General features: G+C 44.8%; 1 protein-coding gene across 1 annotated transcript; it reads left to right on the top strand.

The window, feature by feature from the left end:
- The first annotated feature begins 1,115 nt into the window (after positions 1–1,115).
- Positions 1,116–42,884, top strand: PPP1R27 (protein phosphatase 1 regulatory subunit 27). Its single transcript, XM_073607936.1, has 3 exons — positions 1,116–1,919; positions 7,416–7,566; positions 41,493–42,884. The coding sequence occupies exons 1-3, from the start codon at positions 1,754–1,756 to the stop codon at positions 41,614–41,616; spliced, it is 441 nt and encodes a 146-aa protein (XP_073464037.1). The 5' UTR covers positions 1,116–1,753; the 3' UTR covers positions 41,617–42,884.
- Positions 42,885–57,003: the final 14,119 nt, after the last annotated feature.

A 57,003-nucleotide genomic window follows, 5' to 3' on the forward strand; every position in this document is an offset into this window, starting at 1 on the left:
GCCAATGAACATCTAAATGGTTTAGAGAAGGATTGGGAGAAAGTGTTGTGGTCAGATGAGACCAAAATTGAGCTCTTTGGCATTAACTCGACTCGCATTGTTTGGAGGTAGAAAAATGCTGACTATGACCCTAAGAACACCAACCCTACAGTCAAGCACAGAGGTGGAAACATGATGCTTTGGAGTTGTTCCTCTGCTAAAGGTACAGGGCAAATTTGCCATATTGTCAATAGACAGGGGCCATTAATTATAAAATCTTGGATGAGAACCTTCTTCCTCCAGCCAGAACACTGAAGATGGGTCGTGGATGGGTCTTCCAGCATGGCAATGACCCAAAACATACCAGCAAAGCAACAAAGGAGTGGCTAAAGAAGAAGCACATTAAGTTCATTGAGTGACCTAGCCAGTCTTCTATAGAAAATTTATGGAGGGAGCTGAAACTTTGAGTTGCCAAGCAACTGCCAAGAAACCTTAAAGATTTAGAGAAGATCTGTAGAGAAGAGTGGAGCGAAATCCCTCCTGAGATGTGTGCAAACCTGATCACCAACTACAAGAAACGCTCACCTCTGTGCTTGCCAACAAGGGTTTCTCCACCAAGGACTAAGTCATGTTTTGCTTGGGGATCAAATACTTATTTTACTCGCTGAACTGCAATTCAATTTTTAACATTTGTATCATGTGTTTTTTTTTTCTGGATTTTTGGCTGATATTCTGTCTCTATCACCTATGATAAAAATGATAGACCCTTCATTTCTTTGTAAGTGGGCAAACTTACAAAATCTGAAGGGGAACAAATAATTATTTTTACTGCTGTAAAAAAAATGTTACATGGGACACTCAGAAAGCCAGTAACAGCCGTGTTAATTCTAGAGACAGACTGTATCATATATGCTATTTTTTTATTTAACCCATGGTTCTCTAATAATATCCATATTTGTTTATGCAGTACTGCTGTAGGATAGCTTTAAACTGTTTACCACTTGTTTGGTAACACAGCCTTCTCCTTTCAAGCCATACGTGCTAAAGTCTTTTAATTCTTTTATTAATCTGTCTTGCAATTTAAACCATGTAGCTCTGAGAAAAGAGGAGGGGGAATCTATTTTCTTGGCATCAGGGTAGCCATTTTCTATAGCATTAAAGCCTTCCTTTTTTGCACTCGCCGATAATTTTTGGACCTGGCTAGACAGCCTGACCTAGCATGGCTGACCCCCATTTAGCGAGTCGTGTCCTAGCAGCCACCTCCTGTGTGTGGACAGATAGCTGTCTGATCACGTCGACAGGGCTTGTCAGGGATCGCCGTGCGAGCGCTCATTCCCCACCCCAAACTTGCAGCCAATTTTTGTTTCTTGCTTGTGACCCTGCAAAGCTCTGAGTAGCAGCTGCTCTCTCGATCAGTTGACCTGGTAAGATGAGCCTTTCCATGAACTGCAGTGGGCGTCTGCATCGGTCGTTTGCCTTACAGTGAGATGAGATGAGTGTCCCTTAAATAGATAGGAAGGCAGAGCTATAAAAAGGGGGGTTTTGTGTGCCGCTTCTGCTCGTGTGGAATTGGTCATCAGCCTTCGGATCTGCGTCTCAGGGCAAGGGACCTTAAAAAACAAAATTCAAAAAAAAAAAAAAGTGGGCGAAAGATTTGCCACGGTCGGTGGAGCAGTACCCAAAAAACCTGATTCTACCTTTTGTGGAGACAATCTATCAGACAGCGCTGGCGCTAAGTTCACCTTCCACCACCCCTGATCACGGCATTCTCAAGATGAAGTTGTACCCCACCCGGCGGTCGCGGAGCCTGAGGTCGACGCGGTCGGTGCATTTTCCCAACGAAGTCGTCTTCCTGGATCACATTCGGCAGGGTGACCTGGAGCAAGTTGGGAGGTTTATACGGGCTAGAAAAGTGACACTGGATAAAATCTACCTAACAGGTGAGGGCATCGATAGTCGATAGATATGGAGCTAACTGAATAAGGACATTTTTTTTTGGATTCGGTCAAACTGTTCCAGCAGGTAAAGGAAGCCTTGCTGACCATCTTTAAAAATAGCCACAAATGTTGTGCACCATGGCTCCCTGCCTCCAGGGGTTTGCCCACTCTTGGTCATAATTGTAAGCTCCAACAAGCTGGACCCTCTCCACCAATGACATGCGTTTGTAGGTGGTACTTGTTTGTTTGCTGCTCGGGAGTTGATAATGTTTACTTTTCAGAGGTACAAATACTAATGCAAAACATGTGTTTGATGCCAATTGTGATGAGGAACATCTGTAGATGTTGACCCAAAAAGGTTGGTGGTACACGGTGCCGAATAAAGTATTTCTGTAGACAGCTATTCAAAAATACTGGCAACAAATTTTTATTGGTTGACCACTAATGGGGGGGGGGGGGGGGGATTTTAATGTGTGAATATTCTATACCACCAAAAACTCTTTATATACTTAAGTGATGATAATTGGTCTGGGGACAACCTCAACCAATATGATGTGATAAAGGGATAAAGAAAAGTAGAGTCTTATTTTAATCCGCTTAAAGAAAAATATTTTCTACAAATTGACTAAAAATTTTAGAAAATTGTGTTCAATAATTCTAAAAACCTATAAGGTATAATAAAGCCAGACACATGTAGAAACGTCTGCATTGTCTATATGTCTATATATATATATATTGTCTATATGTTAAGACGTATTTCTATCTTTCTGTATAGGAAATGTATAGACGTGATAATATCTCATTATATTTCTTGACTTAAATTGAAAAAAATTGTCTTCAATAATTATAAAAGCCCAAGAAGGAGGGGTGTAATATAGCCAAAAGAATGTACAACTTAAGCACTGTCTATATATTGAGAGACTGAGACAATTCTATATATCTCTATAAGACCTATCTGGAGATATATATATATGATTATATCATTCATAATATTTATTGACTTAAAATTGGAGAAAATTGTGTTCAATAATTCTAAAAGCCCAAAAAGGGGTATAATATAGCCAGAAAAATGTACATCTTAGGCATTGTCTATATATTGAGAGGTTGAGGTATTTCTATGGGGTTAATTTCCTAAAACTGGAGTGCGCAAAATCTGGCGCAGCTGTGCATAGGAACCAATCAGCTTCCAGGTTTTATTGTCAAAGCTTAATTGAACAAGCTGAATTTAGAAGCTGATTGGCTACCATGTACAGCTGCACCAGATTGTGCACCCTGCAGTTTTAGTAAATCAACCCCTATACAGTATGTCTTGTATAAGACATATCTGGAGAGATATAGATAACCCATCATAATATTTATTGACCAAAAATTGTAGAAAATGTTATTCAATAACAGCCTAAAAGCCTATACGGGGCTTAATACAACTAGACTAATGTACAAACTTGCCCATTGCCTATATATATATATATATATATATATATATATATATATATATATTGTCTATATGTTGACAGATTGACATATTTGATATTTTTTCTATATGTCTGCATAACACATGTCTGGAGAGATATAGATATGATTATATCAGTCATTATATTTTTGGACTAAAAATTGGAGAAAATTGCATTTAATAATTCTGAAAGTCCAAATAAGGCATAATAAAACCAGAAGAATGTACAACTTTGCCATTGTCTAATGTCTATATATATTGTCTATATATTGAGAGATTGAGGTATTTCTATATGTCTTGTATAAGACATATCTGGAGAGATATAAACATGATAATCAGTCTTTATATTTATGGGCTAAAATTGGTAGAAAAAAATGTATTTAATAATTCTAAAAGCATATATGGGGCATAATACAACCAGACTAATATACAAACTTGGGCACTGTCTATATATATTGTTTATATGTTGAGAGATTGACGTATTTTATGTTTTTCTATATGCCTGTATAAGACAAATCTGGAGAGTTATAGATTTGATAATATCAGTCAATATATTCATTGACTAAAAATTGGAGAACATTGTATTCAATAATTCTATGAGCCCAAATAAAGTGTAAAATAACCAGAAGAATGTACGACTTGGGCATTGTCTTTATATTATTTCCTATATATTGAGATATTGCGGTATTTCTGTATGTCTGTATACAACATATCTGGAGAGATATAGACACAATAATATATGTTAGCATTATATTTATTGACTAAACATTGGAGATAATTGTATTCAATAATTCTATAAGCCCAAAATATGGTGCAATTTAACCAGAAGAATGTACAACTTGGGCATTGCCTATGTATTGTATATTGTCTATATATTGAGATATTGAGGTATTTCTATATGTCTGTATAAGACATATCTGGAAAGCTATAGACATGATAATATCGGTTTTACATATCTGAGATTATTCTTCACTTGATGAGTACAGTTTATATTCCAAGGATCAATATGCCCAATTGTGTCTATTAATCTGGTTTTGTTACACCCTATATAAGCTTTTATTCAGTAAAATTTTATACAATTCTTTAGTCAATTTGTGGAGTATATATTTTTTTGGTCTATGGGGACAAAATACGCCTGTACTTCTTTTTATTCCTTATTCATGTCTATTCAAAATAATTAAAGTAGACTTTGTTGACCACTAACTCTATGGAGAGGTGCTAAATCCATGGCCAACTGAGCAGTCAAAAACAGTGGCTTGGTTGTCTGAAGATAAAAATAGGCTCCCCTCTCTCAAGTCACCCTTTTGTCTCCACCTCCTACCCACCTCCAAGTCACCCCCTTGTCTCTGCCCCCTACCCACCTCCAAGCACTATGTTTCCACCCCCTACCCACCTGCAAGCACTGTCCCTTGTTTCCACCACCTACCCACTTCCAAGAACCGTCCCTTGTTTCCACCCCCTACCCACATCCAAGCACCGTCCCTTGTTTCCGTCCCTTATCCACCTCCAAGCACCGTCCCTTGTTTCCACCCCCTACCCACCTCCAAGCACCGTCCCTTGTTTCCACCCGCTACCCACCGCTAAGCCCTGTCCCTTGTTTCCACCCCCTACCCACCTCCAAGCACCATCCCTTGTTTCCACCCCCTACCCACCTCCAAGCACCGTCCCTTGTTTCCACCCCCTACCCATTTCCAAGCACCGTTCCTTGTTTCCACCCACTACCCACCTCTAAGCACGTCCCTTGTTTCCACCCCCTACCTACCTCCAAGCACCGTCCCTTGTTTCCACCCCCTACCCACCTCCAAGCACCATCCCTTGTTTCCACCCCCTACCCACCTCCAAGCACCGTCCCTTGTTTCCACCCCCTACCCATCTCCAAGCACTGTCCCTTGTTTCCACCCCCTACCCACCTCCAAGCACTGTCCCTTGTTTCCACCCCCTACCCACCGCCAAGCACTGTCCCTTGTTTCCACCCCCTACCCACCGCCAAGCACATCCCTTGTTTCTACCCCCTATCCACCTCCAAGCACCGTCCCTTGTTTCCACCCCCTACCCACCTCCAAGCACCGTCTCTTGTTTCCACCCCCTACCCGCCACCAAGCACGTCCCTTGTTTCCACCCCCTACCCATCTCTAAGCACCGTCCCTTGTTTCCACCCCCTACCCACCCCCAAGCACCATCCCTTGTTTCCACCCCCTACCCACCTCCAAGCACCATCCCTTGTTTCCACCCCCTACCCACCGCCAAGCACGTCCCTTGTTTCCACCCCCTACCCACTTCCAAGCACCGTCCCTTGTTTCCACCCCCTACCTACCTCCAAGCACTGTCCCTTGTTTCCACCCCCTACCCACCCCCAAGCACCATCCCTTGTTTCCACCCCCTACCCACCTCCAAGCACCATCCCTTGTTTCCACCCCCTATCCACCTCCAAGCACCATCCCTTGTTTCCACCCCCTATCCACCTGCAAGCACCGTCCCTTGTTTCCACCCCCTACCCATCTCTAAGCACCGTCCCTTGTTTCCACCCCCTAGTGCTGGAGGTGCCGAAACTGCATTCCCCCTGAAAGAAAAGCCCTGGACATGGTTTAGGAAAACCATATAATATGAGGCCACACCTAACACTTCCAATTTGTATGCAATCAGTCAGGCCCTTGCACTACATAGTTGAATGTAAATCTAGAGGAAATTGAAAATTGTATAATATATGGCCATCTTGAGATGTGGTGGCTGCATTAGATTTCTTTTTTAAAGCTTTTTCCGCCCTCTGTTTTCACCTGGTGATCTGGCCAGTAACAAACCTCCTACATTAAAGTGCCCCCACTCTGGATGAAGGAGCACAGGGGACACCTTTGGACAGCAGCATTGCCAGTCTGGGGAGAGGGGAGTGTTAGATGTACTAGCAGATTTAAATACACTTACTAACCAAAGCCAAACTGCAGCTCACACTTTTTAGTAGATATCCAAAAGTCTGTTTGGAGACTTGTGCTGAGAAAAGACAGGAGTTGCCTCTGCGGACCTACTTTTGGAAATACAGACTGCCCGGCTGTGTCTGGTTTGAACAAGCTTGCGACAGATGATCTGCATACCTGCTCAGGAGCACTGACTGAAAGTAATGAAGTCAGAGGATCAAGATGATTGGTATCGATCACTCACTGTGTTCATTCAGAAAAGGAAGGGGCCAGTAAATTACTTATTTACCGGCCCCTTTCCCCCGATCCCCCTGCTTAGCAGCTGGAGGGAAGAAGATGAGGAGATGCTGGCAGTGCCGCAGGGGGAGGAACAAGAGGATCGGTGTCTGCAATAAGGCAGCACAGGCCATCCCAGGTTGCCCGAACCCCCCTTTTAAACTGATAGGACCTGGGCCAGGTACAGGAGGGCCGGCTGTATTGCAATATCAGTGGCCCTGGTGGGCAGAGTTATTAGGGTGTGCCCAGGCACACTTGGCACAGCCCCTGCGCATGCCTATGAGTGACATCATCACTGTGCTGTACATAGCCTGTGCAGAGCTGTGGGCGGGGCCAAGCAGGCTCCACCCACTATAGGCTGTCTGCAGAAAGCTTCAGGAGGGGGCGAAAACCAGACCAGTCACTCTGCACAAGGAGAGAGAAAGCAGTGAGTGGTCTTTATTACAGGAAGCCAACATTTCATACTCAATTACTGCACAGATCTTGAAAAAATACACAAAGCACACCAAGATTCAAGAAGAATACTCATGCTAGAGGCCGGTATTACAAATCCTCATCCTTTACAGCCTACCTGACCTCTGACAATAGGGGGGTACAGCCAGTCCTCCGGTACTGAATCTGGGCATCATAAAGTGAGCAGAAGTGCCTGGTTCTGGTACAAGAGGACTGCTTATATCTGCACCTTGCCTCCTGTATTTAGACAATATTTGCTGATCACAGAGTCTTGTTCCAATAGGTCATATTGGCTATAAATTCTCCACAAGGAAAAAGCAGAAATAGGGAAATCCTGAAATATCCAGCAAGAAAGTAGAAACGGAGTAGGGAAAGAAGTATTAATTGCGATCCCTATATTGTGTCTCCCAGGCATGGGTGCTTTGCATGAAGCTGTCCTCTCTGGGAATCTGGAATGCGTCAAGTTGTTGGTGAAATACGGAGCGGACATCGAACAGAGAGATGAAAACGGCTGGACCCCTCTGCACATGGCGTGTAGTGATGCACATCCGCACATCGCCAGGTGAGCTCTGTGATGGGATGAAATCAAACTTCTTATGGCATGTATTGTAAAAAGGGGCACGGAGTGCAGAAAGATGAATCGATAAAGTGGCTAGATATAAATTATTATTTTTTAGGCAGTAACCAACATGTTATGGGAGTTTCCAAATCCTCCTTCTTTAGGGCTTCAGATATCATTCTACTTAGAGGCGAGAAACACGAAGGACTGGTGTTACATACCTTTCATGGTCAGGGGTCAGGCTCAGAGACCAGTAGCTATAGCAGTAGAAAGGCTCCCACCAACCAGCACAGAAGCAGGTCACCCTGGAAGATGACGCGGTCTCATCTGCGGTTGGGAGTCCAAGTACTAACTGGTATTCACCAGAGCTCCTGAGGGTGGAGATGGGTTTTGCTGTGTGTTAGTACCAGGTCATGGTCCTCAGGATTTCCCCACCAGGAAGTGAGCAAGCTGGGGTCCAGTAGCAGATATAGTAACAAGTGGTTGCAGGTTTGGATCAAGCAAAAACGTGGTCGAGGAACAAGCCAAAGGTCAATAACAAATATTTTCAGGTTGAGATCAAGCAGAAGTGTAGTTGAGGAACAACCCAAAGGTCAGTACCAAATGGTTTCAGATTGAGATCAAGCAGAAGCATAGTCGAGGAACAAGCTAAAGGTTAATAACCAATGGTTGTAGGTTGGGATCAAGAGGAAGCATAGTCAAGGAACAAGCCAAAGGTCAAAAACAAATGGTTGCAGGTTGGGATCAAGCAGAAGTGTAGTAGAGGAACAAGTCAAAGGTCAATAACAAATGGTTTCAGGTTGGGATCAAGCGGAAGCGTAGTCAAAGAACAAGCCAAAGGTAGATAAAAAATGGTTTCAGGTTGGGATCAAGCGGAAGCATGGTCGAGGAATAAGCCAAAGGTCGGTATTAAGTGGTAGTAAAGATAAGGACAGCTGCAGGTATACAAAGGAGCGATCTATCGGCTGGAGAGAGCACAATAATCTGACCAACAGGAAGTGCAGAGACATGGCTTAAATCAGGAAGCTAATGGGAGGAGCAAAGAGTTCAAGGTTCACTGGAAACAAGAGAAAAGGCAAAATTGTCCAATAGGTCAGACAGAGCGCTGTCTAGCATCTCAGGTGGCACAGCGAGAAGAACCTTAGTCAGGCACCGCAGATGGTTCAATTCTGGACCCTGACATTACCTGATGCAGAGCAGTTTCCACTCAAGCCTCCCTGGAAGCTGAGACAGGATCTGCAAGGGAGGTGGAAAGTCACAAGTGCCAGGGTGTTGACACTGTGGACTGGAACTTGTACTTGGTAGTACACTGAGGATGTGCTTAGTTCAGTTAAAGTCAGATCCCAAGCCTGGTCTGGTAACAGCCAAGTTGTAGGCAGGATCAGAGTCAGGGACAGTCAAAGGTTGGCAACAAACGGGCAGTGAGGTAGGAATTCACTAGACAGGACGAATCCAGGTAGAGTTCAGTAGCAGAGATAGACAGCGAACAAAGCTGACAAGGGTAATTCGAAAGTGAGGTCATGTGAAAGCTGGGTCAATTGCAGAATCGGAATGAGTATCAGTATCAAAACACTTGTCAGGAGTCAACAGCAGAGAAGATCAGATCTGTGTGGCCACGCTTAGAAACTGAGATTAGACTATATATAGTAAATGTATTATTAGTAAAACAAAATGCATCCACACACCAGCAAAAGGAAACAAGCAAATATGAAGATACAAGTGAACAACAACCATATAACCAAAACGCCTAAGTAACAACATAGGTGTTTGCAGCCTATTGCATTAGGGTGTGCACCCCAAAGCTCAAACACTGTGTGTGTGTCTGTATATATATATATATATATATATATATATATATATATGGCACACCGATCTCCCTAGTGGCATAGTAAAAGAGGAGTACTGCGCACTTAGGGTTGCCACCTGTCCAGGATTCACCTGGACAGTCCAGGTTTTTGAATCATGTGTCCGGGTTTCAGTCCACCTGAAACCCGGACACATTATTCAGACAGGAATGTGGCTTGGAACAGGGCTTGACAGGAGGGTGAGGGGGCACTATGTGCGTCACATTACTATTCTCTTTGGAGTGCCCAAAGGTGTCCCAGGTCTGTTACAATCCTATAGTGTATATTTAAAAAATATATATGTCTGTGCGCCACTAAAGTGTCCAGGTTGGGCTTGAAGAAAAAGTGGCAACCCAATGCGCACTAGGTTGCTAGGGTGTGCCCAGGCACATCTGGAACACCTTGTGCGCATGCCTATGAGTAACAGGAATGGGATGGGGAGACCTCTGATGTGATGGGGGGAACCGCTGATGTTATGGGGGGACCTCTGATGTGATTGGAAGACTACTGATGTGATGGAGGGAACCTCTGGTGTGACAGGAGGACCTCTGATGTGATGGGGGACCTCTGATGTGATGGGGAGACCACTGATGTGATGGGGGACCTCTGATGTGATGGGGAGACCACTGATGTGATGGGGAGACCACTGATGTGATGGGGGACCTCTGATGTGATGGGGAGACCACTGATGTGATGGGGGACCTCTGATGTGATGGGGAGACCACTGATGTGATGGGGGACCTCTGATGTGATGGGGAGACCACTGATGTGATGGGGAGACCACGGATGTGATGGGGGACCTCTGATGTGATGGGGAGACCACTGATGTGATGGGGAGACCACTGATGTGATGGGGGACCTCTGATGTGATGGGGAGACCACTGATGTGATGGGGGACCTCTGATGTGATGGGGAGACCACTGATGTGATGGGGAGACCACTGATGTGATGGGGGACCTCTGATGTGATGGGGAGACCACTGATGTGATGGGGAGACCACTGATGTGATGGGGGACCTCTGATGTGATGGGGAGACCACTGATGTGATGGGGGACCTCTGATGTGATGGGGAGACCACTGATGTTATATGGAAGTCCTTTCATGTGAAGGAGGGCTCTGATGTGATCACCCATTAGCCAATAACAGATAAGAAGGGCAGCAAAGTATCAAGTTTTTATCTGGTAAACGACATTCAGTCTTGATTAGCCCCCTGTTCACACCGCATGACAAGTCGCACCCTATTGTCGGCAATGGAACTGTTCAAAGCCGTGCGACTCCGACTTTGTGGTGCTGCGCCGAATTGAAAAAAAGATTCCGCCACTATTTTTGCGATTTCAGGCGCGACCTGCATATACATCTGTGCATGAAATCGCACAGATGTCGGTCAAGCTGCACCTGAAGTCGCACTGACCTGCAGTTTTGAAATTGTGCGACTTCAAGTTAAGTCGCACCATTTCAAAGTTGGATTTAGTGTGAATAGGGGCTTAGTGTATTTCTTAAACAAATGACATTTGTTTCATCAAAGAGTGTTTTGCGAGAGACCCTTTCAGGCCCCCGTTCACATCTGGCAATTTGGGATCGTGGGCAGAATCGCCGCGATTCTGCCCGCAATTCCAAATTACATTGCAATAGTGGCAAAACGCACCATGTGTGTTTGGGTGCCACTCATTGTTATTGTGGTTTTGGCGTGATAAATCGTACTGCAATCGCTGCAAACTGCATCGTGCGAAGCTTGCCGCTCAAAAGAAGCTCCTGCTCCTTTTTGGGGTGACATGCTTCATGCAATACGATTTATCGAGCGACAATCACGGCCAAACAGCACCGTGTTTAGATGCCGTTATAAAATTAATGGCACCCAAACACGCATGGTGTGTTTTGCCACTATTGCGGTGCAATTTGGAATTCTACCTGTGATCCCAAATCTCCAGATGTGAACGGGACCTGAAGACAATAGGTCAATTGCATAGTATTGGCTTTGTGTTTATGTACTATCAAAAAGAACACATATTGGCAATTGTTCCTATTATGATGAGACAACATTCGATCCAAACATTGCTAGAAGCCTGACCTTGCTTTCCAGACAAGAACAGGGACTGGCCAGATTTTGATTCATGTGTAGCAAGGTCCCAGGCCTCCTTTGATCTAATGAAAACCTCCAGGGATAGCTGACATCCTTCTGTATGTTGTGGGTTGTGAGGCATGGTGGGTGTATAGTTGTTAAAGATATTGGGCGACAGACAAGTCTTGGATGCACAAGAAAGTTTATTTCTCTTAACAAACCTTTTTTTTTTGGGGGGGGGGTGGGGTGGGGGGAGAGGGTTAGGGCCAGGACACCCTTGGGTAGTTGCAAGATTAATTGGCAGACTCCGAGACTTCAACAGGAGGACAGCCATGCAGGGAAAATCATCCAGCAAGATGCCACATCTGCATGTGTAGGATTGATGTCTCCTATGGCAACAGTCTTTAACAGCTCCTAACACAACTCCTTGTAGTTCTTCAGCCCACTGAGCTCCCGGTCTCTCTCACTAGACTAGATGATTCCCTGCCACCGAATCCCTTGAGCTCTTCCAATCTTCACGGTGGTATCTTCCTCAAGCGTCACCCCCGCTTCTCTGCTGGGTCCCTAGCTTGGCACACAAGATACTTCTCAAGCTTCACACCTGTTGGCCCGCTCGGTCACTAGCTTGACTCACAAGGCTGCTCTGCAAGCGTCTCCTCCGCTGGTTAAATCCCTGACTTGATACCCACTGAAGTTTCCCGATTCTTCAACGTCCCCAGTTGGTGAGAATACTCCTCCGGTACTTGCTTCAGTTACTCACTGTGGTCCCTGGTAATAAGGCGGATGGTCCCTTAGTGGTGACAGCTTTCCCTTCTACCTCCGACCACGACAGGTTCTCCGGCTGGCAGAACCGTCACTTCTGGTTGGACTGCAAGCCGCAATCCCAACCCTGCGCTGCCCTCAGACAGCCTAGCAGCCAGATGTGCCCGGGATAGGCCCAATCTCCAGCTAAGCAAGCCGGGCAATACAACACACGTCCATCCAGACAGCTGTCCTGGTGGCACAGAACCCCGATCACCTGACTCCAATATATAGGCTCTTCCAACAGGCCAAGGGATTCAAGAAAACCCCTGCACATTGGCTGAGATACCCCATATACCCATAACCTGACCTTGGGTTGCCCTTCTCATATCTAGTATAACCAAGTACCCGGCCACCTAGTGGTAGAAGAGAAAAGTGCAACAAGGCCAAACTTAGGGAGAAAACAATGGATCTCTAATCAACCCCTCTACCTCCGACCACGTCAGGTTCTCCGGCCGGCAGAACCATCACTTCTGGTTAGACTGCAAGATGCAATCCCAACTCTGTGCTGCTCTCTTACTTGGCTGTCTGGGTGGACGTGTGTTGTATTGCCCGGGTTGCTTAGCTGGAGTTTGGGCCTATCCCGGGCACATCTGGCTGCTAGGCTGTCTGAGGGCCCATCCAGAAGTAAGAGAGCAGCACAGGGTTGGGATTGCGTCTTGCAGTCTAACCAGAAGTGATGGTTCTGCCGGCCGGAGAACCTGACGTGGTCTGAGGTAGCGGGGTTGATTGTTAGAGATCCATTGATTTCTAATCAACAATCAACCAGGATAACTACTCCTAGCAAGTAAATTTGTGAGGAGCAACCCTGCCTAAACTCCAGGGGGCTACACATGTATGTTTTTTGGTTGTACACAAATCGATCTATTGATTGGAAAGCTCTAGCTGTGTTTATAGGTGAGCGCAGCCTATTGGAATAGGGTGTGCACCCTCAAAATTCAAACACACATACCTTCCTCTGCAGCCTCAGCTGCACTGGACGTTAAATGAATGGAAAGTGCTCTGTGCTGAGCGGCTTCCTGTTCATTCACAAACGGAAGTATAGTAAACACAGTTTACTATGCTTCAGTTATGAATAAACACAGTGAGTGAGTGTGTTCATTTTGAAAAGGAAGGGGCCAGCAAATGACATATTGGGATTGACTTACTAAAAGCAAATAGACGGTGCACTTTGCAAAGTGCAGTTGCACTCTGCAAGTGCAATTGCTCCAGAGCTTAGTAAATGAGGAAGAACTCTGCTGACATCCATCAACCAATCATGTGCAAGCAAAAATGCAGTTCTTTTTTAATTTTCCTTGCATGTGATTGGCTGTTCTTTGCAAAGTGAAGCTTTACCTCATTTACTAAAATCTGGAGCAATTGCATTTGCAGAGTGCCCAGTCTATTTGCCTTTAGTAAATCAACCCCATTGACTAGCTCTTTCCCCCGCTCTCCATCTTGAAACATCCCCCGTAGCAGCCGAGGGGAGAGGAGAGGAGGATAACCTGGAGAATTGCAAGGGGGCCACCATGGGGAAGCCTGGGCAGTAGGGGGAAACAGCACCACAAAGAGTGATTACCCAGGCACACCTGGCATACCCCCTGCACATGCGCGTTTCCTCTGTGATTACACACAGCGGAAGCCGATCTGCGGGTGCCGGGTACTCGACGTCCGCCGCCACTAGCCATTCGTAAGGCAGGGACACAGGACTGCGATCTGCCTATGTAAACAAGGCAGATCGCCGTTCTGACAGGGGGGGAAGGGATGGCGTTTGTGTCTCTGCAAAGCAGGGAATAAATTCCATATCTTCCCCTAGTAAAAGCACCTCCCACAGTTCACATAAACACTGGTTAGGCACCCAGTTAACCCTTTGATCGCCCCTGACGTTAACCCCTTCCCCTAGCCAGTGTCATTAGTACAGTGACAGTACATATTTTTAGCACTGATCACTATATTAGTGTCACTGGTCCCCAAAGAGTGTCAGTTAGTCTCTGACTGTCCACCTCAATATCGCAGTCCCGCTATAAGTCGCTGATCGCCACCATTACTAGTAAAAATATAAAATAAAAACATTCCATAGTTTGTAGATGCTGTAACTTTTGTGCAAACCAATCAATACATGCTCTTATGATTTTTTTCTCCAAAAAATATATAGCAGAATACATATCGGCCTAAATGGATGAAGAAATTCGTTTTTTTTTTTTCAATTTTTATATTGGATATGGTTTATAGCAGAAAGTAAAAAATATTGTTTTTTTTTTCAAAATTGTCGGGTTTTTTTTTGTTTATAGTGCAAAAAAAAAAAAAAAGAGGTGATCAAATACCAACAAAAGAAAGCTCTATTTGTTGGGCGCGGGGGGGGGGATATACATTTATTTATTTGAGTACAGTGTCGCATGACCGCGCAATTGTCAGTTAAAGTAATAAATGGTCTGGTCATGAAGGGGGGGGGGTAAATCTTACAGAGGGCAAGTGGTTAGGGGTCTCTGCCTCTGACAGCAGCCATGTGTTCTTCAATCCGTAACAACCCCTGAAGGAGACTGGCCTGTCACGTCTTGACATAAGATCACTGTCACATTTTTTTCCAAGTGATCACCCAAGAACAACACCAGGTCACCTTTTTTAGATGAGGCCAGAGGATTTCTTGTGAACCGCCAGATGACAGGTGTCTTCATGTGGGGCCAAATTAAAAAAAACAAAGAATAATTCCCAAGAAGACAGATAAAAAGTTTTTTTTTTTTTTTTGTAATATCTTGAAATCTTTAAAAGTCAAGTAGCACAAACCAACCAAAAGTTGAATTTAGGTTTCTGGCATAGTATAAGTGGCAGCTGATGAGTCAGAGATAGGGACTACTTACGGGGATTACAGGGGCTTAGGAGTTGCTACGGGGCGGAGCGACATAGTGATGTTGATCGCGGAGCTCGGTTACCGGAAGTGTGGGTTGCTTTCTCTACGCCGGCCAGCAAGACTGTTTTAGCGTTTGACAGTGCCTCCGGAAAGTATTCACAGCACTTCACTTTTTACACATTTTGTTATGTTACAGTCTTATGCCCTGTACACACGGTCTGCAATTGTTCGGAAATTCCGACAACAAAATCCATGGATTTTTTCTGACGGATGTTGGCTCAAACTTGTCTTGCATACACACGGTCACACAAAGTTGTTGGAAAATCCGATCATTCTGAACGCGGTGACGTAAAACACGTACGTCGGGACTATAAACGGGGCAGTAGCCAATAGCTTTCCTCTCTTAATTTATTCTGAGCATGCGTGGCACTTTGTGCGTCGGATTTGGGTACAGACGATCGGAATTTCCGACAACGGATTTTGTTGTCGGAAATTTTTATAGCAAGCTCTCAAAATTTGTGTGTCGGAAATTCCAATGGAAAATGTGTGATGGAGCCTACACACGGTCGGAATTTCTGACAACGAGGTCCTATCACACATTTTCCATCGGAAAATCCGACCGTGTGTAAGGGGCATAATTCCAAAATGGAATAATTTATTATTTTCCTCAAAATTCTACAAACGATACCCCATAATGAAAACATGAAAGACTGTTTGAAATCTTAACAAATTTATTAAAAATAAAAAAATGAAAAAAATCTCATATTTATTACATAGTAGGTGAGGTTGAAAAAAACCCAAAAGTCCATCAAGTTCAAACTATGGACACATAAGTATTACAGCCTTTGCTCAATACTTTGTTGAAGCAACTTTGGCACCAATTACAGCTTCAAATCTTTTGAGTATGATGTTACAAGCTTGGCACACCTATTTTTGGGCAGTTTCTCCCATTCTTCTTTGCAGGACCTCTCAAGCTCCATCAGGTTGGATGGGGAGCGTCGGTGCACAGCCATTTTCAGATCTCTCCAGAGATGTTCAATCGGGTTCAAGTCTGGGCTCTGGCTGGGTCAATCAAGGACATTCACAGAGTTGTTCTGTAGCCACTTCTTTGTTATCTTGGCTGTGTGCTTAGGGTCATTGTCCTGTTGAAGGATGAACGTTCGCCCTAGTCTGAGGTCCAGAGCGCTCCGGAGCAGGTTTTCATCAAGGATGTCTCTGTACATTGCTGCATTCATCTTTCCCTCGATCCTGACTAGTTTCCCAGTTCCTGCCACTGAAAAACATCTCTACAGCATGATGCTGCCACCACCATGCTTCACTGTAGGGATGGTATTGGCCAGGTGCCTGTTTTCCTCCAGACATGATGCTTGATATTAAGGCCAAAAATAATTCAATCTTTCTTTCATCAGACCAGAGAATTTTGTTTCTCATGGTCTGAGAGTCCTTCAGGTGCCTTTTGGCAAACACCATATGGGATGTGCCTTTTACTGAGGAGTGACTTTCGTCTGGCCACTCTACCATACAGTAATTAACAAAAAGGTAAAAGCTGTCACTAGAGCTACACCCAATTAAGGAGATAACTACGGAGGAAAACAGTGCAAGACAATTTCTCTACCTAGTTATGGGTACCATCACCCAATCCAAACAGACTAAAGGTTTGTTCCTCTGAATCAGGGCAGCATAAAGAAAAAGAGAGGACTGAGTCAAAAAAGAGGATTCTTCAAGGAGGAACAACTGGTATTATCAAAAATCCTTCTCTTTATTTTGAAAAATTCCAATCCACATACAACATAAAAATATCCTCCACCACATTGAAGAATTAAAAAATGACAAAGTTGTGAAGACACAGGTAGCTACCACAATCAACTCTCACACTATGGAACATATAATATATAATATAATGGTAGTAAACTGTCTGAAATGCTCATCTTGGTGGGAATTATATTCACATTACTGGATTGGCTGACCACCAACTGATCTCAGTATGGAGTATCCACCATACAGGCCTAATTGGTGGAGTGCTGCAGAGATGGTTGTTCTTCTGGAAGGTTGTCCTCTCTCCACAGAGAAATGCTAGAGCTCTGTCAGAGTGACCATCAGGTTCTTGGTCACCTCCCTGACTAAGGTCCTTCTCCCCTGATCGCTCAGTTTGACTTGGCGGCCCACTCTAGGAAGAGTCCTGGTGGTTCCAAACTTCTTCGATTAACAGATGATGGAGGCCACTGTGCTTATTGGGACCTTCAATGCTGCAGAAATGTTTCTGTATCCCTCCCCAGATCTGTCCCTCTATACAATCCTGTCTCGGAGGTCTACAGACAATTCCTTGGACTTCATGGCTTGGTTTGTGCTCTGACATACACTGTTAACTGTGGGACCTTATATAGACTGGTGTGTGCCTTTCCAAATCATGTCCAATCAACTGAATTTAACACAGGTGGACTCCAATCAAGTTGTAGAAACATCTCAAGGATGATCAGTGAAACAGGAGGCACCAGAGCTCAATTTTGAGTGTCATGACAAAGACTGCGAATACCAGGGGAGTTGCTAGGTGGCAAAAAGACCAGGATTCAGCCTGAAATCCAAGGCCGGCGCGGGGGGAGGGGGTGCGGCGTCGGTAGTGGCGCAGGGTTTTTTGGCTGGGCGGTGTGCTTGTGTGGTGGGGGGTAAGTTCTCTTGCTGGTTGCTGCCTGGCTTACCGGTGCCCATCAATGCTGACCACTAAACTTACCTGCCTGACACACTGACCTACCTGACATACATACACTGACCTACCTACCTGACACGCACTGACCTACCTGACATACATACCCTGACCTATCTACCTGACATGCACTGACCTACCTGACATGCACTGACCTTCCTGACACACATACACTGACCTACCTTCCTGACACGTACTGACCTACATGACATACACTGACCTACCTGACACGCACTGACCTACCTGACATACATACACTGACCTACCTGACACGCACTGACCTACCTGACATACATACACTGACCTACCTGACACGCACTGACCTACCTGACATACATACACTGACCTACCTGACACACATTGACCTACCTGACATACATACACTGACCTACCTGACACACACTGACCTACCTGCCTACCTCACATACATACACTGACCTACCTGACACGCACTGACCTACCTGACATACATACACTGACCTACCTGACACGCACTGACCTACCTGACATACATACACTGACCTACCTGACACACATGGACCTACATGAAATACACTGACCTACCTGACATACATACACTGACCTACCTGACATACATACACTGACCTACCTGACACACACTGACCTACCTGACATACATACACTGACCTACCTGACACACACTGACCTACATGACATACACTGACCTACCTGACATACATACACTGACCTACCTGACACGCACTGACCTACCTGACACACACTGATCTACCTGACACGCACTGACCTACCTGACCCACACTGACCTACCTGACATACATACACTGACCTACCTGACTCACACTGACCTACCTGATATACATACACTGACCTACCTGACATACATACACTGACCTACATACACTGACGGTAGTGACACATACACTGACCTACCTGACCAGGAGACTTCCTGTGTCCTGCAGCAGCAGCTCAGTCGTGGTGTGTGGTGCTTGCCCATCTTCACAACAGGCAGGGAGAGGAGAGTGGAGAGCCGAGCAGGGATCTCACAGGGGCACGGCGGCCGCATTGTAATTCCCACCTTCTGGAGCCTGCAGCGCCTATGATGGACGTCACACATCCTGCGGTCCCACCATTGGACCAGTGGGACGTCCATCATAGGCGCTCCAGGCTCCAGAAGGCGAGACCTGCTATGTGACTCGGCCGCGCTCGGCGCCGCTTGACATCAGATTGGTCCCCACTCGGTGGCGCTCGGGGCTTTTAATAGAACCTTGCCCACTCGAGACCCGGGCTTTTTTACTCTTGGAAATTGTTTAGGTTGCTTCGCCAGTGTCAGTGCAATGCTGGCATGGATGAATCAAAGATGTATGTACATTCCTCTGTATGCATTTCAGCTGTGTAGGCCCTTCTGTACTTGTGATCTAGGCCAGTGGTACTCAAGCTTATGAAGACTAAAGCCCAATAAATTCTTCCAAAATCTTCCATACCCCAATAGTTAACCACTTCAATAAAGGGCACTTTTATCCTCTTCCTGCCCAGGCCAATTTTCAGCGCTGTCACACTTGGAATGACAATTATGCAGCCATGCAACACTGTAACTATACGAAATTTAAAAAAAAGAATTCACACAAACAGAGCTTTCTTTTGGTGGTATTTAATCACCACTAGGTTTTTTTATTTGTTGCTAAACAAATGAAAAAAGACCAAAAAATGAAAAAAAAAATGCCATTTTCTTTGTTTGTTTTATAAAATGTTAATAAATATTCTTTCTTCATAAATTTAGGGCAAAATGTATTCTGCTACATTTTTTGGATGGAAATAACCCAAATCAGTGTATATTATTTAGACTATAGGAAAGTTATAGAGTCCATAAACTATGGTAAATATCTGAAAATCGGTCAATCCTGATGTGCTGACGGACTATCTCATTTCTTGAGGCCTGAAAACGCCAAGGCAGTACAAATATTCCCCAAATGATCCCTTTTTGGAAAGTAGGCAGTCCAAGGTTTTTGAAGTTGTAACTTTTTTGTCACAGTTTTTTGTGGAAAAAGGAAGAATAAAAAAATGGTCACCATTTGTTTGTTTTTTACATACTGTCACCAGTGCAGTAGAGCGTTCTCATATAACAGGTGTAGAGCGGTGATTAGGGACAATGACTGGTGACGGTATGTAAAAAAAAAAAAAAAATGTTTTGTTTTTTTTTGTTACATTTTTATTCCTTTATTTTATGGGTTTTTTTTTTAACACACTGTGACCAGAGCAATAAAGTGTTAACACTGTACTACACTGGGGAAGTGATCATAATTTTTTACACATTATGATTGCTTATACCACTGAATTTCACTGGCATAATCAACCATTTTTACTGAATGCAACTGATTCATTCAGTTTTGTTGTGATTGGCCACAGGTAATCACATGGTACAGATGGGCTGTGTTTGACCCTGTCTGTTCCATGTGATCACCATGACCAATCACAGCAAGCAACACAAGTGTACACAAAAGATGACATGAAAGAAAGCCATCTCTGTTTACAATTGTCATGTGATCTGCTGTGACTGGACACAGCGGTCACATGGTAACGGTAGCGGGCCTGCAGGGGGCCGGTACAGTGATCAGTCATCAGCTGTGTCCCAGGCATGATCCAGGAGGAAGTTATATGACGTCTACCCGGATCAACGAAAGTCCCGTCCAGCCGTCATTTTGCTATAGGCCGGGGGAAACTGGTTAAAAAAAAAAGTTTATACTCACACAATAAAAGTATGGGAATGAAAAATATGTATTCAAATAATGGAAGGCCCTGGTGGTAGGATGGGGGAATTCTGCTGAGTGAATGAGATTTCTGGTGGGCGCTGAGGGAAACTGTGGGCGATGGGGTCTATGGAGGAGGCTTGGGATCTCTGAAGGACCCTAGAGACTGCAGGGGCACTGTGGAATACTGGAGAGTGCTACAGGGGCTGGTGAGCACTGTGGGGGGTTAGAGGGGCAGTGTGGGACACTGTTGGAGATTGGGGGCACTATGGGGGGAAGGAGGCCATTCAGTAGGCTGGGTAGCACTGTGGGAGGTTGTATAACACTGTGGGAATTTGGGGGCACTGTGGGGGCTGAGGGGCACTGCGTCCCATTATGGAAAGAATAGTCAGGTCACTGACCTTAGTCCTCTCCACTGTAGTTATAGTATATTTTAAGGCAAATCTTTGTTTTATCGATGATTGTCTTTCAAGAAGTAGTGAAGGATTACAACCCTTGCACTCAACTTGGTGTTCTTCAGTTGATTGTGTCCAAGGTTTTATTGTCCTCTTGTGGAGATGCCTTGAAAAGATGTACCAGACCGTGGATCACATGCTGACTATTAGAATGAACTACTACACAATATTCAGACCTGCCATTTGCCCAGTGCCCAGTTTGGGTGTCTTATATTAAGACCATCTTCATGCAAATGAATGTAAGATATAGATTACTTAGCAGGCACCCTACACTCTTCTCTCACATTGTCTCAATCTGCTGTCAGGGCCCCTTATGTACAGTAAATGCCATTATTCTGTATTCTAAAAGTACTTTTTTTGTATACATCTTTGCACACACTCTTGCTTCCCATCCCCTTGGGCCAGGATAATGGCTTCCTAGAAAGGACCACTGTGCCAGTGGAGACATGGGGAAAAGTAGATTTCCACTCTTCTAGAAAGGCTGTCCACAAGATATTAGAGTATGTATGTAAGAATTTCCGCCTATTCAGCCAAAAAAACATTTGCAAGGACACTTACTGAAGTTGGATGAGAAAACCTTACAATCAGTGTTAAAATTCATCCCAAAGGTGTTCAGCGGAGTTGAGGTCAGGCCTCTGTGCAGGCCACTTGAGTTCCTCCACATGAAACGCATCAAACCATGTCTTTATGGAACTCACTTTGTGCACAGAATAGTCATGCTGGAAAAGAAAAGGGCCTTCCCCAAACTGGAGATGCACAATTGTTTAAAGTGTCTTTGTATGCTGTAACATTAACCGTACCCTTTTATGGAAATTTCTGAACACATGTCCATATTCAACCAATAGAAAAATATCCAAATTATTTAATTAAAACCCATAGTTGATCCACCGGAAGGTAAAAAACCCTTATAAAAAACTTAGTCCAAGAAAAAAAGGATTTCTTCCTGATCCCAAAAGTAATCAGATATTCCATGGATCAACAATCTCTGGTGGTATTACTCAAAATACTGTTGGACATACAGTAGGGGTGATTGTGAGGTGTGCACAAACATTTGATCATAAGGCGTACAGTGAATTTCTTACTGTCATTGGTTTTATCAGAGTATGGACAGCCCCCTGACCCTGAACCTTCAAAAGCAAGTCAGCATTCATGGCTACCATGTTTGCATCCTGATAGGTTCTCTTTAATAATCAATTAACCTTCTCATATAATTTGTATTCTCACTTTACAGTGGATTCTGGAGATTTTTAAAGATCCTCCTGGCTCTTGTTGTGTGTGGCAGAAGCTAAGCTGTTCCTGCCTTCTTAAAAAGACACAGCTATCTGCTCATTTAGAGTGAAAGTTCCTCCTAATAACGCCCCCAGCAAGGTATTCCCACTGATTTATGCTACCTCTTCGTCTTCCCCACTACAGGAGTCCACCTCAAGTAAGCATCGGTGTTTGATGGTGTCAGAGCTTATCCTGGTGGATGATGTCTCTGACCCCCTTCCCATGTGACAATGTTTGAGCTTAGTGATTAACTGCGCAGACCCAAGTACTATCACATATGGGAGGTCACATGATCCTCTATACCTGGAAACCTAGCTCTAATAAAGCAGTGGAAAGGGAGAGAGCAAGGACTAGTGTATAAATTGATGGGTGGCATCAGATGGCTTTATCACTTTGCCCCGAATTGGCAAAGCATCTCTTTATATTTGACTATACTTGACATTCAACACCACAATGTATCATTCCAGTAGACATGTGCATTCGTTTTCGTCCGAATGCATTTTCGTCCGAATTTCAGGTATTCTCGTTATCGTTTAAACAAACGATAACGAACGCGCAGAATCCGAAAACCAAAAGATCCGACATAAACAAATGCTTTATTTCCATTTTCGTTGCGGCAACAGTTTGATATAGATTCGTCACGACACTGACAATAGCGTTCTGTGTCCATCGAACCTGTGGTTGAATGTGCCTAACCTTAGCTCTATTAGTCCAAGATTATTCTACATAGAGAGAAAAGATTCTACATAGAGAGAAAAGATTTGACATAGAGAGAAAAGATTCGACATTATAGAGACAATAGCAAAAAAAGGTCGAATGTGCCTAACCTAACTCTATTAGTCCAAGGTTATTCGACATAGAGAGAAAAGATTCGACATGAAGATTCGACAAAGCAGTCGCCGCAAGTGGACATTTATGGTCAAATGCTCCAAAGTGTAGCGCTATAGTATTACATTAAATAGCCTCAAATGATGTCAACGTAAAACTGTGAAAATTATATATAACTAAATACAGTGAACATTTCATGTAGTAAAATGATAGTAAAGTGTCTAGTGATCTCAAAATTATATTCTCTTCCGTGTAGTGTTTATTCACAGTCCATATGCAAAATAGGCAGTCCTGTTCACCTCCTGATTAACCAATGGGATAGATGAAAGGTAATTTGTGATAGTAACACCACCCAAGTGAATTGCAGGCTTACCAGAGACTGTGGACCCAAAAGAACATACGTTCTATGAGTCAAATGTGCTTGTATTGCCCCCAGAAATGGAAGAAGAGCCTTGAGGGTCCACACCAATGGAAGTCTGGAGTCATCCAGGGTTTAATGGTAGAAGGTTTTCTCCATAAAGATGGTATGCATCCAGGAAAGTTAGCCCATATAAGATGAGAAAAGGGGCCAAAAAGCGCTTTGGATAAAATACTGGCGGCAGTGGAAAACTCCACTGCCGCCAGTATTTTATCCAAAGCGCTTTTTTTACTACTTAAATGTAAGTGTTTACTAATTTAATAAATCTTTTCCTGCTTACGGAATTACACTATGTGGCCCCTTTTCTCATCTTATATGGGCTAAGTTTCCTGGATGCATACCATCTTTATGGAGAAAACCTTCTACCATTAAACCCTGGATGACTCCAGACTTCCGTCGGTGTGGACCCTCAAGGCTCTTCTTCCATTGCCGGGGGCAATACAAGCACATTTGACTCATAGAACGTATGTTCTTTTGGGTCCACAGTCTCTGGTAAGCCTGCAATTCACTTGGGTGGTGGTACTATCACAAATTACCTTTCATCTATCCCATTGGTTATTCACGAGGTGAACAGGACTGCCTATTTTGAATATGAACTGTGAATAATCACTACACGGAAGAGAATATAATTTTGAGATCACTAGAGACTTTACTATTATTTTACTACATGAAATGTTCACTGTATTTAGTTATATATAATTTTCACAGTTTTACGTTGACATTATTTGAGGCTACTTAACATAATACTATAGCGCTACACTTTGATGCACATGTGATTTTGAACAAATTATCTATTTGCTGTGTCGGCTGCTAAATTTTGAGCAGGCGCAGGGTTTACGATTTTGGTTTATGGTCAAATGCTCCGCCCATAGGCTATAGAAGAATTCTAATGTTGGTTGACTAGTAATAATACTTAATAAATAGAATTAATACTAGTGTCATACAACATTAGAATTCTACTATAGCTTGTAGGCGGAACATTCGACCGGAAATGTAAGACTGCGGCGTCGTACAGTTTAGCTGCTCCGTCGAATCTTCTTAGAACATTCGACAGACACCATAAGCCTTCAATGACAGATTCGACCTTAATTATTTCGGATTTTCAGACAAATGCATTTTTTATAACGAAACAAAATAAATAAAAAACGAATTTCGGAAGTAACTAAATAAATTTATTTTTGGACGAAAACGAAATTCTGAAACGAAATATTTCAGTGTGCACATGTCTACATTCCAGTAGCCATCCCAGGTGCTGGTGCTCCACTTTGCTGAAAATCCATATGAGGTTTAGGGGGCACCGGGGCCGCCTTGGAAGCTCCTTGAAATTTGCTGTTAATGCAGTACCACCCAAGTAAGTGACATCGCCATTGATTGACCGTGTTGCTCTCTTGCTCCTCTTTTATTTGGCATAAACAGAAAGTTTCAGCTCTTAGGTATTCGGTTCTGCTATCAGCAGCTGCGAATTTCTGGTCTGTGTTATCTAGTAACCAAATTGAAACAGTAACACGGCCTCTACTACTGCCTCCCTCTGTAATGTGACTGGGGAGGAAGACACGGAAAACTGGACATAGTGTATCAGCTTCCACATTCCATCTGCTAGGCGGTTTATGGGCAAATTCAGGAGGATGGCAGTGTTTCCAGTTTCTGCTTGGTCATGTTTTCTTGTACAGGCGCCTACTATTAGTAGCAACTGAACATGCCCTCTGCCCCGGGAACACGCCTCTAATGCCCCGTACACACTATCAGAAATTCTGCCAGCAAAAGTCGGATGTGAGCTTTTGGTCAGAAATTCCGACTGTGTGTATGCTCCATCGGACTTTTGCTGGCAGAATTCCAGCCAGCAAAAGATTGAGAGCAGGTTCTCTATTTTTCGGTCGGAAAAAGTTCCTATCCGAAAATGCGTTCGTCTGTATGCAATTCGGACGCGCAAAAAAAAAAACCCACACATGCTCGGAAGCAATTCGACGCCTGCTCGGAAGCATTAAACTTCATTTTCTCAGCTCATGCTAGTGTTGTACGTCACCGCGTTCTTGACGGAGAACTTTTGTGTGACCGTGTGTATGCAAGGCAAGCTTGAGCGGAATTCCGTCGGAAAAACCATCCAAGTTTTTTCTGACGGAATTTCTGATCGTGTGTACGGGGCATTAGCCATTATAATTTGATTACCATGTCTTAGAATGGTTTACAAGAGTGCTTTGATTGGAAGCGAGGGAAATAAAAGTAAGAGACTCAAGAGAAGCTCCATAACAGCTTAACATGGGAAATATTTTGCATGGCTTCTTTATTATCAGTTTAACCTTTGCGCTTTATTTATTGTAAGCTTAGACCTGGATCAGTGTACATTTGTCTTGACACCCCAAGCCTGTCTGTTATCTCATATCCTGGATATGTGGTTAAGAGTGCCTATTAAAAAAATGGTAATCTCGCATGGAGGTTCATTTGAAATGTTTATGTGAGGAGAAATGTCAGCCCTAATTTAAGCTACAAATATCATTTCTTCCCCACACCTTTACACTTTATTGCTCAAGCCCTGAAGAAGAGGGGGGGGGGGGGGGTCCAGTTACCCTGAAACGCGTATCTGACATGTTCAAATTAAGTGAGCCTCCAAGCAAGATATCTGTTTTTTTTTTTCCTAACCACACATTTAGGAGAGGCAGCAGCCTAGGCCCCTAAGAAGGTCTACACACACTGAGGTTCCCATGAGTTTACCTCCTCCTAGCAGTACACCCCTTACCTTCCCCCATGTTGGAATTACACTAAAACCGAGTGTAGCGCTTACCCCAAAAGGAACCACTGATGTGTGGGTCCCCTGATACAGAAAGGGAATTACAATAAGCAATGGCAGATAAAGGTTTTTTTTACAACACCAACGAGCAGTGATGGGACCTCTTTAACCACTTGCCTACTGGGCACTTTTAACCCCTTCCTGCCCAGGCCAATTTTCAGCTTTCAGCGCTGTCACACTTTGAATAACAATTGCGCGGTCATGTAACACTGTACCCATATGACATTTTTATAATTTTTTTTTTCACACAAATAGAGCTTTCCTTTGGTGGTATTTAATCACCACTGGGTTTTTTTTTTATTTTTTTGCTAAATAAAGGAATAAATGCCAAAAATTTAGAAAAAAAACAAAAAACAGATGGCAAGCAAAAACTGACAGAGGTTATAAACTTTTCTCACGCTATCCAAAATGAAAAATAAGCCTTTGGTTCTACTTTAAGCTAAACTACTTTTCTTAACACTTAGCAGTCTATTCCTTAACACTTCATCCTGAACCACGAATGCCCCGTACAGACGATCAGACATTCCGACAACAAAATCCTGGATTTATTTCCGACGGATGTTGGCTCAAACTTGTCTTGCATACACACGGTCGCACAAATATTGTCGGAAATGCTGAACGTCAAGAACGCGGTGACGTACAACACGTACGACGAGCCGAGAAAGATGAAGTTCAATAGCCAGTGCGGCTCTTCTGCTTGATTCCGAGCATGCGTGGAACTTTGTGCGTCGGAATTGTGTACACACAATCGGAATTTTGTTGTCGGAAAATTTGAGAACTTTTTCAAATTTTGTTTGCCGGAAATTCTGACAAAAAATGTCCAGTGGAGCCTACACACGATCGGAATTTCCGACAACAAGCTCACATCAAACATTTGTTGTCGGAAATTCCGACTGTGTGTACGCGGCATAACAGTTAAACCTCATCCTAACACATCCTCAACCCTAAGGCTGACTTCACCTTTGCACCTTCATTTTCATGCATTTTTCAATGCACATTTTTCATGTGCATTTTTGTCAACTTACATACTCAGCACCTGTACTTTTTTCCATGACACGCTGCACTGTATAAATGTGGAGAGACCCATTAAAAATGATAGGATGCCAAGTAACGCGTTTTAATGCTGTGTTACAAGCCTTAGATTTGAACAGGGCCTACATCAATCCCTTAAAAGATTATGACATTTTGCCAGGAATAGGCAAATATACTCACTTTCATTGGGTTCCTGTGTAGATCACTTGGTTGCAAATACGCTCTGCTTATGGATATGAGAAGCATGTGATATGGTCTGAGCAACAAATTGCAGCCTTGAGCACTGGTACCTGAAGACAAGATGACATCATCAACCCTGTGTAATCTTTGACTCTATCCGCTTGCTAGGGTGCTGATACTTGTAGAGTTCTGTACCAAACATACCGGTGGTATGAACTATTGACTCAGCTCGGAGTAGTGCCATAGTGGAAGTCCCCTCTCCATCTCTCATGGTTGCACTTTATTCTATATAACAAATGTTGAGTTATTTCCATGACTCTGGGATACAGCTCAGCTTCCATGTGCTCAAGAAACTTGTGGTCCTTTACGTTTGATATACAGTGTATATATATATATATATATATATACACACACACAGTATCTCACAAAAGTGAGTACACCACTCACATTTTGTAAATAATATATTCTTTTCATGTGACATCACTGAAGAAATTACACTTTGCTACAATGTGTACAGCTTGTATAACAGTGTAAATTTGCTGTCCCCTCAAAACGACTCAACACACAGCCATTAATGTCTAAACCGCTGGCAACAAAAGTGTGTACACCCCTAAGTGAAAATGTCCAAATTGGGCCCAAAGTGTCAAGATTTTGTGTGGCCACCATTATTTTCCAGCACTGCCTTAACCCTTTGGGCATGGAGTTCACCAGAGCTTCACATTACCACTGGAGTCCTCTTCTACTCCTCCATGACAACATCACAGAGCTGGTGGATGTTAGAGAACTTGCGCTCCTCCACCTTCTGTTTGAGGATGCCCCACAGATGCTCAATAGGGTTTAGGTCTGGAGACATGCTTGGCCAGTCCATCGCCCTGCGGCCCAGTCTCAGAAGGGAGGGTATCACGCTCTGCTTTAGCTTTGGTCGACCATGGCGAGGCCTGTTCTAAGTGGAACCTGTCCTGTTAAACCGCTGTATGGTCTTGGCCACTGTGCTGCAGCTCAGTTTCAGGGTCTTGGCAATCTTCTTATAACCTAGGCCATCTTTATGTAGAGCAACAATTCTTTTTTTTTTCAGATCCTCAGAGAGTTCTTTGCCATGAGGAGCCATGTTGAACTTCCAGTGACCAGTATGAGAGAGTGAGAGCGATAACACCAAATTTAAACACACCTGCTCCCCGTTCACACCTGAGACCTTGTAACACTAATGCCGCGTACACACGACCGGACTTTCTGGGAAACTAGGTCCGACGTTCTTCCCGTCGGACTTCCGGCGGACTACCGCCGGACTTTCTGAATGGACGGACTTGCCTACACACGACCGGACTTTCCGGCAGACTAGGTCCACCGGTCTTCTCAACGGACTTTCACGGGAGTTACGGTGGACTTTCAGAATGAACGGACTTGCCCACACACGGACAAGTCCGTTCATTTTGAACGTGACTCGGGTACGACGGGACAAGAAAAGGAAGTCAATCTCGCCGCTTTTATCGGCGAGATTGACACCTTGCGAGCCCCGTCGTGGGGCATACCAGGTCCTTAGGTCTGGTATGGATTTTAAGGGGAACCCTCTACGCTGAAAAAAAGTCACCCGGTGACCACGTCCCCTTATGCCGTCACAGTCCCAGCATGCCCAGGGACAGTGACGGCATAAGGGGGCGGGGTCACCGCCTATATAAGTCACATCGGAGCGCTCAGAGAGCATTCCAGCTGGAAAGAGCGTCGTGTCAACATCGGATGAAGAGAGGAGGGAAGAAGACAAGAAGGAAGAAGGCAGAAGGCAGAAGTCCGGGCCACCGCTAGCAAAAGGGCGGCAAAAGAGCAGAAGATAGCGGAGGAGCCCAGCAGAAGACCCGGAGAGCGCGGAGAAGAGGTCGAACAACGGGAGAAGAGGCCAGAGGGAGCGGAGAAGAACCGGAGAGACCCCGAAGTCGGAAGAAGACCCCCAAAGCCGGAAGAAGACCCCCGGAGCTGTCTAATAAATTACTTTAAAAACCTGTGTAGTGTGTTTTTTTATTGACACTTTTTCCCTAGGTGAATGGGTAGGGGTACAATGTACCCCATACTCATTCACATAGGGTGGGGGGCCGGGATCTGGGGGCCCTCTTATTAAAGGGGGCTCCCGGATTCCAATAAGCCCCCCGCCTGCAGACCCCGACAACCAACGGCCAGGGTTGTCGGGAAGAGGCCCTTGTCCTCATCAACATGGGGACAAGGTGCTTTGGGCAGCTGATCACATGATGTAAACAAAAGCTCGGTGATCGGTTTCGTTTTCTCCTCACGCTGAGCGTGAGGAGGAAAAAAGAGCCTATCACCGGCTTATGTCAAAGGGACATCGGTTCCGAAGAGGAAGGAGGCACAGATGCCTCATCTGTGCCTCCAAGTGCCATCTGTCATTGCCACCTGCCAGTGCCCACAGTGCCCACAAGTGCCACCTATCAATGCCCACAAGTGCCACCTATCAATGCCCACCAGTGATGCCAATCAGTGCCACCTAGCAGTGCTGCCATCAATCAGTGCCCAATCAGTGCCCAACACTGCCACCCATCAGTGCCCATCACTGCCACCTATCGGTGCCCATCAGTGCCGCCTCTTTAGCGTACATCAACGAAGGAGAAAAATTACCTGTTTGCAAAATTTTATAACAAAATATTAAAAAAAAAATATATATATTTTTTTTTAATTCTGTCTTTTTCAATTTTTTTAACAAAAACTAAAAACCGCAGAGGTGATCAAATACCATCAAAAGAAAGCTCTATTTGTGGGAAAAAAAAATGATAAAAATTTCATTTGGGTACCGTGTTCTATGACCGCGCAATTGTCATTCAAAGTGCGACAGCGCTAAAAGCTGAAAATTGGTCTGGACAGGAGGGGGGTTTAAGTGCCCAGTAAGCAAGTGGTTAATGGCATCCCAGTCTTAGTCCGTAGGGTTCAACATTGAGTTGGCCCACCCTTTGCAACTATAGCAGCTTCAACTCTTTTGGTAAGGCTGTCCACAAGGTTTGGGAGTGTGTCTATGGGAATGTTTGACCGTTCTTCCAAAAGCGCATTAGTAAGTTAGGCACTGATGTGGACTAGAAGGCCTGGCTCGCAGTCTCCGCTCTAAACCATCTCAAAGGTGTTCTATCGGGTTGAGGTCACTAATCCCAGCCTTGTGCAGGTCTACAATCTTGTCCCTGATGTCCTTTGAAAGCTCTTTGGTCTTGCCTATGATGGTAAGGTTTGAATGTAATAAAGATTCTGACGACAGGTGTCTTTTTGTTTTTCAAATTCTTTATGCAGGCCAGTCAAGTACCTCCACCCCAAAGTCACTCATCCATGTCTTTATGGACCCAATACTTTTGGTAATATAATGTATGTTTGAATCCACTTACTGTTGACTGGTACTGTGTGGACATTCTGTTGCATCCAACTCTGTGCCACATCCCACCACAACCAAAATAAAGGCCTTTGTCTGAGAATATAGGGACACTGCCAGAGGGCGGAGCTAGAAAGTAGAAAGAAGAAGTGGTGTATGTATTAAAAGTTACAGAAAAGCTTGCTCAAGCTATCAGATTAAAGTTGTCTGAAGATGGAAATCCCCTTTAAAAATAGCGTGGGTTGAACAATGCGGGACATTGGAACGAGGTCACTGTGTAACCATAAAGCAATCCCTTAATCCATCTAAAACCCCACACAGGAACTGCCCAACTAGAGAAAGCAAGAAGCCAAAGAGGAAAGTTTATAACTGATCCAGACTGGTGGGATGCTTTGAAAAAACTGCAGCATGGGCTGTTACATTAATTACAGTCTGAGATGGACAAATTAAGGGGGCGTCCCAATTTTAAAAGAAATCCACCATTCATTTATTGGTACTCTACTGTTGCAGTACCTAAAAAATGATTATTATAATAATTGTTATTATTAATATTATAATTATACACGATTTATATAGCGCCAACAGTTTACACAGCGATTTACAATGTAATGTATAATGTATACAATGTATAATGATACTATATTATTAGTTCAGACCTGATCTTAATGCCTATAATACTAGTGAGCTTTGTTTAAAGCTCTTTCCCATGGGCGGCTGTCTGTACCGCCCTCTGAAAAGCAGTCTGCCGTGGATGTTTTTTTTCAGAGGGCAGCAGAACAGTGGCTGCCAGGCATTTAGAAGGTGATACTGCCAAGGGGGATTTTATATGGAAATACTGCCCCCCAACCGTGGCCAATCGGCTAGCTCACGGTTATGGCACAGTTCCATTGACCTAAATGGACAAGTTTGACAGGTGGTGCTGCCTGTCAAGCTCTGCAAGCAGCCATGAAGCAAAGTCACTGCAGCCACAGCATGTCTACTACACCATCCAGGTGATAAAGTTAGGATTTACAATATGTGGGTGGTTGGGGGGGATCAACTGCCTGTTTTTGCCTAATTTATCACCCATGTGAAATGGCCCTTAAGCCAGCCATAGACGGTTCGAATCTTGGCCAGTTCAGCAGGATCCGGCCAAGATTCGAACCATTAATGGGCAGGCTGTATGTCAACTTGGGTACAACCAGCCTGCCGGATTTGCTTGCTATTATCACAAGTTTAGAACCCCTGTAAACTCATTTTATTGCCATTATTTGGAGTAGATCTTCTGTTATGTCTGTGAGACAGGAAGTGAAGGGAAATCTCTCCAACAGGGCCACAGCAGGAAAACATTTTTTTAGTCTGACTCGTAGTAGTCACATTCAACTGGGCTTGTTCTGTAATGTTGAATGGAGAAGCTTCTCCAGGCTTTTTCTTCAGTTCTAATGAGTGGTAGGAATCTACCCCAGAATTGGTAGTACGGACACCTTGATTCAATCACAATGGAATGTTAATTGTCCAAGGACAGGGTGGGAGGTGTGAAAGTTGTGGAACCATTCTGTTCTAGTTACATAATCCCATGGTGTCGTAAAGTCTCTAAAAGTGTTAATCTTTCAATTCACAAGCATGGTACACACCATGAGATTATCGGACAAATGATCATCCATTTTTTTTTTTTTCATGCTAGTCTCCAAATCGAAAATTAAGAGGTTACTAAAGTTGTACGAAAATTCTTGTACAACAGAATAAAAATTTGGAAGGGATGTAATGTATTGTATTTATTGTCATGACCTTGCAGTAATACATTCATGACCTGTCTGTCTCTTACCTGGTCTGTGTATCAGCCTTGAGGCTTGTACTCTCACACCTGCATGCTTAAGTAATCTTCCCTCTGTGTGGCTCCACCCTAGCCTCAACAGGAACCACTATTTAACACCGTATTCTCCAAGCCTGCCTTGCCGTGCAATATTGTGTGTTTAGCTTCCTGTTTGCCGTGTGCTCTAAGTTTGTCTCTGTCTCTGTTACCGATCTTGGCGTGTTCCCGACTATTCCTGTCTGCTTGTGACCCTGACCTTTGGCGCGTTCTCGACTATCCCTGTTTGCCTGTGACCCTGACTTTTGGCGTGTTCTCTGTTATCCTTGTCTGCTAGTCGCCCCGACATTTGGCTACCTCCTTACTATTCCTTGCTGTCCTGGGCTGCTGTTTCCTCTCCATCCTCCTGTAGCCTACCGTGAGCGTGAGCTGGGAGACCCTGGGGGCCGCAACCTGGAGCCAGTTGCAGCCCAGTCCATCCTCACCACTAGAGGCTCTGGTGAACACCAACTGGCTCTTAGACTCCGCGCCCTGGGGAATCTATGCTCTAACTCACTGTGGGATCCCTGAGTTCCATCTGCAGCAGTCAGCCTTAGGGTCCACTATCATAGCGGTGCACTCCTGACCCCAACGGGGTGCATCTGTCACCTGGATACAGGTGACCTGACATTTATATTGTATTTTTGAACTAAAAACTGTACTGATTAAATAAAAATCATACGATTTAGTTCCAGTTTGACCTCTTTCATACCTCTTGTGAACCAGTTGTCCTCTCTGTCCAAAATGGGAACCTCACTGTCCTCAAATGAATGACCCTTTTCCTTAAACAAGGATTCCAGGCATGGATATTTTTACATTTAACGTAGTAACCTCTCACCAAATAAATGGTCCAACATAGGAGGACAAATTCTACATGTCAAGACTCAGCAGTCTTCTTACACCTTAAAGCTGAATTCCAGGTATGGATATTTTTACATAGTTCTATTGTCCAGGAGGACAAATTCTACATGTCAAGACTAAACAGTCTTCCTACCTTAAAGCTGAATTCCAGGTATGGATATTTTTACATAGTTCTATTATCCCTCTAGAACATGGGTCTTTAAACTATGGCCCTCCAGTTGTTCGGGAACTACAATTTCCATCATGCCCAGTCATGTCTGTGAATGTCAGAGTTTTACAATGCCTCATGGGATGTGTAGTTCTGCAACAGCTGGAGGGCCGTAGTTTGAAGATCCATGCTCTAGAAGCTGGAAATCACTGTAGTGGGCACCAATGGCAGCCCGCCCATAAGAGGTGCAGTCCCCCCAATCCATACAACCAGCCCCTAATCTACATGCAGGGTGTCGGACGCATGGATTCCAATGGGGTTTTTTATTTTATTTTTTTTGAAGCACGCGATTAGAGCCTGAGGCTCTAATTGTCTTCAGGAAAGGGTGGGCTTGGGGTGCAGAGCACTGCGCCCTGAGACCACCCAGTTGTGTGACAATAGCGATCTATTATTCGCTATTGTCTTCCTGATTCTTTTCCCAGCCAATCAGGAAGCTTGTCCTGAGACCAAATTGGCCGGGAGGAGAATGGCCAGGCTCTTCTTCCTTCCTTCCTATTATATATATATTTTTAGCAGAGACCCTAGAGAATAAAATGGCTATTGTTGCAATTTTTTTATGTTACACGGTATTTGCACAGGGTTTATTTTATTTTTTTTAAAATACACTTTGAATGAATTTTAATGAAAAAAACAAAACAATATATAACCCACATTTTTGGTAAAATATAAAAGATGATGTTACACCAAGTAAATAAAAAACTAACATGTCACACTTTAAAATTGCGCACGCTCGTGGAATGGCGACAAACGACTGTACCTAAAAATCTTCATAGGCGACGTTTTAAATCTTTTTACAGGTTAGAGTTACAGAGGAGGTCTAGAGCTAGAATTATCGCTCTTGCTCTTTTGCTCTTAGCTAGCGATACCTTACGTGTGGTGCGAACACCGTTTACATATGTATGTGCGACTTACATATGCATTCACATCTGCGCGCAAGCACTGAGGGATGGGGGGCGCTTTTAATTCTTTTTTTTTTTCAATTTATTTTATTTTTTTATGTTTTGTCTGTCCCTTTCATTTTTTTTTTTTTATTCACTTTTATTCCTATTACAAGGAATGTAAACACCCCTTGTAACAGAAATAAGTGATGACGGGTCCTCTTTATAGAGAGATATGTGGTCTATAAGACCCCAAATCTCTCCTTTACCTTTGAAAAGCAAAAGATCAAAAAAAAAAAAAAAAAAAGAAAAAAATCTTTTGGGTTAAAAAAAAAAAAATTGTCGCCCTAGACTGGAAGTGAGGTCACAACGTCGCTCCAATCCTGCTAGATCATAGAGGTGGGGAGAGACGATCTGGTCTCTGTTCACCTCTGTGACCAACCGCACGAACCGTCGGATCGTTTCCCGGGCGTGCCAGGAAGAACGGTAAGCCAGAGAAACACCGGCGAGGAGGGAGAACGACCCTTCAAGCCGCTTCTTAAAGCAATCCAGCCGCTTGGATCGCTTTTATGAGAAACAGAATTGCCAGCTGAAAATAAAATATTGGAGGTTATGGCTGATAGCTTTAATTGAAAGCTTGGAACGTATATACTGCAGTCGGCAAGTGGGTAAGCTGCAAATTATTACTTTTTAGGTTTAGATCATTTTTAATATTCATAAAATATATCTTTAGTATAGAAAATGTATACATTTATTATGTGATACCGTAGTGTGCTGATAATTGCTTTGCCCGTGTAGCCTTGGCAGTCTGTGTTTGTATTCCATGTGAAATGACAGACGTAGGATTGGGGTTGCAGCAAGGGCATGCCCTCATGTTGATATATTTGGACTTTGCACCCTTTCCCATGTTGGGTGGTACGCTATGGCCTGAAGCCCTCCTCCCCTTGTCCCTGGCTGTATGAGTGCTGTGAAAAGCATCGACTGGCATTTAGGACAATCCCTTTCAAGTTGATCTTGGGCAGTGCCTTGCCATTTAGTGCTGGGGGGGGGGGAGAGGGCAAGTCACATTCCCAAGACATGTGTTGGGACCAGTTTAGCTTTTTCTCCCCCAGCAGCTTACCACGGTCATCCCCCGAGACCAGCCAGCTTCACAGATGAGAAGTCTACATGTTACTACTTCCCTATGAATGTTCAAACCAGACTTAGGTCAAAACTTTTTTTATTTAGAGGGTTAGAACTCTAATGCCACATACACACGAGCGGATTTCTCGTCAGAAAAGGATATGACGGCTTTTCCGACGGGATTCCGCTCAAGTTTGCCTTGCATGCACACGGTCACGCAAAAGTTCGCTGAAATTATGACCGTCAAGAACGCAGGTACGTACAACACTACGACGAGTCGAGAAAATGAAGTTCAATGCTTCTGAGCATGCGTCAAATTGTTTCTGAGCATGCGTAGGAATTTTGCACGTCGGAATTGCCACAGACGATTGCATTTTCGGATTGGAACTTTTCCCGACCGAAAAATTGAGAGCATGCTCTCAATCTTTTGCTGGCTGGAATTCCGCCAGCAAAAGACCAATGCATACACACAGTCGCATTTTCCGACGAAAAACTCTCATCGGTCTTTTGCGGGCCGAAATTCCGAACGTGTGTACGCGGCATTAGGTTTAAGACCACTGTGGACCTTTTCTACTGATAATGAAAGTGGCCTGGCTGTTATGCTGATCTAATGGTTTTCATAGATTAGCAAGGTGCAAGCATGCAGGTCCTGATTTTGCTCTAAATTTAATTTATTGCACGTTTGGCCTGCATCTCAGTGTGAGCTCAGCATGATGGCCAGGCAGCTTGCATTTCCCTAAAGCAAATCTCCACCTTGATAATAAAAAAAAAATGTCTGCATTATCCAGCATTGTAAAGAATAATAAAAGCTGCAATGCTCACCTTTTGTCTGGGGCCGTCCCCTGCAGAGAGTTCTCCAATGATGCCCAACATCCTCCAACCCAGTTCCTGTCAGCCCAGACTGTCATGGACACACCCACTGGGGGCAATGTCAACATGTAACCTAGGCCAATACAACTGGACCCAAGCTGTTATGGACACACCCACTGGGGGGGGGGGTGTCAGCATGTAACCTAGGCTAATTCAACTGGGTCCAGGCTGTCATGGACACACCAATGGGGGGGGGGGGGTGTCAGCATGTAACCTAGGCTTATGGAACTGGGCCCAGGCTGTCATGAACGCACCCACTGGGGGCGGTGTCAGCAAAGAACAGAGAGAGGTGCTTCTAAGTGCAGTAAAATCAAGTCTATAATAGCCAAAAACACTTACAAGAGAGAATATGAAAACAGGCTCATCAAATGTATGGGGATTGTCTATTCAGCATGCCTCCTAGCTGGCCAGTGGTGTAGGGGTGCGTTTCAGACACCCTGGAAGTTCCGTTACGCTGCCAGAACCAGCGTGGAAAGCATTATCCGGGTGTAACGTTAGGAGGGGGTGATGATGCATTTCGGATCATGCACACTGGCTTCTTCTTCATGAGGGTCATGAACTTTTCTTATTTGGTCCCTTTTGGTCTCTTAAATATACTATTGAAATAGTTTTGTTATATCTTTATTATAAGTGCAAAAAATACCTGTTGATTCTGCCAGAAATCTAGTGAGATGAAAGCTTCTTGTGCTCTCTGCCTGTGATGCACTCTTTATCATTGTTTAGCTATCTCTGAGGACTACAGAACCCCTCCTCTCTATGTTATAGAGAAGAGAAATGGAAAGGGGGAGGTTATTGAAGGCACGTCCTTGGGTGACAATGCATAGTTGCCAACTTTGAAAAAAAAAATATGTGGGACACTTTTTTGGCTGTAGGCGGAGCCGTACAATAATTAGGGGGCGGACATTCGTTTGTAGGCGTGGCTTAGAAAACTCGATAAGTGCGGCGCGCAAAGCGCGCTGCTGCGAAAAATGGGCGTGGCTTACGTGAAAAGTGGGCATGGTTTATGTGAAAAGTGGGCGTGGCTTACGTGAAAGTGGACGTGGCTTAAATGGGCGTGGCTCAAGAGGGTGTGATTAGAGTCTGAGATGAATGAGGGATGGAGAGGGAAAGGGGGAGAAGGAAAGGGGGAGAGGGAAATGACAGGACAGCAGCCCCAGATCCTACACAATAGAAATATGTGTATTCTAGAAAGTTTAACAATCAGCAAAGATACTCCAAACGCCTGGTGTTAATGCTTCAATCATCCCGGCACCATGGTTGTTATGGTGTCAGGATGATTGAAGCGCATTATTTCTATTATTACATTGTAATATAAAAATTAAATCATTCAACTCACCATAATGCCGAATCAGTGGGATCCCTGAGCGTGTCACCTGCCACGTCGCCTGCCACCAGCAGAGTCTGTCCTTGCATCAGGTGCCCCCGGCAGAGTCTGTCCTTGCATCAGGTGCCCCCGGCAGAGTCTGTCCTTGCATCAGGTGCCCCCGCCAGAGTCTGTATAGACCCCCTCAGTGCAGACCCCCTCCATCAGTGCAGATCCCCTCCATCAGTGCAGACCCCCCCTCAGTGCAGCCCCCCCTCTATTATTGCAGCCCCCCCTCAGTGCAGCCCCCCCTCTATTAGTCCAGCCCCCCTCAGTGCAGCCCCCCTCTATTAGTGCAGCCCCCCTCAGTGCAGCCCCCCTCTATTAGTGCAGACCCCCTCTATTCGTGCAGACCCCCCCTCAGTGCAGCCCCCCCTCAGTTAGTGCAGCCCCCCCCTCAGTTAGTGCAGCCCCCCCTCAGTTAGTGCAGCCCCCCTCAATGCAGCCCGGCCCCCGCTCAGTGCAGGAGCGGCCGGTGTTCTGCCGAGAAAGTTCCACTCGGCAATGGAGGACCCCCTGTACTGCGCAGGCGCAGCGCTTGCGCAGTACGGGGCTGGGAGCTTTCAGCAAGACACGGCGACGACACCGTGTCTTCTGCTCGCTTCAGTGGAGAGGGGAGGGGCCATGCAGCTAAAGAAGGCGCTTCATTGGCTGCACGGATCGAGCCCCCTTCCCCTCTCCACTGAACACTAGAGGAAGAGAGAGCGGCGGCGCCTGCCGCCATTTTGCTGGAGCCCGCTGCTCAAAAAAAAAAAAAAACAACATTCCCGATTTTCCTTATGGAAAATCACGATTCGGGACACTCTCCAATCGGGACGAGGGTCCCAAAATCGGGATTGTCCCGGGAAAATCGGGACTGTTGGCAAACTATGACAATGCTGCTGCTGCTCCACAGTACAGTAAGTCAGCGTTGTCACCCTAGGACAGGCAGTGTGGTTTTGGCTGGATCACCAGGTGAAGATAAAGGGAAAAAAGCCTAAAAAAAAGAAAACTAAATGTAGCTGGCACATCTAGAGCTGCAGTTTTATGTTTTTGTTCTTGGATCTTTATCTCTGTGTGTATGCATGTGTGTGTGTATATATATATATTTATATATATAGATATCTATGTGTATTTTAGACAGAATATCAACCAAAAATCCATATAAAACACATAATACAAATATTGTAAATTGAGTAAAATAAGTATTTGATCCAGAAGCAAAACATGACTTAGTACTTGGTGGAGAAACCCTTGTTGGTGAGCACAGAGGTGAGATGTTTCTTGTAGTTGGTGACCAGGTTTGCACACATCTCAGGAGGGATTTTGGTCCACTCTTCTTTACAGATCTTCTCTGGTTTCTTGGCTGTCGCTTGGCAATTCAAAGTTTTAGCTCCCTCCACAAATTTTCTATAGGATTAAGGTCTGGAGACTGGCTAGGCCACTCCATGACCTTAATGTGCTTCTTCTTGAGCCACTCTTTGTTGCCTTGGTGGTATGTTTTGGGTCATTGTCATGCTGGAAGGCCCATCCATGACTCATCTTCAGTGTTCTGGCTGAGGGAAGAAGGTTCTCATCCAAGATTTTACAATACAGGGCCCTGTCCATTGGCTCCTCAATGCGGCAAAGTAGGCTTGTACCTTTAGCAGAGAAACAGCCCCAAAGCATAATGTTTCCACCTCCGTGCTTGACTGTAGGGATGATGTTCTTAGGGTCACAGTTAGCATTTTTCTTCCTCCAAACTCGGCGAGTGAGTTAATGCCAAAGAGCTCAATGTTGGTCTCCCAATCCTTCTCTGAATCATTTAGATGTTTATTGGCAAACTTTAGATAGGCCTGTACATGTGCCTTCTTGAGGAGGGGGACCTTGCAGGTGCTGCAGGATTTCAATCCATGGCGGCGTATTGGGTTACCAATGGTTTGTTTGGTGACCGTGGTCCAAACTGCATTGAGATCATATACAAGCTCCTCCCATGTAGTTCTGGGCTGATCCCTCACTTTTCTCATGATTATTCTTACCCCATGAGGTGAAATCTTACATGGAGCTCCAGACTGAGGGCGATTGATGTTTATTTTGTATTTCTTCCAGTTGCGAATAATTGCTCCAACATTTGTCTCCTTCTCACCAAGCTTCTTGCTGATGGTCTTGTAGCCCATTCCAGCCTTGTGCAGGTCTACAATCCTGTCCCTGACATCCTTTGACAGCTCTTTGGTCTTGCCCATGATGGTGAGGTTTGAGTGGAAAAAAAGAGATTCTGTGGACAGGTGTCTTTTATACACATAACGAGTTGTCGTTAGGAGAACCTTCTTAAATTGACAGGACTAATCTGTGTACCACATGAGCACCTACTGTAGCCAGTCTGTGGGAGGCAGAATTATTGTTGGTTGGTAGGAGATCAAATACTTTTACTCTCTGAACTGCAACTCCATTTATAACATTTGTGTTTTTTCTGGATTTTTGGTCGATATTCTGTCTCTATCATTTTAAATACACCTATGATAAAAATTATAGACCCTTCATTTTTTTTGTAAGTGGGCAGACTTACAAAATCTGCAGGGGATCAAATAATTATTTTCCACACTGTATATTGTACATTCACATCAGTCCCTGCCCTCAAGCAGGTTACAATCTAAGGCCCATAACTTACATTCATAGATAGACAGGAGCCAATTAACCTACCAGCATGTCTTTGGAGTGTGGGAGGAAACCCACATAGGCACAGGGAGAACATGCAAACTCCAGGCAGCTAGTGCTGTGGTTGAGATTCGAACCAATGCCCTTAGTGCTGCTAGGCAGAAGTGCTAACCACTAATGCCGCGTACACACGGTCGGACTTTCCGACGTAAAATGTGCGATCGGAGCTTGTTGTCGGAAATTCGGACCGTGTGTGGGCTCCATTGGACAGTTTACATCGGAATTTCCGTCGCACAAAATTTGAGGTCTGGTTCTCAAATTTTCCGACAACAAAATCTGTTGGCGGAAATTCCGATCGTGTGTACACAATTCCGACGCACAACGTGCCACGCATGTTCGGAATCAAGCAGAAGAAGAGCAGAACTGGCTATTGAACTTCATTTTTCTCGGCTCGTCGTACGTGTTGTACGCCACCTCGTTCTTGACGTTCGGAAATTCCGACCAACTTTGTGTGACCGTGTGTATGCAACACAAGTTTGAGCCAACATCCGTCGGAAAAAAATCCATGGATTTTGTTGTCGGAATGTCAGATCAATATCTGATCATGTGTACGGGGCATTAGTCTTTGTTTTATTTATTTAGCAATATTTTATTTTATTGTTTTTTTTTTTTGTTTTCCTTTTTTTAAAGATTATAGACTCCCCTTAGTTATCTAGAGGAGATATACAGTACTTCCAATCCCAACAGAACTTGGTCATAAATGTTAGCAACTAGATTACATTTTATAGGGCGAGGGCCACTGAAAATTGTGAAGGACCTGAACCACCTGGCTCCTAGGATTGATACATCCCTTGTATTATTCTACACAGAGCTAATGCAAATTTTTTTTTCTCCCTCTGAACCCAGGTATCTTCTAGCTCTTGGAGCGCAAAAGGATGTTGTGAACAGTGAAGGGGAGACGCCATCCGAGCTTATAGACTCTGACTGCGAGGAGTTAGTGCAGATCTTCTCGACGAAGAAGGGCGACTGATGAACCCTTACAAATTGACTACCAACCCCAGCAGGGGTGCATTTTTTGACACGTGCTGCCCCCTGGTGGGAGCTGGTTGAGCACACGGACTGCAGAGGTTTCTTCCAGAGCTCTTGCCCAACTTAACCCAACTCAAGCAGGCACATCGTGCCACCTAAGATGGGGGAAGGTGACCCAGCAGCAAGAGCGTGTGTATCAAAGGTCTTCAAAAGTCTTTAATTTAAAAAAAAAAAAAAGCATGCGTGGATTCATTATGGCAGCCACCAGTGAGTGACCCATTCACTGGTATAACTGGGTTGTGACTGTGCAGTCAAGAGGCCCTGTCTGAAAGAGGACAAAAAGTTACCAAGGAAGGGAAAAGTGTAACCCGATTTCCCGAACACGGGGCAATGTCGTTTTGTCTACTAAGGTTTTTTTTTGTTTTTCGGAATGTACATATCTTTATACAAAATTGTGGGTGTACTAAGCAGTGTATTATTTTATAACTCCACATTAACAGAACAGCTTTTGTTAGACAAAAAAAAAAAGCATAAAGGTAAAAAAATATATATTATAAAACAAAAAAAAATTAATATAATTGCTGACAAAAATGGTGCTTTATGTGCATATGGGACACTTATTTTATTTATTTTATTTTATCTATCTATTGGTGGCGACAATTTTCTGCAGTTACTACACACTAGACTGAGAAGTTTCGATGAGGTTCCTTGGTTTTAGGCTAGGTTCGCACCCAAGCTTATCCAGTGTGTTTTCAGATTTGCAGAAACGCACTGCAGTCCATTTAACATGATTTCCTATGGGTCACGTTCACATCTTTTTTTGAAAGGGTCAGGGACTTTTTTTTTTGCCTGCTGTAGGTTGCATTTTTGGTTCAATAGACTTTAAAGAGTAACTCCACTTTTGTTGCGAAAAAAAAAAAACATTCCCCTCTGGGTGATCTATGTACATTGCAAGGATTTTAACAGACTTTGCTTCAGATTCCGACCTTTTGTTATTCTGAAGAAATCCCTGTCTGTGTCCATGTGGTATGGTAATCTAATGGGAGTGGTTTCTAAATGATCAACTAGCTGCTTCACCTGCAGGGCACTAATGAGGAAAGTGGCAGGGTCTGCCGCCCTTCAGACTTGATTTTCTATTGAGAGTATCTCACCAAAAATGACATTTTTGTTGCAGGGGATGCCTGATATCTGACTTGTGTCTTAGTGCAGACTTCTGGGTAAAATCAGTGAGCCAATCACACAAGCAGGAAATGGTGTTTCTGGGGGGGGGGGGGGGGGGCGTTCTGTATACTATCTGTGTACAGAACACCTCCAGGTTGCCATATTGCATTTTACAGGAAATTATAGCACTGCAGATTGAAAAGGAAGGTAATTTTAATAACATTTAATTACAATACGACTTGAGGCGCAATTGTATGTGTTATATTATTATTTTTTTTATTTGTTATTTCTTTTCCCCAAGAAAGTACAGTTACCCTTTAATGGAAACGGAACAAAAATGCGTCAAAAACACGCATAAAAAAAAAACGCATCAACCGCAACCAGCATAAGTGTGAACCAAGCCTTAAAGAATAATTCCAGGCATTGGCATGTTATGCATAGTTACAGTGCCTTTAAAAAGTATTCATACCCCTTGAAATTTTCCACATTTTCTCATGTTACAACCAAAAATGTAAATGTATTTTATTGGGATTTTATGTGATAGACCAACACAAAGTGGCACATAATTGTGAAGTGGAAGGAAAATGATAAATGGTTTTCAACATTTTTTTACAAATAAATATATGAAAAGTGTGGCGTGCATTTGTATTCAGCCCTCTTTACTCTGATACACCTAACTAAAATCTAGTGGAACCAATTGCCTTCAGAAGTCACCTAATTAGTAAATAGAGTCCACCTGTGTGTAATTTAATCTCAGTATGAATACAGCTGTTCTGTGAAGCCCTCAGAGGTTTGTTAAAGAACCTTAGTGAACAAACAGCACCCTGAAGGCCAAGGGACACACCAGACAGGTCAGGGATAAAGTTGTGGAGAAGTTTAAAGCAGGGTTAGGTTATAAAAAAATATCCCAAGCTTTGAACATCTCACGGAGCTCTGTTCAATCCATCATCCGCAAATGGAAAGAGTATGGCACAACTGCAAACCTACCAAGACATGACCGTCCACCTAAACTGACTGGCCGGGCAAGGAGAGCATTAATCAGAGAAGAAGCCAAGATGGTAACTCTGGAGGAGCTCCGGAGATCCACAGCTTAGGTGGGAGAATCTGTCCACAGGACAACTATATATATTCATTCACTCCACAAATCTGGTCTTTATGGAAGAGTGGCAAGAAGAAAGTCATTGTTGAAAGAAAGCTATAAGAAGTCCCATTTGCAGTTTGCGAGAAGCCATGTGGGGGACACAGCAAACATGTACAAGGTGCTCTGGTCAGATGAGACCAAAGTTTAACCTTTTTGGCACACTAACATTGCACATCACCCTGAACACACCATCCCCACTGTGAAACATGGTGGTGGCAGCATCATGTTATGGGGGATGCTTTTCTTCAGCAGGGTCAGAGTTGGCAGGAAGATGGGTGGAGCCAAATACAGGGCAATCTTAGAAGAAAACCTGTTATGCCGCGTACACACGAGCAGACTTTACGGCAGACTTTGCCCGGCGGACGGGATTTCGTCGGACAATTCAATCGTGTGTGGGCTCCAGCAGACTTTGTTTTCTCAAAAGTTGGACGGACTTAGATTTGAAACATGTTTTAAATCTATCCGTCGAACTCGAGTCCGGTCGAAAAGTCAGCTCGTCTGTATGCTAGTTCAACGGACAAAAAGCCACGCTAGGGCAGCTATTGGCTACTGGCTATGAACTTCCTTGTTTTAGTCCGGTCGTACGTCATCACGTACAAATTCGACGGACTTTGGTGGATTGTGTGTAGGCAAGTCCGTTCATTCGGAAAGTCCGTCGAAAAGTCCGCCGAGCAAAGTCTGTCGTAAAGTCCGCTCGTGTGTACGCGGCATTAGAGTCTGCAAAAGACTTGAGACTGGGGCAGAGGTTCACCTTCGCACCACCTAAAGCATATTCATGTGTTAGAATGACCCATTCAAAGTCCAGACCTAAATCCAATTGAGAATCTGTGGCAAGACTTAAAAAATTGCTGTTCACAGACGCTCCCCATCCAATCTTGAGCTATTTTGCAAAGAAGAATGGGCAAAAATGTCCCTCTCTAGATGTACAAAGCTGGTAGAGACATCCCCAAAAAGACTTGCAGCTGTAATTGCAGTGAAAGGCGGTTCTACAAAGTATTGACTCCGGGGGGCGCCATACAAATGTACCCCCCTCATATATTTATTTGTAAAAAATTTTGAAAACCATTTATCATTTTCCTTCAACTTCCCAATTATGAGCCACTTTGTGTTGGTCTATCACATAAAATCCCAATAAAATACATCTACATTTTTGGTTGCAACATGATAATATATATATATATATATATATATATATATATATATATATATATATATATATATATATATATATCACATGGTGATACCTGGAATTATTCTTTACTATATTTTGTTTTCACAAATCATAGTAGTTGTTTCCTACCGCTTGTTCTCTTTTCTTTTCTTTTTTTTTTTTTTTTGCCGTGACAGTGTAAGAAAAAAGTTGTACAAATGTGAACTTGTGGCATCTCCAAAACTAATAAACTAACAGGATCCCCACAAACCAGGTAATAAAAGGTGCTTGCTAATACCTTTAAATGTGTCCAATGCTTCTTTTGTGTTCAAAGGGTGCCCCAAAACTGAAGACACTGTGAGTGCAGTCACCAAGTCACTATGTACTTACAGTGCAATGGTGCAGACAGCAGCGTTGACGTCATGTCTGCATCTTTGATGGACACCCAACGCTAGAGAAAGGGAGAAGCAGAGGAAGAACCCACCTGTCATGATTGTCCTAAAGGCATCTGAAAAAGGAAAAAAAAAAAATAGAAAGATATAAAGCAAATTTTTTTTACCAGGGGCCCTTTGTGGTTGGTCAATTGTAGGCAGAGCCCCAAGATGGACTTTAATATTGCCTGCTTTAACCACTTGCAGAACGGAAGATTTCCCCCCTTAATGACCAGGCCATTTTTTGCGATACGGCACTGCGTCGCTTTAACTGACAATTGCGCGGTCGTGCGACGTTGTACCCAAACAAAATTGACGTCCTTTTTTTCCCACAAATAGAGCTTTCTTTTGGTGGCATTTGATCTTTTTTACTTTTTGCTATAATAAATATCCAAAAAAAAGTAAAAAAAAAAAAAAAAATCTTCAGTTTAGGCCAATATGTATTCTTCTACTTTTTTTTAAATTTTTTTACCAAAAATATCTCAATAAGCATATATTGATTGGTTTGTGCAAAAGTTATAGTGTCTACAAAATAGGGAATAGATTTTTATTTTTTTTACTAGTAATGGTGGTGATCTGCGGTTTTTAACGGGACTGCGACATTGCGGCGGACAGATCAGATGCTCTTAACACTTTTTAGGGACCATTGACATTTATACAGCGATCAGTGCTATAAAAATGCACTGGTTACTATGTAAATGTCACTGGCAGGGAAGGGGTTAACATTAGGGGCAATCAAAGGGTTAAATGTGTTCCCTGGGAGGTGTTTCTAACTGTGGGGGGGGTGGGGGTGGGACTGACTGGAGGAGGAGAAAGATCGCTGTTCCTGATCACAAGGGACAGCAGATATCTCTCTCCTTCCTTGTCAGAACAGGGGACATCGCGGCCGCCGGCCACGCGCATCGGGTCCCCTCTGCAGCAGCTGAAAGTCAACGGGAGGGAGAAGAGAAGGAGCACATAGGGGATTTGTTCCAGTAATTGCCAACCCCACCATGTAGATCACCCTCCCTGCCCACATCCACTTGAACCTGCTCCATGGGCCCCCCTACTGCCCCAGGCCCCATACAAGAGGATCAGTGGTACCCCCTTATCCACCGCCCTGGGCTTAGTCGACACTGAAGACCGAGGGGCTAAAAAAACCCAACTGGTTAATCCACATTTTACTGCCCACCTTCAAATTTACATGGCAGCTGGCGGCGCGAGTTCACATTTCTGCTGATGTGATGCTTGGCTTCGTAGTGCAGCAATTTTAACCCAGCGTATCGAGTTTAGACCGGACCGCAAACACTTGCCAAACACAGCTATGGTGGTTGCGGCGCAGTAGTCCAAAAATAAAACCTCCATTGGGATAGCATTTTTCCCCTGGTGATTGGTATAAAAAAAAACAAGCATTCAGGAGGTGGCAGTATTGGTTCTTGAATACCTGTACAGTCTCTCAACCGCAGTCGGAAAAGTGATCCACCGCCAAACGCTGTCTAGAGGGCGGTAAAGTCTGCTGTCTGTGTGAAGGAAGCCTTAAAAGTACAGTGAAACCTCGGATTGTGAGTAACGCAGTTTAAGAGCGTTTGCGCAATATGAGCTATTTTTTAAGAAAAAATCCTGACTCGACTTGCGAGCGTTCTCTCGCAAGACGAGCAGGATTCAAGCCGCTGGAGTGTGCAGTACCGCATTTGGCCAGAGGTGAGGGGGGCGCTGGTGACGCTCGGAGACACTCGGTTCCTGAGCGTCTCTGGCGCCCCCGCACCTCTGGCCCAATGCGGTACTGCACACCGGCGCCCCCGCACCTCTGGGCAAATGCGGTACTGCACACACCGGTGCCCCCGCACCTCTGGCCACATACATTACTGCATACACTAGCAGTGACACTGGAATGAATTATCTGAGTTTGCATTGATTCCTATGGGGAAACTCGCTTTGATATGCGAGTTCTTTGGATTACAACCATTCTTCTGGAACGGATTATGCTCGTAATCCAAGGTACTACTGTACATACCATAAGACACATTTGAATATATGTAAAAGTATGCTTTGAAATACATTAAATAATTTTATGTGATACGTACTGTTGTAAATTGCTTTTATGTGAAGAGTAACAATGTAACAGGATCACAGCAGGTGTAACATTGTAATACATCCAGTATGTTTCTGATCTTCCTCCTGGACGTCTATTGTAATAAAATGCTGTTCTGAACATGAAGAGGAGTTTTTTTTTTTTTTATATTTGTATTTCAGTTAACAAGATGGCTCTCCTGCCTTCCCTGTGTATTCACCCAAAGGTCCTATAAAAAGAAAGAAAATAAAAAATCTGCGACTAAGCCCTGGTTCACACTGCTGCAACTTCTCATGCGACTTGCTGGGCGACAGTCTCATGACAGGTCAAAACACATTTGTTTCAATGGGTGCCGTCTTAATTGCTGCACCTCCTCGCAGCGGCAAAAAAAAAAAAGTTCCTGCACTAGTTTTCTGCGTCTTAGGTGCGATATGAGTGCCATAGACGGCAATGTTAAAAATCACAAAAAGTTGCAAGGAAGTCGTTTCTTCGGCTTCGACTTCAAAGGGTTTTGTAAGTTCAATAATATGTGTCACACTCTGTATTGTTATCATTGGCCAAAGTCGCAAAACATCAAAAGGCGCATGTAAGTCACATTAAGGCTCATTTCACACCTATGCAGTTTGCTTTTGATCCGTTTCCGCAGTGCTTTTTTTGCTGTGCGTTTTTGCACACACGTTCTTTGCTGCAGTTTTCACGCGTTTTTTTTTAATGCATTTTTTTTCTTTTTATTTGGCCAATTTTCTGATTAAAAAATGCAAAACGCAAAAAAAGCGTCAAATGCGCCAAAAACACACTACATGCTTTTCTGCAGCGTCTCCGTTGATGTCTATTGAACCAAAAAGCACCGTTTTAAAAAAAAAGTCCCTGACCCTTTCCAAAAACGCAGCAGCATAGATTTGAACGTGTCCCATAGGAAAGCATTTTAAATAGACTGTAGTGCGTTTTTTTGCAAAAAAGGACCAAAAAGGGCATAGGTGTGAACCGGAGCTTAAGAAGTACAGCCAAAGCTTGTTTGGCTGTACTTCTCCTATAGATCACAGGGGGGTGCAGTTCCTTCTCCCTTTTCCAGCAGACTGTTGGCTGACATCACAGAGGCTCCGCCCATAACCCTGGACCGGGACCTGGCTTAGCCTCTCAGCGAGCTGCTGGGAGCCTGAGCCGGCCGCTCCCGCCCCCTCAGACTAATACTGTATCCACCAAGATAAAGTATGGTTAAAAAAATAATAATTAAATCCCATACTCCTCTTTTAAAGTTGCATTAAGTCGCAATACAAAGCAATACAAAGTCTCACTGGAAGTTCCACGACTTTGGGGATCACAGCAGTATGAACCGAGCCTAAAGCGTATCTAAATCAAAATGAAAAAAAAAAACAAAAAAACTGAATCTATTGCAGTTTACTAGTCCTTAACCACTTGCTTACTGGGCACTTAAACCCCCTTCCTACCCAGACCAATTTTCAGCTTTCAGTGCTGTCACACTTTGAATGACAATTGCGCGGTCATGCTACACTGTACCCATATGAAATGTTTATCATTTTTTCACACAAATGGAGCTTTCTTTTAGTGGTATTTAATCACAGCTGGGTTTTTTTTTTTTTTTTTTGCTAAACAAACAAAAAAAGACAGAAATTAAAAAAAAAAAAAAAAAAGTTTCATATTTTGTTATAAAATTTTGCAAACAGGTAATTTTTCTCCTTCATTGATATTCGCTGATGAGGCTGCACTGATGGGCACAGATAAGGCGACACTGATGGGCACAGATAAGACGGCACTGATGGGTCCTGATGGGTGGCACTGATGGGCAGCACTGGTGATGAGGCAATGATTGGTAACATTTATAGGTGGCACTGATAGGTGACACTGTGGGCACTGATAGGTGGCGCTGGTGGGCACTGGTAGGTGGCGCTGGTGGGCACTGGTAGGTGGCACAGATCGGGACTGATGTCCCTCTCACAGCCGCCAGTGATCGGCTTTTTTTTTTCTGTTTACATCACATGATCAGCTGTCATTGGCTGACAGCTGATCACGTGGTAAGGGGTCGGGGTCGGCGTCGACCTCTTACTCCGATCTGTGATCAGCCGAGTCTCATAGACTTGCTGATACCCAAGCGCGCTGCGGGGGGCACGCAGGCCGCTCGAGCATAGACGTCCTCCCGGCAAATTAGGTCCGCACTGTAGCCGTCTTTTGGCTATATTGCGAACGGGAGGTGGGTAAATATGGTGGATGCATTTGTGGGGGTTTTTTTTAGGCTTTTTCCCCTTTATTTTCACCTGGTGATCCTGCCAGAAAGTCTGGCATTTTTCGTTTTTTTTTATTAATCAACCGCTTGCTGACCCACCACAGCACACTTACTGTGACAGGTCGGCTCGTACCAGCACAATCACGTACCTATACGTCGTGGCTTTCCTCCGGGTCCACCGCTCATGCGCGTGCGCACCCACCCGGAAGCTTTAGTCGCTATTCACTGCTGCATAAGGCGATCAGCGGTTCCTGGCCCGTTGATCGACTGAGCCAATGACAGAACAGAGCCTTGTGTTGGTAAACCACACAGGGCTCTCTACAGACAGCAGCCATGTGCATTTTTTTCTCCTGCAGCCACACGCAGAAGTATGAATCTAGTGTAAATCCTTGCCTATGTTCCAGTTGAAGTTGGTGCCGTGACTGCTGCCCCAGGTTTCCTCTTCCAGGGTGGCTCCATTCTCTTGCAGCATCCTACAGAGCCACTCCTGCATGCAGGGACTAGAGCTACAGTACATCTCCTTACTAGGGTTTAGACATGTGCAGAACGAAAAAATTTGTTTTGTTTCGAATCGTTATTTTCATAAATTCGTTTAGTTAAATTTGTGTTCGGAATTCATTTCGTTTATTTGTTTTCAAATCGATTCGAAGAGTTTTCCAATTTCCAAAAATAATATAAATAAAGGACTAGAATAGAAAAAAAAAATCCTATTCCTCTATTTTCGATTCTATTTTATATCCTTTTGGAAATTGGAAAACTATTCGAATTCGAAAAGTTTTCTAATTCAAATACGAAACCGATTCGAAAAGTTTTCGAATTTGAAAATGATTCGGATTCGTTTAAATTCGGTACTATTCTAATTCGGAAATTCGGATACATCCGAATAACAAAAATGAGTCACAATTTTAATTCGGAACGAAACGAACCGCACATGTCTACTAGGGTTTCCATCTCATTCCATTAAAACTGAACACATATTATGCCCTGTACACACTGTCGGATTTTCCGACGGAAAATGTGCGATTGGAGCGTGTTGTCGGAAATTCCGACTGTGTGTGGGCTCCATCGGACTTTTTCCATCGGATTTTCCGACACACAAAGTTTGAGAGCAGGATATAAAATTTTCCGACAACAAAATCCGTTGTCGGTATTTCTGATCGTGTGTACACAAATCCGACGCACAAAGTGCCACGCATGCTCAGAATAAATAAAGAGATGAAAGCTATTGGCCACTGCCCCGTTTATAGTCCCGACGTAAGTGTTTTACGTTACCGCGTTCAGAATGATCAGATTTTCCGACAACTTTGTGTGACCATGTGTATGCAAGACAAGTTTGAGCAAACATCCGTCGGAAGAAATCCTAGGATTTTGTTGTCCGACCGTGTGTACGGGGCATAAGACAAGTTCTGTGGCTGATTAAGGTGGTAACCAAATTCACTTAGTGCCTTACCTGCATTACATTAGCCCCAGAACCTGTGTAATTAATATATGTTCAGTTTTAAAGGGATGAGGTGGCAACCCTACAGTACTTACACTGTGTGCATCAATAGAAACACACAGCCCCATAGCCTATAATGGCAAGGAACTGACCTGCTCCTCCATCCTTCTCCCCCCCCCCTCCCTTCTCCAAGCTAACAGACTGACTACATACCTATCAACATTTTGAGATGGGAATGAGGGACACCTACTACCAAATGTATGTAGACATAAGACACGCCCCTTGCCACACCCCCTTAAAAAGGAGATTTAACCAAAAAAAAAAAAAGGTTAATTAAATCCACAACTGCCCTGCTCCTCCATCCTTCTCCTCCCCCTCCCTTCTCCAAGCTAACAGACTGACTACACACCTCCCAACATTTTGAGATGGGAATGAGGGACACCTACTACCAAACGTATGTAGACATAGGACACGCCCCTTGCCACACCCCCTTAAAGTGGTGTTCCGGCCGAAATTATACTTTTTAAATAAAAATACCCCTATAATACACAAGCTTAATGTATTCTAGTAAAGTTAGTCTGTAAACTAAGGTCTGTTTTGTTAGTTTATAGCAGTAGTTTGTTATTTTATAAATTTACAGCAGGCCGTGGCCATCTTAAGTGTGGGCATCGGAAGCCAGACTGTATTTCTTCCTGGATCTCATCCTTGCAGATCTCGCACATGCTCAGTCTAGCACAAGCAGTGTAATAGGTTTCAGGTCAGGTTTCCATAGCAATGGCAGTGTCAGAGGAAGTTGCCGCCCCTTCGCAGAAGGCATTGCAAACAGGAAATGATGCGATGGGCCGCGGCCAGGGAGGAGGAAGTGAAAAATGAATACAGCAGATATACAGTAGGTGCCGAGAAAAAAAAAATAAAAAATATCCAATTCGTTTACAGTGCACAGTTAAGTGAGGGATGCTGAAGAGTTGTAAAAGTGGGTGGAACTCCACTTTAAAAAGGAGAATTAACCAAAAAAAAACAAAAGAAATACCACTACTATTCCTTTATATTGGCTTTTAAAATTTACAAATGCAGCAATTTAGAAATCAGATGAAAGGTTTAGCACTGGGAAACACTTATTGAAAGATAAAAAGTGCATTTTATATACAACTATATAGATCAGACCAAAATGAGGGGCAAATAAGGAGGAAAGAGGGACAGTCCCTCGAAATCAGTGACAGTTGGGAGCTATGTGACTACACTGTCCATGGTTAGCCCTTTTCTGTGAAGACTGGAAGTTCAGGGAAGCAGCACTGAGAGTGCAGAAGCCAGCAACATTGAAAGTTGGAAATGGCGACTGGTGGGGTAAGAATTTAAATTTTTTACTGGTGAATGTTTATTTTATTGTGCTCAATGAGTTAAATAAAAAAAAAGAAAACGCCCAGCTGCTTGTAATCTCCCTGGGGGAGCATGCAATAGATGATTATACCAGGGAGTTGTCACCCCATAACAGGAAGTGCCTGAAATTCCCTTCTGACGATGGCCAAGAGAGCCCCGTGTTCTGCCGAGAAAGTTCCGCTCGGCGTATAAGTTCCCCCCTCTACTGTGCCTGCGCAGTAGGTATCGGCGGAAATAGCCGAAGCAGAACAGCTGAAAATCAGCTGTACACGGCGCCTGTAAGAGGGCCCCTCGCGGGCTCGCTTCACTCGCCACGCTTCGGGCACGGCCTCGCTGTGCTCGGCACTTTTAGATTCCCCCTCTAGGTCCACTTGGATGGTGGGGAAGGAACCTGGACCCAGAGCGCAGGCGCCGTGTACAGCTGATTGAAGCATTTGAGCTTCGGCTATCTCCGGCGGCTGAGAGTAGTATGTACTGCGCAAGCGCTGCGCCTGCGCAGTTCAGGGGGGGAACTTATCCGCCGAGGGAACATTCTCGGCAAGACACCGGCATCAGCATCCTGGAGATCTTTGCCTGATCAGGATGTGAGGACTTCCCTGGGACTGGAATCCGTGGGCCGCAGCTGTGTACACTAGAAAGCAATGTAATTAGATCTAACAAGACGAACCCAGGAATGAGACACTCGCTCCTTTGTCTCCCCGCTGCTCCGAGTTATTTGATCCCAGCACAAGGATGAAACGCGGCTACATGTGGGGATCACGCTGGGGTCTGGAGCGAGCGGATTCACAGCTATGTATGGCAGTAAGGTGTGGTAAAATGAGTGTTCATTACTGCAATGGAGGGTAACAAACAGCAAGTGGATAGAGATTCTCAGGGTGCCACAATCAGTACCCAGTCAAGTACCAGGCCCTTTTCTGACATTTGTTGTTTACAAGTTTAAAATGGTATTTTTTGCTAGAAAATTACTTAGAAACCCCAAAAACATTATTTTTATATATATATATATAAATGGGGGGGGGGGGCATTGGTGCTAGTGAGGGGATACTGGTGCTAGTGGGGGGACATTGATGCTAGTGGGGGGGCAATGATGGTAGTCAGGGGAATTAGTTCTAGTGGGGGGGGGACACTGGTGACGGTGAATAGACAATGATGCTGGGGGGGGGGACACTGGTGCTAGTGGGGGTACATTGGTGCTAGTGGGGGGCATTGGTGCTAGTGGGGGGACATTGGTGCTAGTGGGGGGACATTGGTGCTAGTGGGGGGACACTGGTGCTAGTGGGGGGACACTGGTGCTAGTGGGGGGACATTGGTGCTAGTGGGGGGACACTGGTGCTAGTGGGGGGACACTGGTGCTAGTGGGGGGACATTGGTGCTAGTGGGGGGACACTGGTGCTAGTGGGGGGCATTGGTGCTAGTGGGGGGACACTGGTGCTAGTGGGGGGCATTGGTGCTAGTGGGGGGACACTGGTGCTAGTGGGGGGACATTGGTGCTAGTGGGGGACATTGGTGCTAGTGGGGGGACACTGGTGCTAGTGGGGGACATTGGTGCTAGTGGGGGGACACTGGTGCTAGTGGGGGGCATTGGTGCTAGTGGGGGGACACTGGTGCTAGTGGGGGGACATTGGTGCTAGTGGGGGACATTGACGCTAGTGGGGGGACACTGGTGCTAGTGGGGGGACATTGGTGCTAGTGGGGGGACACTGGTGCTAGTGGGGGGACATTGGTGCTAGTGGGGGGACACTGGTGCTAGTGGGGGGACATTGGTGCTAGTGGGAGACATTGGTGCTAGTGGGGGGACACTGGTGCTAGTGGGGGGGACACTGGTGCTAGTGGGGGGACATTGGTGCTAGTGGGGGACATTGATGCTAGTGGGAGGACACTGGTGCTAGTGGGGGACACTGGTGCTAGTGGGGGGACACTGGTGCTAGTGGGGGGACATCGGTGCTAGTGGGGGGACATTGATGCTAGTGGGGGGACATTGGTGCTAGTGAGGGGACATTGGTGCTAGTGGGGGGACATTGGTGCTAGTGGGGGGACACTGGTGCTAATGGGGGGACATTGATGCTAGTGGGGGGACACTGGTGCTAGTAGGGGGACATTGGTGCTAGAGGGGGGACACTGGTGCTAGTGGGGGGACATTGGTGCTAGTGGGGGACATTGACGCTAGTGGGGGGACACTGGTGCTAGTGGGGGGACATTGGTGCTAGTGGGAGGCACTGGTGTTAGTGGGGGGGCACTGGTGCTAGTGGGGGGGCATTGGTGCTAGTGGGAGGACATTGATGCTAGTGGGGGGCATTGGTGCTAGTGGGGGGGCATTGGTGCTAGTCAGGGGGGCATTAATGCTAGTGGGGGGACATTGGTGCTAGTGGGGGGACATTGGTGCTAGTGGGGGGACATTGATGCTAGTGGGGGGACACTGGTGCTAGTGGGGGGCATTGGTGCTAGTGGGGAACATTGATGCTAGTGGGGGGACATTGGTGCTAGTGGGGGGACATTGGTGCTAGTGGGAGGACATTGGTGCTAGTGGGGAACATTGATGCTAGTGGGGGGACATTGGTGCTAGTGGGGGGACATTGGTGCTAGTGGGAGGACATTGATGCTAGTGGGGGGTCATTGGTGCTAGTGGGGAACATTGATGCTAGTCAGGGGGGCATTAGTGCTAGTGGGGGGCATTGGTGCTAGTGGGGGGACATTGGTGCTAGTGGGGAACATTGATGCTAGTGGGGGGACATTGGTGCTAGTGGGGGGACATTGGTGCTAGTGGGAGGACATTGATGCTAGTGGGGGGTCATTGGTGCTAGTGGGGAACATTGATGCTAGTCAGGGGGGCATTAGTGCTAGTGGGGGGCATTGGTGCTAGTGGGGGGACACTGGTGCTAGTGGGGGGTCATTGGTGCTAGTGGGGAACATTGATGCTAGTCAGGGGGGCATTAGTGCTAGTGGGGGGACATTGGTGCTAGTGGGGGGACATTGATGCTAGTGGGGGGACATTGATGCTAGTGGGGGGACACTGGTGCTAGTGGGGGGCATTGGTGCTAGTGGGGAACATTGATGCTAGTGGGGGGACATTGGTGCTAGTGGGGGGACATTGGTGCTAGTGGGGGGACATTGGTGCTAGTGGGGGAACAATGATGTTAGTGGGGGGACATTGGTGCTAGTGGGGGGGACATTGGTGCTAGTGGGAGGACATTGATGCTAGTGGGGGGACACTGGTGCTCGTGGGGGGGACATTGGTGCTAGTGGGGGGGACACTGATGCTAGTGGGGGGGCATTGGTAGTGGTTTAAATTGCTTACCCAGACCACGCTCTGCATCCTAAGTGGTGGCCTTGCTCTTCTCATGTGGGAACCATACTGCTACTGTAGGACAGGAAATCTCTACATCACAGAAGACAACGAGCCATTCAATCACCTGACAGCAGGACACGGACGGGCTGGAGCCACGGACCCGGGATAGTACTGCAATTCTTGGACAGCGCCAAAGAATCTGGGCCTGTTGGAAGGTATGACACCATGTTACACAGAAATGACTTCATCCAATGGGTGGGACTGACCACCAGGCATTATTAGCAGAGCCACTTTATTAGGTACACCTCGCTAGTACTGGGTTGGACCCCCTTTTGCCTTCAGAACTCCCTTCATTCTTGGTGGCATAGATTCAACAAGGTGTTGTAAAAATTCCTCAGAGATTTTGCTCCATAGTGACATGATAGCATCACGCAGTTGCTGCAGATTTGTCAGCTGCACATCCATGATGCCGATCTCCCGTTCCACCACATCCCAAAGGTGTTCTGTTGGATGAGATGTGGTGAGTGTGGAGGCCATTGGAGTACAGGGACCTCATTGTCCAGTGGTGAGATGATTGGAGCTTTGTGGTGCATTATCCTGCTGGAAGGAGCCATCAGAAGATGGGGACACTGTATTCATAAAGGGATGGACATGGTCAGCAACAATACTCAGGGAGGCCGTGGGGTTTAAATGATGTTCAATTGGTACCCAAAGTGTGCCAAGAAAATACCCCCCCCCCCCCAACCATTACACCACCACCGGCCTGAACCGGTGATACAAGGCAGGATGGATCCATGCTTTCATGTTGTTTACACCAAATTCTGACCCCACCATCTGAATGTTGCAGCTGAAATCCAGACTCATCAGACCAGGCAACGTTTTTCCAATCTTCTGTTGTCCAATTTTGGTGATCTGTGAGAATTGTAGCCTCAGTTTCCTGTTCTTAGCTGACGGGAGTGACACCCGGTGTGGTCTTCTGCTGCTGTAGCCCATCTCCTTCAAGGTTGGATGTGTTGTGCATTCAGAGATGGTATTCTGCATACCTTGGATGTAACGAGTGGTTATTTGAGTTACTGTTGCCTTTCTATCATCTGGAACCAGTCTGCCCATTC

Source organism: Aquarana catesbeiana, linkage group LG12, assembly GCF_042186555.1.
Source record: "Aquarana catesbeiana isolate 2022-GZ linkage group LG12, ASM4218655v1, whole genome shotgun sequence".
Classification (NCBI taxonomy): Eukaryota; Metazoa; Chordata; class Amphibia; order Anura; family Ranidae; genus Aquarana; species Aquarana catesbeiana.

Excerpts from the sequence above, each read along its gene's own strand:
- PPP1R27 (XM_073607936.1), top strand. The coding sequence starts at position 1,754 with ATGAAGTTGTACCCCACCCGGCGGTCGCGGAGCCTGAGGTCGACGCGG. Across the intron at positions 1,920-7,415 it reads GGATAAAATCTACCTAACAG|GCATGGGTGCTTTGCATGAA; the intron begins GTGAGGGCATCG and ends TGTGTCTCCCAG. Across the intron at positions 7,567-41,492 it reads GCACATCCGCACATCGCCAG|GTATCTTCTAGCTCTTGGAG; the intron begins GTGAGCTCTGTG and ends CTCTGAACCCAG.